The sequence below is a fragment of the Pectinophora gossypiella genome, chromosome 21 (assembly GCF_024362695.1).
Source record: "Pectinophora gossypiella chromosome 21, ilPecGoss1.1, whole genome shotgun sequence".
Lineage (NCBI taxonomy): Eukaryota > Metazoa > Arthropoda > Insecta > Lepidoptera > Gelechiidae > Pectinophora > Pectinophora gossypiella.
Window position 1 is genome coordinate 1,361,886 of NC_065424.1, and position 60,948 is coordinate 1,422,833.

The 60,948-nt window shown below is 39.0% G+C and overlaps 2 protein-coding genes across 3 annotated transcripts; both read right to left on the reverse strand.

Annotated features, from left to right (window-relative positions):
* Positions 1-15,375: 15,375 nt before the first annotated feature.
* On the reverse strand, positions 15,376-41,809 carry LOC126376576 (facilitated trehalose transporter Tret1-like). Its single transcript, XM_050024061.1, has 9 exons — positions 41,622-41,809; positions 29,240-29,466; positions 22,349-22,518; positions 20,496-20,649; positions 20,148-20,280; positions 19,630-19,784; positions 18,906-18,980; positions 18,064-18,258; positions 15,376-17,480 (listed from the first exon to the last, which is right to left on the reverse strand). Exons 1-9 carry the CDS (start codon positions 41,692-41,694, stop codon positions 17,229-17,231), a joined length of 1,434 nt encoding a protein of 477 aa, XP_049880018.1. The 5' UTR covers positions 41,695-41,809; the 3' UTR covers positions 15,376-17,228.
* Positions 41,810-47,007: 5,198 nt separating this feature from the next.
* Positions 47,008-60,235, reverse strand: LOC126376611 (mannose-1-phosphate guanyltransferase alpha-A). 2 transcript variants are annotated; one of them, XM_050024107.1, is made up of 9 exons: positions 59,596-59,779; positions 58,982-59,180; positions 57,279-57,447; positions 55,759-55,967; positions 54,993-55,089; positions 54,449-54,604; positions 49,196-49,316; positions 48,665-48,808; positions 47,008-48,227 (listed from the first exon to the last, which is right to left on the reverse strand). In XM_050024107.1, the coding sequence occupies exons 1-9, from the start codon at positions 59,630-59,632 to the stop codon at positions 48,127-48,129; spliced, it is 1,233 nt and encodes a 410-aa protein (XP_049880064.1). In that variant the 5' UTR covers positions 59,633-59,779; the 3' UTR covers positions 47,008-48,126. The 2 variants fall into 2 exon arrangements, with proteins under 2 accessions (XP_049880064.1, XP_049880063.1); XM_050024106.1 differs by lacking the exon at positions 59,596-59,779 and adding an exon at positions 60,071-60,235 and having other exon boundaries at positions 47,010-48,227.
* Positions 60,236-60,948: the final 713 nt, after the last annotated feature.

Genomic DNA, 60,948 nt, shown 5'->3' on the forward strand with positions numbered 1-60,948 from the left:
TGTATTCGGCCTCGGTACTTGAGAGTGCTACAGTCCTTTGTTTCCTACAACCCCAGGATATAACTGAACCTGACAGCATAAAACAAAAACCAGAGTATGATTTTCTATCTGTGGAATCATTTGCCCAGTCGGCATCAACATAACCCTCAATGTTAACATTTCCATCTTTACAATATCTTAAACCTAAAGATCTGGTTTTTCTTAAGTATTTTAATACTCTTTTAGCATACAACCAATGTTCAGTACTATGACAGTTATTAAATTGGCTAAGGTAACTTACAGCATAGGCCACATCGGGTCTAGTAAGTACAGCTAAATACATTAAACTGCCTATCAGCTGTTGATATGGTTTTTCACATTTTACATTTTGACTTTTATTTGTATTTAATTTTACTTCCATGGGTGTATCAACAGGTTTACACTCAGTCATATTAAATTTACATAGCAAACGATCAATGTAATTTTCTTGACTTAAAGTAATCACACTATTACCATTATCATATTTTACATTTATACCAAGACATTGTTTAATTTGCCCCAAGTCTTTGATTTTAAACTGACTACTCAAAGTTTCCTTCAACAACCTCATTTCTTGTTTATCATTTGAAAAAATGAAAAAATCGTCAACATACAAAGTAACAATAGTCCTGTGACCATTTACATTTTTTGTATACAAACAGGGCTCCAGTTTAGATTTTTTATAGTCACTATCCAATAATACATTATCAACTTTCTTATGCCATGCCCTTGAGGACTGTTTGAGACCATATATTGCTTTATTTAGTTTTAGAACTTTACATTTATCATTATTAGCACAATCAAAACCATCTGGCTTTTGCATATATATGACTTCATCCAGTTCTCCATTAAGGAAAGCAGTCTTAACATCTAAATGGGCAGTATCTAGATCCAGTTGCACAGCCAAGGCAAATAATAACCTTAAAGTAGTATGCCGAACCACAGGGGAAAATGTCTCATTATAGTCAATACCACTTTTCTGATTATAACCTTTCGCAACAAGTCTGGCACGATAACATATGTTATTATCACTATCACACTTTTTCTTCAAAACCCACTTACATTTCACAACTGTTCCACTTTTTGGAATATCAGCAAGCTCCCATGCATTATTCTCTTCGAAGCACTGTAACTCTTCTTGCACAGCCCTCAGCCAATGCTCCTTCTCGGGGCCTTGTAGAGCTTCCTCTAATGATAACTCACCGACATCTGCTTCTGTACTCTCTATACACATATTTGTATATCCATACCGGTCTGGTTTACGCCGTACTCTAGCAGGTAATGTCTTCACCACACTGCCAGTACTTTCAGCCGAGCTGTCTGAGTCTTCACTTGGCACATATGTTACATCACTGGTATGATCTGCAGAGACATATGAATCATCAGATACACTACTGTCCCCCACTGCAACCGAACTCTCCTCTTCATTGTCTATAGGATGTTCTGAATCCTTATTTTCTTCAATAACATGCACACTACTGACATTTACATCCTTTTCAATAATAATAACATCGCGACTTGTTGTGATTGCCCTGGTTTTAGGATTATACACTCTATATCCCTTCACATCTTGAGGATAACCCACTAGTATACATTGTTCAGATTTCTTGTCCCATTTTAGCCTTTTCTCTTTTGGAACATGTACCATTACAGTACTTCCAAACACTCTGAGATGACTAATATCAGGCTTCTTATGAGTCCACAACTCATATGGTGTTTTATTGTTTAAGCAACTTGATACTGTCCGGTTCTGTAAATAAACAGCTGTATTAGTCGCTTCAGCCCAGAACTCCTTTTTCAGATCAGCATCAAATAATAAACATCTAGCTTTTTCTATTATGGTACGATTCATCCTTTCACTTAATCCATTCTGCTCAGGTGTATAAGGGTTTGATTTTTGATGAACAATTCCCTTGAGCTTTAGAAAATTATCAAATTCCTTGTTGCAAAATTCAAGACCATTATCACTGCGTAACATCTTGATTTTAAGATTAAGCGAGTTCTCTACCATAGCTGCGTAACTTTTAAAACATTGAAAGGCTTCACTCTTGTTTTTCATGTAGTATATATGAGTCATACGGCTATAATCATCAACAAAGATTATAAAGTACCTTGATCCTCCAATAGAGACACTCTCCATGGGTCCGCACACATCAGTATGCACCATATCCAGTAATTGAGTGCTTCTGTTGCCGCTGCTTGGAAAAGGAGAACGACTTTGCTTCCCTTCACAACACGTAACACAGGAATTTTTACTTATCTCTGCCTTCTCATCAATGGAAAGTCCTTCAACAGCATTCTGCATTTTATTCAGGTAGTTACTGTTAACATGCCCCAGTCTGCGATGCCAAATCTCAGTAGATACCACTGCTGCTGCTGATAGGTGCACTGGTGTATTTAGCTTATACACTCCATTGACTAAAGTAGCTGTAGCCACCAAAATTCCTTTTTTATTGTAGATATCACAGCCACTGTCTTTAAAGATCACTCTGTTACCTTTATTTATCAGTTGACTTACAGACAAAAGATTCGTCGTGAGACTTGGTACACACATAACCTCTTCAACTGTCACATCAAAATTGCATTTATCCGTACAAGTTGTAATCTGCACGTTACCAGAGCACTTCACGGGCACTTTGTTTTCGTTTGCAACAATTATCTCCTTCGTGCACTGCTCGTACGATGCATCTTTAATCCAATGTTCATTTGTTGTTAAATGCACGCTCGCTCCTGAGTCAACATACCAATCAGATTTACTATAAGAGCCACTTAGAAACACTGCACTGAATGCGTTTGTTTGTTTGCGATCCATTTCTGTAGAATTCGTTGTATTTGTGCACTGATTCCTATAATGTCCCAATTGTTTACACTTGAAACATTTAATCATTTTCTTTGCCGGCTGACCGCCATCTTTGTTTTGGCTTTTATTTTTGTCTATTGGTTTGACATTTTTCTTATGTTGGCTCCATTGGTTTTTTGATTGAAACATACCAAAGGCAGCATTGTCATTTTGACTGACTTCCGATTCCATATCTAATAATTTAGATTTTATGGCGTCTGTTGTAATTGACATACCAGAGTGTTCTATCGCCATAATCATTGGCGAAAATTTCTCTGTCAGCCCTGCTAACAATAATGAACCGATCCATTCATCACTTATGCTAAATCCAGTTCCCGCCAATTTCTGACCGGTTTCTACCAATTGCGTAACATAAGAATTCATAGAATCGCAATTTTCTAGTCGAATTGATATGAGATTTCTCAATAAACTTATTCTTCTTGTGAATCCAGAATCATCATACAATGATTTTAATTTATCCCATAGTTCTTTAGTAGATTTCACTTCTTTGATGTGTACGTAAATTGAGGGATCTATAGTCAATATCAATTTGGCTCTGGTTTTAGCATCTTCTGTAGCTCCAACTGTCGGTTGATCTGGCTCTGGTTTAATGCATCCTAGCGTTCCTTCTAACACTAAGAAGTTTTCAGCTGCAAAACACCACTCGCTATAGTTCTCGCGCCCTTTGAGTTTAGGTACGCTCACCACATAGTTCGAGTTCGCCATTTTTACCGTCACTGCACTACCGTTTTTCTACTGTCCAAAAACACAACACAACTAACTGTCCTCCTACTGCAACGATTTATCAAAAGTTCAGATAAAACACTGTCGCGAGAAACTACTTAGTCAAGAAACCAGGAATGGGCTGGGCCCATAACCTGTTATAAATAATTAATTTTAATTATTATGAAATAAAACAACGTGTTTTGGCTGTTAGAACGGAAGAGAGTATTTTTTATTTTTCCTTTTTACACATAGACAATCATAGACGATGAATACCTTTCTATTATGCCAGTTGACAAGTATTTTGAGAACAATAATAGTTATTTAAAACCACACAAGGAAATTGTTTAAAATATAAACTAATAATGTAAGTAAGTAGGTAAATATAAAGTTTATTTAAATAAATTTATAGGTATATAACATAAACAGCCTAACGTCCTACAGCTGGGCACAGGGGTTCAATCAACTGAAGGCACACCCCGGACACTTCATACAAACAACCTCGTTTTACACAGACATTGGTGCTAATTCCTGTAAATACCATCTAATTTTATTTTAAGTTATATCTGTCATTTTCTTATCCGCCGAAAAGGAAAGGGACGGGTAATCGACAAGCATAAAATTTATGGAACACACGTCAATTTTAAACACAAATCTAAACCAACCGTCTAAAAATTTTACATCCGTCAATAACCCGACACAGTTAAGTAGACAGCACGTCAAACGGATTGCATACCAGGGACGTACCTTTTGATTCGGCCGGGTTATTCATTCATTTACTCATTCTTCCTAAAATTAAGAGCTGTGAATCATCCGTCCCTTTCCTTTTCGACGGATATGTATAATGACGGATATAACTTAAAATAAAATTAGGCGGTGTCTGCAGGAATCGGGGCCACCAGTATACATTGACAGTATCGTACACGTGCATTATGTGTGTGTGACGTCTGACGCCATACGATTTAAGTCTAAACTATGTTCGAGGAAATACTGTGTTCCCTAGTTTGGTAAGAACATTGCATGGTGATCACCCGATTGTCCGAAAGTAAGAAGATCCGTGCTTCCGAAGGGTCGCGGCTATTTACGTAAGTATATAAGAGCTAAAAGTTCAGTCACTGAGCCCAGCGAATTATTTGTAAACAGTGATGAAATTATGAACCATTAGTTGTCATAATTATAAAATTTATGTTTTTGTAAGTAGGTGTTTTTGGTCTATTACAGAAACGACATGTAAACAGGAGGTCTTAAGTGCAACCAGTTAATTTATAACTTTGCAAGAAACTGATTGGGTCAACCACCGTTCTACACACCCTATCTATGAAGTATTGAAGGCGATTACTCCACCGACAAGAGCGCAGCTCTTAAATAAAGAGAGAGAAGAAACTGATTGGACTTTTGCAGCTTATCGTACGTTTCATGAGCCATATCAGGGGCCTTTGGCGGCTTAAATACGAGTAGTAACCCTGACATGGTGGATCTTCTTTCTATCGTGTGGGGGGTGAGGTGGATTACCAACCTCATAAAACCTGGTGTCAGGATTAATATTGAGCCGCCAAAGGCCCCTGACATGACTCATGTAACGATTACGTACTTACAACAGCACGGATCGTCTTACTTTCGGAGAATCAAGTGATCAGCCTGTAATGTCCTAACCAAACTAGGGATCGCAAAGTGATTTTTGTGATAAGTCCCTACCAGGATTCAAACCCGGGACTTCCGGATCGTGAGCCCAACGCTCAACCACTGGACCACGGAGGCCGAGGACACATGGTTGATGAAGTTGGTCATTGATCTCACAACGAGGGAAGAAGAAGAACGTTCAATGGCTCCCACCTTGAGAAAGACTAAAGAGTCAATTGCAGATCATTGAACGTTGGCTTTTAAATTGCTCGGCATCATTATAATTAATCAAGGCAGAATTTATTGCATGACACACGCATAGATAAAAATGATTGCCTTCAGATTAGAGATGAGAATGAAAGTCTGGTCATTTTGTGTTGTATGGGGTATACAACTGCCTCCGTGGTCTAGTGGTTAGAGCGTTACCGCGGGTTCGATTCCCGATGGGACTACTGTCGAAATTTTCACTCTCGTCTCACTTTGTGAGACTGTCCTTTGTTTGGTAAGGACTTCAGGCTTGAATCATCTGGTTGTCCCAAAAACTAAGATAATCTGATGTAGGTAAGTAGTCGTTACACGAGCCACGTCAGGGGCCTTTGGCGGCTCAATAGTAATCCTGACACCATAGTGATGAGGTTGGTACTCCACCTCACAATCCACACGATAGAAGAAAATCTAAAACGGCTATATTGCTATTTGACATCTGTTTGCATTGCGCTCTCACTGCAATTGCAATATTGCTTTTAACCCTGGTGTAGATGATGTAGACTAGAAATAATAATAATAATTTTACCACGTCGCATTAGGTATGACATTTTCCTTAGCTGTTTACTTCAGAATCATAAGTTCCAATATTGCAAATCATTTCAATTTCCACAGATTTTTATTCAAGTCACGCATAGACCACAATATAAAAATTAGATTTTTAAGTTGACAATAGTCACGAGGTTGTTTGAAGAATGATGTTATACTTAAAATTTCAATTCTACACCCACATATTTGCTTTGTGGCGTATGACAAGACCGAATAATGTTTAGTCTGTGGCGAATAAATTCCGATTCACGCTTGGCCATACGTCACACTCCTCGCCCCGCACCTCACCTCTTTCTCTTGTGTGAAAGGTTTACTAGGCGACAGGTGAATTTTAAATTCGCTCCGGGATTTTAGATAGTTTTTAACGTATAACTGTCGCGAACTCTTTACTTGGGCAGCGACTGGCTGGTCTCCGGCCTGTCATGGAATGACATTTTTATTTTATTTTTGATACGTGTTTTGTTTTCTCGTTGACTTTTCTGCGGTGTTCCGTTACTGTTATATTTTACATTATATTTTGGCTTTTCTCTTATTAAGTATTTTGTTTTATTACCTATTATCACGAGCCGCCGAGCAATAAGTCCATTACACTAACCTTCTGTATCATTAATCATTCCGTGTGTGTTGATGGACTATACAAGATACCCATCAAGTTTATATTTACATAGACTTTTATTTATGAGGCCCATCTCCTCCTCGGCTTCTCTGCGAGACTGGGAGCATGGAATACCTAATCAATAGGTAGTACTTATAGAAAGCTGGAACGTCGGAAGAAAGCTTGTCTCTCACTGTGGAGTCGCAGGTTCGAAACCACGGTCCTAAACCAATTTTCCGAATTTCTTTTCGAATTCATGTTTCGATCATAAATGTGCATCACGTACTCAGCGGTGAAGGAAAACATTGTGAGGAAACCCACATTGCCGAGATATGCGTTTCGGAGACCAAACCCCTCTTTTTTGACGTGTCTTATTGTAGATTTGCCGCATTATTCACTACTTGGTCAGACAATTGGGGAGCGCTGAGGGCTCTCATCCGGTACAAAATTTAAGACAACAGGCCTGATCTGATCAACGCCCAGTTGAGCGCGAACCTTGAATCAAGGCGTCGTCTGAGAAAATAATATTTGGCAGAATTAATCGACTCTAGTGGGTCGATACGATAGCGATAAACGCTGAATGAGGGAAATCGTCGACTACGCGACAGGGGTATAATAATTGTTAGGTATTTATATTAATGTATCAAGCTAAGAACCACGCTTAAAACGAAAACGGTTTTTCACGATACAAATCGATGTAATCATTATTTTATTACTTTGCTATAAGTGGGCATTTATAAGTACGTGCGAAAAATTACAGGTACATAACAACTACTTCAGATTATTTTATGTTTGTCCTGTTAAAATCATCGTCAAAAACCGTACAGGTAGTTTGCCTGCTCGTTTATCTATGGCTTTGTTTATATAGAGATGTGGCGCCTTAAATACGTGATATAATAAAGCATAATACTACGCACCTGTAGAACGGTAACTATGCTCTGCTGTATGATATGCTCGACTCCCAGTAAGGTCAATTCGAGGACTTAAATGTCAACTTAAAATACCAATATGCTCAGCTGAGGATGAGCTGAGTGTGGAGGAATTTTCGAGTTAGCATCTTAGAATACGGGTACTTCACACTTCACTAACGTTTACAAAAACAAACTGGTAGGTATTATGCATAAGTGAATCATCCCGTGAAACCCATGATATGTAGTAGGTAATCAGACTCCACCACAACTCTGATACTCAAGGAAAATTGGATTTTAGGGAAAAAACGGGATTGTGACTTTGTTTTAACTTGATCATTTTTGTCACACTGGCGTCATGATTTAGACCATGATTCAGTTGATATTAAATGGGATTTCCTGACAGAAAAATCATGAAATTCTGGTGTTTTTTTTTAATTATTTTCAGTTGTATACTTTTGCGACCTCTCCGGTTCTCTATACCGGAGAGGAAATATGATTAGCCACCTAATACGACACGATTCATTTATAACAAACATTATAGAAGGAAAAATTGAAGGGAAGAGAGGAAGGGGTAGACCTAGGAGAACATTTATGAAACAAATAAAAGAGGAGGTGCCGGTCGTGTCGTATCGGGAGGTGAAGGTTTTGGCGGGAAGAAGAGAGGAATGGAGATTGCTCCACCGACAAGAGCGCAGCTCTTAAATAGAGAGAGAGACTTTTGCGACGGAAAATTCCACTTGATATCAACTTAGAATCATGATGTAAATCATCCCTCAATGTTTTCGTCACGATGTCACTAACACCCTGTATGTATAGGCTATTTATGTTATATTATGTATGTTATGTTCGAGACCAGCGCGGCCCTGGTCACGGGATTTTGTTTGCGGTAATAAAACTTGTGGTCCACTAATTCCCCTTTTCCAGCTCTGTGTTCAGCAGGTGGGTAACTCCTGCCACCAAGGAAGGTATACTGCGGAGTCAGACCGCACCGTATTTTTTTTTTATGTGACATAATGTAGATTTGCCGCAGATGGTATTAACTACTTGGTCGGATAAATGGGGAGCGCTGAAGGCTTCACCCGGTACAACTTTTAAGACAACAGGCCTGAGGGTGCCCAGTTGAGCGCGAACCTCGGCTCAGGGCGTCGGCTGAGAGTAAAAATATTTGAAAGAATTCAGCGCTTCTCGCGACCCTAGAGGGTCGATAGCGATAAGCGCTGATTGAGGGAAATCCTCGACCACGCCGCAGGCGGGGTCGGTATCGGGGTCCTGAAGTGTTTGGTGTCGCGAGCTGATTGGCCGCCTCTATGGCTAGAGTAATCGGGTCTTCGGGATCGTATATAACGTCCTTCAACGTACTTAAATGACCGTAATCCACTAGGGAGTAAGGGAGAGAGGGCGTAGACTGTGTCTCGCTCGCACTTATGCAGTCGGCACACTGTAAGAATGAGATTTTTGTATGGATTTATAGAAAAATCCGAGTTGCATATACATGATTGATATTGTTAAAAAAAGTTGCTAAGAAAATGATAAAGATAGCGAGTGTAAAGGACATCGCTTGCGTATATTGTAATATTATGTTTTTTATATTAATTTATATGTTATGTAACATACATCAATCACTAACCAACATCGTGTAGTACATGACACTGAGAGAGGTTATCAGTAAGAACATTCAATCTTCTAGAAAACGACATAATTTGTCATCCGCCTTATCTATGTAAGGGCTCACTAGACAGAGTGTTGTACAAATATCATGTACCCACTTTAGAACCGTGTCGCACTATCTTATTTGACATTTAATGATTTTTTTTTTGTTTTGGTTTTCCCCGAAGGGTAAGGCAAAGGGAACTATGCCCATACAGCCATAACTTACGTATTTTTTTTCTTGATAATTAATGAAACCTAAGCCCCCACCCTCGGAGTAGACTCCTACTCCGAACCCCAAACGAATTAACTCAAAAGTCCGCATAAACTTTCGAGTTATGAAGCGGTTTCTTGGCACGAAGCGAAAATAGGCAGATACACTTTGTTTATTGAATACTCCAATATAATAACACTCGCGAATGTCTTCCGACTAACTTAATGCGATCATTAACCACAAAACACCACTTCGTATTAATTATTTAGATTATTCAATGAAGAAAGCAACTGTCCCGTTCCCGTTTCCCGCCAAAAAGCCATTTAATGAGACTTACGGTTTAATTTGTCAAAAAAGTTAATGTGTCATGTTATCAAAGTATACTTATACATAATTGACAACATTTCAAATTTTTAAGCCGTGGTTTTTTTGTGCTATTTTGAAAGTACTTATTTAAATAGAAGACACGTATTTTTTCTTTTCAAGATTTTTCCACTAGAAGTTACAAAAAATATTTTTTGAAATTTGGATTCTGCCATTGATAGAATGAAGGCAGTATAATGTAATGTACCTTTGCATGCGTATTTAAAACAAGTCGCAAACAAAGTGTCATGTTATGTATGACATTTACTTTTTTTATAATTTTTATGTAAAGGTCTGAACTTATTATGCCTTCCTCTTCTGACCTCGTGGATTTTTCAATATATTTCTATTATTACTGAATTAAAAAATCTGAAAAAATGTGTTTTGTGTAAATCATAGAAATATCTCGAAATGGTTTTCGATTTAAGGCACCTTAGTAAAAATGAAATGTTGTCAATTAGCACTTGTAACCGTACTCGCATGATACCTTCCTAGATAAAACTCTCCGAAACTAAACAATTCATTACTTACTTCCACATTGTTATAATATGTGTGTAGTATGATTACTTTCACCATTCGTAGATTGTAGCAAAAAGCGCTGGGGGATTAAAATGGCCACGTAGATTTTTTTTTTTTGACGTGACTTATTGTAGATTTGCCGCAGATGGCATTAACTACTTGTCCGGACAAATGGGGAGCGCTGAAGGCTCTCACCCGGTACAACGTTTAAGACAACAGGCCTGAGGGTGCCCAGTTGGGCGCGAACCTCGGCTCAGGGCGTCGTCTGAGAGGAAAAATATTTGAAAGAATTAATCGACCCTAGTGGGTCGATAGCGATAAGCGCTGAATGAGGGAAATCGTCGACCACGCCGGCGGGGTCGGTATCGGGGACCTGAAGTGTTTGGTGTCGCGAGCTGATTGGCTGCCTCTATGGCTAGAGTAATCGGGTCGTCGGGATCGTATATTACGTCCTTCGGAGGGCCACATAGAAGCAATTCTTCTAAGAAAGCAATATTGCAATTTGACATTTGCGCATACAAAAGTAAGTAAAGCGCAATGCAAACAACTGTAGCAATATTGCTTTCTTAGATGAATTGATTCGATGTGGCTATTTTAATCCCCCTGGTTGTTTTGCCACTTCACATATAGATAATTTACTTTTTTTTTCCTTTTACCCATTTGTGGGTCAGGCTAAGATTATAAGACCATGCTGCTTAGTCTTCTGTAGCATATAATTTACTTTAAGTAGGTAGTTACAAAAGGTTACAAACTCTTTTTTCTCCGAAGGGCAAGGCAAAGGAAACTATGCACATACAGCCAAGTCTTATATATATTTTTTCATAATGATAATTAATGAAATGATCAAAGGTGATGACGAGGAATGATGAACTCTAAGCCCCCATCTTTGGAGCTGACTCCTACTCCGAACCCCAAACGAATTAACTAAAATGTCCGCATTAACTGTCCAGTTATGAAGCGGCTTCTTGCCACGAAGCGAAAATCGATAGGTACACTTTGTTTATTGAATATTTCGATATAATAACACTACCGCGAATGTTTTCCGACTAACTTAATGCGATCGTTAAGTACAAAACACCACTTCGTATTTAGTTACTTATTTAGATACTTAATAAAAGAAAGAAATGGAAGAAAGCAACATTGTCGTTCACGTTCCCGCCAAACAGTTCGGTTCCAAACACGTCCGAAAATAAGAGATAGACCAAATAACATGAATTAAAAAGTAAAGAAATCTTTTTCTTTTTTTAACCTTTTTTTTAAAGGTTTTTTAGATGTTCTCTTATCTTGCCTCTTCCGTCCTCGATAACGTTCAGACACGACGAATTTATTAAATACATCGTGGAAGAGAAGATAAAGAAAGGAAGGGGAAGAGAAAGAGTTTACAGTCATGTTTTACTGACAAACAAACAACAACAATAACAATATTTCAATTTACTTTTTTTTATTTTAAGTATATATTTTTTGTATAACAATATTTTATGTACTTACTTATTATTTTAAGAACGTCGTTGGCCAGTGCTGAGGTGTCTCTTGCAGCTTCTTTTCCTTGGCTCTACAGGTTGTGATAAGCTGCAGTAGTTTTAGGCGGTTGAAACGTTCGTTACGTAAAAATTGTCGACTCAAATTGTAACTATGTTACCTACAGAATAAAGACATATCTGAATTTGAATTGAATTTGAACATGGAACAAATTCAAGAGACGATGCACGTCCCAGAGGGGATGATGTCGGCGCCCGATACGAATTGGTGCGGGGCTTTTTTTTAATGTGACTTATTGTAGATTTGCCGCAGATGGCATTAACTATTTGGCCGGACAAATGGGGAGCGCTGAAGGCTCTCACCCGGTACAACATTTAAGACAACAGGTCTGAGGGTGCCCAGTTGGGCGCGAACCTCGGCTCAGGGCGTGATGAAAGAATTAATCGACCCTGGCGGGTCGATAGCGATAAGCGCTGATTGAGGGAAATCGTCGACCACGCCGGCGGGGTCGGTATCGGGGTCCTGAAGTGTTTAGTGTCGCGAGCTGATTGGCTGCCTCTATGGCTAGAGTAATCGGGTCGTCGGGATCGTATATTACGTCCTTATCGGTGCGGGGCGGGAAGTTACCGTTCTATACATAGCGTAGTATGTTTGCTTGTATACTCTTTATTGTCATTCTTTACTAGTTTGCGTCATTTTGGCAAGCGGTCTCCCGTAAAACTTTCCCTTACTTACATCTCAAGAATTAGTATTGTGACGTCATTTCAGATAACCCTCATTCTGACATGCGCACTACAGTGATGTGTTTTCCTAAAGTTTACTGATTGATATATAGGAAAAAAAAAACATTTTTGAACGGAAATTTGGTTTTAATAATGACAATTTTATCAATTGTTTACTCTATTTCTATGACTAAGTTTTACTCATACAAATGACATAAGATATTATACTTATTAGGTAAGTATACGCTTTATCTGGTTTTTACGGTAATATGAAAAATACGTGACAAAATTACAGATGTAATAAAAACCGATGATGACATTTGTTAAATGTTATTTTTTATGTAACTATGTTGTGTTATTGTAAGGTAATATAATATTTGAATGGCGTCATCGAAAAATAAAAAAAAAACAAGTGTTCCATATCTGCTGTTGATATTCAGAGCGCATGCGCTCACCGGAGGGCCGCGTTGCTCTATGACAGACAGTCTGCCTCCCTTACTTCTAAAATGGCTTATCCATATTCAAAACTGGGGGGTGAAAATGGCCACATCGCAGCAATTCATCTAAGAAAGCAATATTGCTATTTGACATTTGTTTGCATTGCGCACTTACTTTTACATGCGCAAATGTCAAATTGCAATATTGCTTTCTTAGATGAATTGCTTCGATGTGGCCATTTTAAGCCCCCTCTTCACCAAAACTTTCCTCGATTCTGTTCTCAGTTGAGACTGCTTCAATCTCACCTCAACCTTACCTCGATTTAACTCCAGTGAGGCTGAATAGAGGCATGAAGTCCTTATTTTCGTATTATTTTCTTGGCAGTATGATAATATACAGGGTGTTAGTGACATCGTAACGAAAATTTTTCGGCCTCAGCTGAACATTTTGGTATATTAAATTCTCTCAACGTGACGACTTTACTCACTAGGGTCGAGCATAAATACAGGGTGTTAGTGACATCGTAACGAATACTCAGGGGGATGATTCAGACCATGATTCTGAGTTGATAGGTATCAAGTGAAACTTTCCGTCGCAAAAGTATGGAACTGAAAATAATTAAAAAACACAAAAAAAATCATGAATTTTCCGACTGAAAATTCCACTTGATATCATGAAAATGATTGAATTGAAAATGATTTAGAAAAATCTAAAAAAAAATTGAATTTTGCAACGAAAAATTCCACTTGATATTAACTCAGAATCCCTTCTTCCCCACCGCACTACCAAGCCGCACTACCAGTTGTGCCGTGGGGAATATTTATTCCCTTCTGCACTACCAGCCAGTAGTGTCGTAGAGAATCATGGTCTGAATCATCCCCCTGAGTATTCCTTACGATGTTACTAACACCCTGTATTTATGCTCGACTCTAGTGAGTAAAGTCGTCACGTTGAGAAAATTTAAAATACCAAAATGTTCAGCTGAGGCCGAGTCGAGTGGAAGAACTTTCGAATTAATGTGTTAGTATAGTTAAAATGAGCCTCAGCGGGGGCTGGTGATGGTGAGGTAAATCTAGTTCGGCGCCGATACATATTGATGCGGGGCGGACAGTGTCCGTTTTTATTTTATGACTATGTACCATTACTCTAAATACGAGTACCACCTCTATAACGTGCACCGCCTGACAAATTGATCTGAGCAATGATATTTGTGTTGTATATGTGCGTTTGATGTGATATTAATAGTAGGAGCTTCTTTATTTTCTTGTGAATATTATAAGCGGAATACAAATTTTAATTCTCTTAATTGGAATATGTCCTGGTTGTATTTGGTGCACATCATCATCATTGCTCCACTTTTGGCTGATGGTTCTATCATAATATGGATTAAGAACCACGTTCTTGTCGGAGCATTCTGCATGCTACTTTTTAGGGAAAAATAGGGCAGTGGTTTCCCTCTTGGCTTCCACTCCGCAGTACTCTGTCTGACGCGAGTGGGATGGCGCCCAGATTAGTCTATTTCATAGCTGTACTACGACTCCTGTCCTCCGCCTCTGAATAGTACTGACAGTACTGCTGCCCTCTGTCAGGTTCCAGATTACAGTCCCTGTGACTCGTCTCTTCGAGGAGGTTCTCGTCGAGATCTTCACCCGTATCCCTGGGTAAGGTCATCATCATCATAAACCATCGTAGAATAGAAACAAGGGAATCGTTCTCAACGCATTATATTTTCAACAATTTAAAATTTACTCTTAATTAAAATAAATCTATCACATTTCAAAAACTATTTACATCCTTAATTGTGGTTGTACACAATATTAGTTATTCATAAAATTAAAACTATTAAATTTCAATGCAACATTAGTGTGTCCCACTATGGAGCATAACTACAACACGTTCTTGCCATATTGTGTAAACTATGATAATACACAAACACACACATCACGCCCTACTCCCCGATGGGGTAGGCAGAGGTGTAAAAATTATTAGGGGCCGTCCATTAATAATAATGTGATGTTTTTTTTTTGGCATTTTTAACCCCCCCCCCCCTGGTGATACATGGTGAGGTTCAAGACTACACCCCCTCTATCCTATATCACGTGTATTTTTTAGTACCTACCAAAATAATTGCACGAAACGCCGCTTTTCGTTTCATCGCGCGTTCGTATCGCGCGTTTGCCGAAAAAATAAATACTCGTGATATATTACTACACCCCCCCTCCCCCCTTATGATATTTCGTGATTTTTTCCTCCCCCCTCTCGAGGCTCGCGTGATTAATGGACGGCCCCTTAGTACCTAAACTACACTGCAGTAACAGAAAACTTGGGGCTTTCAACTCCCATACACTAGACATAGGCTACATTAAAGCAATTTCGTCTAAAAAGCAATATTGCTATTTACGTTTGTTGACATGGCGCATTTTATATGCGCAAAAGTCAAATTGCAATATTGTATTTTAGATGAATTGCTTCAATGTCTTAAATTAGGAACTTGTGTTGTTCGTCGAATATAAAATCTGGAAAAAGTAATAAATAAACTGATTTTGAGTTACTGCAGTGTAGTTCGTCTTGACTCTTACATAAGTAGGTAATAAGATCTCTCTCAGTACTTTCAATTGTTGTACCATTTTTAAGTCTATCTTGACTTAGGTCCGATCACTTACCTACACCTGTTGGATTACATCCTTGGACTCTTATTAAGGTTACTTATATTGCATTTATAACTTAAACAGTAAGTATAATAAAATTATATTTTTTTACAATAAGAACATGGACAAAATGAGAGTCACAAAATAAAATAAATTCGTATTTTCATATTAAATTCGATAAAATTAAGTCACCAGGTTGGACTTGAGCCATTTATATTATTTATAAGTAATTATAAAGTGTACTAATTACTTACGACTCCATAACGTTATTTAACGTTTTGTTAAGGCATTTTTTATATATTCCTAATATATTTAATACATTATTACTATTAGAAAATGCATTACGTTTTTGGTAAGAATTGTAATGAAATCGAAAACGCCGAAATCCTAAATAAGTACTGAGTAACTGCTTTACACATAGGCCTTGTACAACGCATGCGCTAAGCATCGTTCAATGCCCCACAACGCGTTGCGCCTCATTAAAAGGCCACATTGAAGCAATTCGTCTAAAAAGCAATATTGCTATTTGGCTTTTCTTGACAATGTGCACTTTCTTTTCTATGCGCAAGTGTCTAATAGCAAAATAGCTTTTTAGATGATTTGCTTCACTGTAGCGTTTTTAATCCCCTCTTTGATTTTTTTTCAAGATTTCAATTGAAGTTTTCGATTTCACACACATCAACTTACAACAGACATACATAGTAAAGCCACGAAAATACTAAAATATTATCGTATAAAGTATTATTTTGATACATTCGATATTTACAATAGGCATTTGATTGAAGTTCCACGTACCTATGTTGCAGAAGAATATTTCGTAAACATTCAAACTGTCACAATATCTACCTATTATGAACTAGAAACACACTCCACATTGTCTCGCATGGCATATATGTACACCCAGCATTGCTAGATATCGAACGAATATCCAAAAATCGATTTCACACGTTCCTTTCAAGAGTACCCTGCTCTGCACCAATGAGTTATTAATTTATCTTAACTGCAGATTTCATTAACAGTTGGCTCATAAGAGACAGCAATACCAGATCGGTGAGGTGTGGGTGCTTAAGTTCATCTTCCGATGGATGTACCTGTAACTACCTTAATTGGGATAAGTACTCACACCTCAGAGTTTTCTGTTAGACCAACGTGATAGATGGTGAGCCATATCGTATACAGGGTGTTAGTGACATCGTAACGAATACTGAGAGGGATGATTCAGACACTGAGTCTGAGTTAATATCAAGTGGAATTTTACGTCGCAAAATTCTTATTTTTTTTTTATTATTTTCAATTCCATACTTTTGCGATAGAAAATTCCACAAAAAAATACATTTTTAAAAATGTTTGTGTTTATTTAAATTATTTTCAGTTCCATACTTCGGAAGATTCCACTTGATATCAACTCAGATTCATGGTCTCAATCATCCATCAAAGTTTTCGTTACGATGCCACTAACACCCTGTATAATGGTCAAGCCAACTGTGTTAGTGAAATATGCACTTAATATAAATAAATAAGTCAGTGGTGCAAGTCCAGTGCCGGAGTTCGAACTGGTGCTTACCGTCTGAGAAGCAAGCCGGTGAACTGAGGTTCCACAGGAGGAGTCACAGCTACTTTCATTTTCATCTGGTTGCTTTTTTCATCTAGCAACGCTGCTACACTACCTAACCCTTATTCTAAGGCACAGTTTCTGTTACTTCCTTATTTTTCCGACTGTCTAGTTTAGCGTAGATCTCTTCCACTGCCTTGTGTCTCGTCTCGGGGAAGGCGACAACGGTGTAGAAGCATGCGCAGAAGCACACTATTGAGAAGAACAGGAACGTCCAGTGGATGCCTATAAGTGCGCACAGGTTGGTGAACCACTTCATTTGGACGAAATTGGAGAGTTTCGCGCAGATGTTCGCGAACGCTGATACTGTGCCGCGAAGCTGGAATAACAAATCTATTATAATAACAATAAAATATTATATTTCAGTCTCTAGACCATAGTGTGTTACAAGATGCCGCTAACCTTTTTATTACAATGAAATTACTTATTAAAAATAATTGGTTTGGAATTCTTATATACCGTATTCCAGTGTTTCACTTCTTCTATCGTGTGGGTTATAAGGTGGATTACCGACTCCATCAACCCTGGTATCAGGGTTACTATTGAACTGTCAAAAGTCCCTTACATGGCTCATGTAACGACTACTAACTTGCATCAGTAAGTAGTAACCGGGACCAACGGCTTAATTTATCGTTATTACGTTGAGGCCGGCGCTGTCTTCTTCTATCGTGTGGATTGTGAGGTGGATTAACAACCCCATCAACCCTGCTGTCTGGGTTATTACTGAACCGCGCTGTTGTACTGTTGCTAAATGTTCTAAAAGTGTTGATATGTTTTGCTTGTGTGCAATAAAGTATATTTGATTTGATTCTAAGCAGGATAGAACATTCTCTCCATTTTCTTTGACTAACAGTGACTATAAATGCATAACCATGAAACACATTGTAATGCAATGAACTTACCTGGAAAGTAAACAAGTCAGTGATAATTATGTAAGATATGGGCTGGAACCCTGCTGCATCAGCGAAGATAGCGAGCGCCATGGCAAGGACCGGCAACCAGCCCGGCAGCCAGACACCAGCAGCTGTCAGGTAGAACCACACCGCCAGGATCATCATGCCCACGCCCACTGCGAACGATGTGGAAATCAGCAGCAGCTGGAATGAAGAACAAAAACATAGTATAATCCTAGAAGTCGATCCGAAAAATAAAATGATCCGTGCTTTGGAAACTTTAAGCCATTGGACCCTGCGTACATGGCTCACGTGTAGTGTATGTAGGTATTATCAGTTGACGACGAAGTCAGTCATTGACTTCACAAGCCATTGGTAAAGTAAATCGTAGCAGTTAACTTAGCTAATCCTGGCAGTGAGAGTCTACCTAACTGCGCTATGGCTAGGCCCTGCAGCCAGACGCCAGCATCTCTCTGGTAGAACCACACCGCCAGGGTATTTATTACAGGCAGACTAAGAGGCCTATTCCATCCTATTCCACCAACTACGATCCTGACACCATCACTTCTTCGCACTTCTGTACTCTTTCCAGGACATTACAGAGACTGATTTTTCTTTGGTAAGGATATTACAGGTTGAGTCAGATTGTCCGAAAGTCAAATGGCGTATTAAACCTTAAATAAGTAGTTGTAAAACAGACCATGTCAGGAGTCTCTTGAAGTTTCAAAAATCAAAATCTGAAGATCAGGACTGGTGTGATGGGTCCTCGATCTATAATCCACATGAAAGAAGAAGAAGAAAGCAATGTCCTAACCTTTTCCGTATTTTTATATATTTAAAACACAGCTCACCTTCCTTCCGGTCTTCTCAACGATGCAAGTAGCTAGAGTGGAACCCAGTAGCTGAACGATGCCAATCAACATGACCTGTTTACAAAAAACATCTTAATGTTTTGGATACATTTATTACTATTATCTTATTGACGTTGGTGATAATGGGTAGGAATCCCTATGAGGACACGAGGAGAGGCTGATCACCCGATTGTTCGAAAGTAAGATGATCCGTGCTTCAGAGGGACGTTAAGTAGTCTAAAGTTTTTTCCAAAGCACGGGCATGGAATTAACTATATCATCATCATCAATTTAAGAGCTACGCTCTTGTCGGTGCAGCATTTTCCATGCTACTTTTTAAGGGAAAAATAGAGCAGTGGTTTCCCTCTTGCCTTCCGCCCCGCAGTACTCTGTCTGACGCAAGTGGGATGGCGCCCAGAGAAAAAACAACAAACAAAGAATAAACTATAACACTACGTAAAATAGACAATCTCCACCTAGCACCAGTTCGTGCTATATGATCTGACTCCTACGTCGAATGCCACCGATTTGGGTACCCACTTCAGTCTATGACACTTAACGAAGTACCTGAGGGACCGCGCGGACTATCTGCTGCGATCGCGCACACACGGAATAAGGCGGCATACATACAGTTGTGCAGGTAGGTGATGAAGTGTGTGTCCAGGATGTAGGCCAGATAAGTGTTATGAAAATTAAAAAAAGAAAAACAAAACACTTTTATGACCTGCTTGTTGGGGCTGAGATCCAGTCCGATGGAGGATTCGGCCTGCTTGAACACGAATCCGGCGTAGATCAGCACGATGAGGTACCCGTCGAACTGCTGAGTTATCTTGATGACTAGAGTGATGATGAACGCCCGGAATGTTGGCTTGTCGTGTACTGGAATTGAAAGATAATTATGATTGGTCATTGTAATCACCCGGAGTTCCGTGGGACAGCGGAGTTGTAATATTTATTTATTTATGTCTGATTGTCCGAAGATGTTAGATTCGTGTTTTGGAAGGCAAGCCATTGGTCCCAGGCAACTAGCCCAAATGCTTCCACCAACCTTCACTGGTGCAGCGTGGTGAAGATTAATTTATCTTCTTCTTGTCGTGCCTTCCTTCTGGCTGAAGGTTGGAGTTCAGCTCATGGAATGTGTGTATGTCCGTGGCCGTACGGAATAACTGTTCGACAGTCGTCACCTTCGTCCACTCCGTGAAATCCTCGGCCATCCATTAAACAAACGTATAAAACACTCACAGATGATTCCCCAGGCTGATTTGGGTTCAGCTTGTGTCTGCTTATCAGCTTTCAGGATCCTGTCCATCTCTGGTTCCAGAGACCGGTCTACCACCGACACCCCTCGGAGCCATGCCAGGACTGCTTTAGCTTCCTGTCATATTAAAAAAAATACTGACGTCATTAACTATGTCAATAATGTTGTGATTTCACATTTAGTAAAAAGTAACTGATTTGTATTTGGAAACTATCAGTAATTCTCATACATATTTGATCTGTGTTATTAATTAATATGCATTGCTTCGTATCGTAGAAGTAGGCATTCAAAACATAAAGACTAAGATGATGTATCATCACAGTAATACTGACATCAACTTTCCCCTGCTTCACCAGGAACTCGGGTGTCTCCGGCATGATAAGGAAGATGAAGAAGACGACCAGCGGCACCAGCAGCCCCAGCCACAGCATCGGCGTCACCGACAGCAGGTCGGCGCCGACGTAGCTCGCCAAGTAGCCTATATTCCTGAAGAATAGCAGTATTGTAACTTAATGCTCAAAATTTAATCATAGATGTTACATTACAGGTTTATTACAGTAACAGCCTCCGTGGTCTAGTGGTTAGAGCGTTAGGCTCACGATCTGGAGGTCCGGGTTCGATTCCCAATGGGGACATTGTCGAAATCACTTTGAGACTGTCCTTTGTTTGGTAAGGACTTTTCAGGTTTGTATCACCTGATTGTCCGAAAAAGAAAGATGATTCCACCAACCCGCAGTGGAGCAGCGTGGTGGAGTATGCTCCATACCCCCTCCGGTTGATTGAGGGGAGGCCTGTGTCCAGCAGTGGGACGTATATAGGCTGTTTATGTATGTATGTATGTACAGTGACTGCGGTGAGGGAGCACCTTTAGAACGACTATATTGTATGGACGTCTTCTCTTCAGCAAGTAAACTAGATAAGTATAACATCATCAGCCGTATGACGCCCACTGCTGGGCATAGGCCTCCCCCAAGGATCTCCACGACGATCGGTCCTGCGCTGCCCGCATCCAGCGGCTTCCCGCGACCTTCACCAGATCGTCGGTCCACCTTGTAGCGGGCCTACCCACTGAGCGTCGTCCGACACGTGGTCGCCACTCCAGAACCTTTCCGCCCCATCGGCCATCGGTTCTCCTCGCTATGTGTCCTGCCCACTGCCACTTCAGCTTTGCAATTCTTCGAGCTATGTCGGTGACTTTAGTTCTCCTGCGGATCTCCTCATTTCTGATTCGATCGAGCAGGGAAATACCGAGCATAGCTCTCTCCATTGCCCGCTGAGCGACACCGAGCCTCCTCACGAGACCCATAGTAAGCGGCTTATCGCCAAACGACGATAAGTATAAACTTAATAATATTATCATTATATGATCTGTGATATTATTAATGCACTCTTAAATGACAAGTTTACATTGTTATTATTTATTTGTTTGCAAATATTTACCTAAGTACTTATGTTGTTCAAGCAAACTATTATGAATATAACTAAATTCACAACTGTTCTTTAAAAATGTATAATTATTTACGATTGTTACTGTTAATTAATGTAACAGTAATATATTTTTTATGAATATAATGTATAAGCCGTAAGTATACTTACTTAGACTTATTTTAATATATTTTTTTTGTGAGACAAAAATAAAATCATATTTTCTGTTTGTTCTGGCTTTTTGGCGGGAACGGGGACGAGACAGTTGCTTTCTTCATTGAATAATCTAAATAATTAATACGAACTGTTGTTTTGTGGTTAATCATCGCATAAAGTTAGTCGGAAAACTTTCACAATAGTGTTATTATATCGGAATACTCAATAAACAAAGTGTTCCTATTATTTTCGCTTCGTGCCAAGAAGCCGCTTCACAATTCGACAGTTTATGCGGACATTTGAGTTAATTCGTTTGGGGTTTGGAGTAAGAGTCTGCGATTCATCAACCATCGTCATCACCTTTCATCATTTCATTAATCATCATGAAAAAAAGAAATACGTAAGACGTGGCTGTATCGGCATAGTTCCCTTTGCCTTGCCAAAAAAAACCTTAGGGGAAAACCAAAACAAAAAACTGGCTGTCGATTACCTGTCCCTTTCCTTTTCGGCGGATAAGCAAATACTTGGCTTGGAAAATCTGTACGTTGTATCTTTTTTTTCTTTTATTTTTTGCAATAAAGTTTATTAAAATTTGTATTTGTACCTGTTCAGTATAAGCAAGGAGCCCAAAGCGCCTCGTAGGTCGATGTCGCTGATCTCCTTCAAGTAGATGGGCAGCACGATGTAGCACGCTGAGCAAGGTATGCCAGCGATGGCACGCGCTAGGATCAGCGCCCAGGGCTGCAGGCTGCATAGCTTGATCTGCCAGTACACCTGAAGACGAGAACTTAACCCTTTCAGCGCCAAGAGTTTTGATCAAAAACGTTCACCACACGCCACGTCATTAAATTTGGTTGATTTACTAGTTGGTGTTGGCAATATTGAATATCGATGTTTTAATTTGTAGTAAATAAATCATTTCAGAAATATATAGTTATTTTTAAGTTTTATGGGTTTTATTTTATTTTTATATACTCCTTGAAACATTTTAAAATGTATTAAAATCTCAGTGGCTTATAAATACAGTGAACAATCACACAAGAAATTATGATATTAGTTGCATCACTACGTGTCTGATATATATCAGACTTTGGCGGTGAAAGGGTTAAACATAAATCGCGTATCCCGCGTTGAGAGGGGGGATTTGGGGGGGGGGGGGGGGGTTCTAAATTGTCAACATGTTTTTTTTTTAAATACCACTAGAAAAAAGATTGTGTAACTTAAGTCTATTTAGAAGAAAATTGAATGAGTTGTTAACTAAAAGATGTTATTATACGATAAATGAGTTTATGGGTGAATCTCAAAATTTCAAGTTTGGTGGCGAAATTTCATATTATTTTTTCGTGAAAAATTGGGTTCCGACATGAAAAAGGAATTTTTCAATTCCCAATTTTCCCAATTTCCCCAATTTTTCACGAAAATATTATATGACAGTCGTCACCAAACTTGACACATTTTGATATTCACCTTTTGAATGATAAACTGCAATGCAACTGATGTTCCAATTTGTCATGTAAAAATTCATTAATTTTATTCTGCAATTAATGCTCATAACTTTTTCCATACACCTATTGTTATATTTTTCATGATGCATGTATTTATATAGACAATATACTAGGTACTTAACATTTTGTGCGCCGCAAGGCAAACATGAAGAACCTATAATGTGAACACTGTCATCTGTATTTATATTACTCATGTTTAAGCAAATAAATTATCTTTATCTTCTACAAGACACCTCGCAGCCATTTCTTTTTTAAAATTTGAATAAAGCATTAGAATACTTAGATATACACTCCATAATATTACAATGTAGCCCACAAGCTACTAAGTCATCATCATCATCATCATCAGCCCATTAACGTCCCCACTGCTGGGGCACGGGCCTTCCCTATAGATGGATAGGGAGATCGGGCCTTAAACCATCACGCGGGCCCAGTTCGGATTGATGGTTATTAACGACTGCTAATGCAGCCGGGACCAACGGCTTAACGTGCCTTCCAAAGCACGGAAGAGCTCGAGATGAATTTTTTTCTTTTTGTGGTCACCCATCCTATGACCGGCCTTTGCGAAAGTTGCTTAACTTCAACAATCGCAGACCGAGCGCGTTTGCCGCTGCGCAAGCTACTAAGTAAATTATCTTTAACCGAAACTACTATAAATAGAATATTATTTCGTAAGAATTAGTCTACTGACTCATCTCAGTTTAATTTAAGGGGAAGACGCTTTGTTCACGTGTTCTTATACCTACGGTCACGAGCATTAATATGTATACACTTTGGTACCATGTCACATTAACCTTTTTGACAAATTGAATTGTAAGTCTCACTAAATGTCAAATATGTTAGTGCGACAGAGTCCTAAAGTGGGTACATTATATTGCTCATGACTGTACATATCACTGTTACTGATTTTTGTAGTTACATCTATTTCATTACACTAATTCAAATGGTTTTGTTCATTTTAATCTTTTCAATAAACCTGTGTGTCACAGCCACCTCTAATAATTATTTTCCTAAGATGGCGAAAAGTGATGAGGCCATCGCCCAAATAAGTAAGTACTTACTCCATGTTTTGGATTGAATACATCCCGCTTAGGGACGGTACTGAAAAGTATCGGCGTCCGAAGGACGTAATATACGATCCCGACGACCCAATTACTCTAGCCTTAGAGGCAGCCAATCAGCTCGCGATACCAAACACTTCAGGACCCCGATACCGACCCCGCCGGCGTGATCGACGATTTCCCTCAATCAGCGCTTATCGCTATCGACCCACCAGGTTCGATTAATTCTTTCAAATATTTTACTCTCAGACGACGCCCTGAGCCGAGGTTCGCGCCCAACTGGGCACCCTCAGGCCTGTGTCTTAAACGTTGTACCGGGTGAGAGCCTTCAGCGCTCCCCATTTATCCGGCCAAGTAGTTAATGCCATCTGCGGAAAATCTACAATAAGTCACGTCAAAAAAAAAAACATATTTTGGAAAGTGGACAAAATTTGACCGATGCCAAGTGGGGAATTCAATTTACACTGATTATAACAAGATTTATTCGATGTGACTTATTGTAGGTTTCTTTCAGACCTTAAATACTTTGCCGAATAAAAATGGGGAACGATTCGGTAGACGATTTCACTCATTCAGCACTTCTCCCTATCGGCCCAGTAGGGTCGATTAATTCTTTCAAATATAATCCCTTCAGACAATGCCCTGAACCGAAGTTCGCGGCCAACTGAGGGTTAAATATGGGTCATCGAATCAATTCATCTAAAAAAGCAATATTGCTATTTGACATTTGCGTACCTATATAAAAGAAAGTGCGGAATGCAAACAAATGTCAAATAGCAATATTGCTTTCTTAGATGAATTGCTTCGATGTGGCCTTTTTAATCCACCTGTGGGCACTCTCAGGCCTGTGTCTTTATTTTTGTACCGGCTGAGAGCCCGCAGCGCCCCATTTGTCCGGTCAAGTTAATGCCATTTGCGACTGGTCACGTGAAAAAGAAAGTGACTTTGGTGCGCAAATTATCTAAGATGTGGCTTGACGAATCAGCGCTTCCGGTTTGTCAAAAAAATAAAAACATATAATTGTGTTTTATGCTTAATCTTGCTAGTAGGTAACAGTAAATAGACTAATGTCTCGATAACATAATAGACAACTTGAATGGACTGTTTTTTCTTCTTTTTTTCTCGGTCGGAAAGTGTAACGACCCAGTGTCAACACGAGAAACAATCGTTTTTTTATTGTTGTACATAATAGGAAACTGTGTAAGGAAGATTTTTTATTATTGTTCTTTTTCGTATGTTTCTTTGGGGAGTTATCTATAGAAACGTAAGTCGATGTAGGAACTGGAAATATACCGGATTGGGAAAAGGAAGGAAGGCGTTTCCTGGGAAAAGTACTGGCTTAAGAATTGTGATGACTAGTAAACGAGCTTCTGTGCTAGACTAGAAGCGAAAAACAATATTTTTTTTTGACGTGACTTAATGCAGATGAGCTTGAGCGCTGTAGGCTCTCACCCTTGCTCGAGGCGTAAGGCTCGAGCCTCGGCTCAGGGCGTCGTCTGAGAGGAAAGATATTTGAAAGAAATAATCGACCCTAGCGGGTCGATAGCGATAAGCGCTGATTGAGGGAAGTCCTCGACCACGCGGGCGGGGTCGGTATCGGGGTCCTGAAGTGTTTGGTGTCGCGAGTTGATTGGCTGCCTCTATGGCTAGAGTAATCGGGTCGTCGGGATCGTATATTACGTGCTTCGGACGCCGATACTTTTCAGTACCGTCCCTAAACGGGATGTATTCGGAAGCCGCAACTACCAGGAATGAAAAACAACAAGACAACAAGAAAAATAAGAAAAAAGAAGAAGAAGTTCTTTGTATAATTGCTAGAACGCGTACAGTTCTTTATCTTCCAAGGCATGTCGTAAACCGCCCGAAGGTTTCTTCTTTTTCAGGGAATCTGTCTACTTCAAAGGGAATCAAATAGCTGACGAGAAGTGGGTGTACAGTCATGAGCAATATAATGTACCCACTTTAGGACTCTGTCGCACTAACATATTTGACATTTAGTGAGACTTACAGTTCAATTTGTCAAAAAAGTTAATGTGACATGGTACCAAAGTGTATACATATTAATGCTCGTGACCGTGTTATACACCTCTGCCTACCCCTTCAGGGATGCAGGCGTGATGCTATGTTGTGTTATCTCAATGGAAAATGGGCGTGATCTTATGCGTTTGGACTCTCAGCGCTCCCCATTTGTCCGGCCAAGTAGTTAATGCCATATTTGCGGCCAGTCTACAATAGGGCGTAAAATAGTCATTTTAAGTTTAGAGCGTAAATTATCCGATATATTACGCAGTCCGCTCTTTAACAAAAACTTAAAAAAAAATTGCCACATTACATTCCAACCCGAAGGAAAAACCAGCCCAATACAGGTTAGGTCACATACCTTCGAAAATACTTTTTTATATTATCCTGTTCGCAATAATAACACCATAACATGGCATCACGCCTGTGTACCTGACGGGGTAGGTAGAGGTGTATATTTAAGTATATACCCAAGGGTTTGTGTGATTTCTAAGGGCATTTTTGGACATGTTAGAGGCGCGACCGTGGTTGCGCCACGATTGTGTCCTAGTGGGGGATGCCACGTAATAAAAAAAAAATAAAAAAAATCAAACAAATGAGCTATTTCGAAAATTCGAGCTATTAATTTAAGATAATAAGAAGCCAGGCAGCCTTGTAAAGCCACTGACAATGCCGTAAGCGTGGCCAATTATTGGTAAGCAAAAATTTAGTATCGATCGCCATCGACTCGCAAAGAAGAAGAAGAAGGAAAAGAAGGGTAAAAGGGTAGGGTAAGAGAGGTAGGGGGTCGGGGGGGGGGGGAAGGAGGGTTTTTGATAAGGAGTGGAATTCTCTGCCGTCTTCTGTATTTCCGAATGCATATAACCCGGGTGCATTCAAGGCCGGAGTGAACAGGCACCTTCTGGGCGAGCTCCATCTTAGGCCTCGTCAACGCAGTCGGGCATAGAATAAGGAATAATACTACGTACAGAACGGCAACTCTCCGCTCCCCACCAGCGTCTGGGCTAGGTTTACCTCACCCCCTCGGACACAGTTTAGACTTAAATCGTATGGCGTCAGATGTCACACACACAGCTGCGCTTGTACGATAACGTCAATGTGGGTTGTCTGTGTAAAACGAGGTTGTTTGCATGAAGTGTCCGGGGTGTGGTTCGGACAAGTCTGGAGCCAAGAGCAAACCGGGATTCTCTTAAAATGCATAAATGGTTTTGTCATAATTTTAATTATCATAATCCTTTTCGCATAACGTTTTTAAGCATAATAGTACTTTCCCATAATAACATCTAAGAATACTGGTTTTTAGGTATACTTAACTTATTTTTAGACTAAAATTTGTTGGTATAAATTTTATTCGCATATAAATAGGTATCCATAATTCTTTTTTAGAATAATAGTGTTTTGTCATAATTTTTACAAGGCATAACGGTAGTAGGTTAGGGAGCGGCGGGGGTGGCCCTCGGGCTACCCCTACGCCGCCAGCATGTTTATCTTACACACCAAAAGTATACTGAATGATCACCAACAGCATGAAATAGAGTCAAAAAATATAAAATGTCACAATCATGAACCAAATGCAGCCAAGGAAAAAGTAAGTTTCGGAAATGTTCAAAGTTGTGCCAAAACTTTTCTTATTCGGAGTATAGTTTTTATGCTTATAATATTTATGCTTATATGTCATTATTGTCATTAATTATTATGCTTATGGTAGTTATGAGTTTCAAAATTATGCTTAAAAAGTTATGACAAATTAATACTATGCGTCACTAATAAATAGGTCAAGAAACATTATGTCATGGTAAATTATTACATAAAAAATATGCGTAAAAATAGAGAACCGAGCAAACCCATCAAAGGTAAAAAAAAATAAGATCTAAGATTATAACCTTAAACGGGACACGCGTTACTCATAAATAGTTTTTAATCTGTGCGCGTATTAAAACCAAACCAGAAAACGTTCATAACCTAACCGCGATACTGAACTAATTAAATCATGTAGGTACCTTGTTGATACCGCTAGATTAGATGTTTTTTTGAAGCTCGGGGTTATTTTATGCACTGTATCACTTTTTTTCTAAAAAGAAGAAAAAAGAGCTCTTTTTTGACGTGACTTATTGCTTTTTACTTAAAACACATGATAACGGGTTGTTACCGCGTTTAAAGTAGGGATGAGACTCCCGATTATTGCTATTCCCGGTTATTGTTTTTTTCCGCAAATGGCATTAACTACTTGGCTGGACAAACAAGAAGCGCCGAAGGCTCTAGTCACTGTGACCTGTCTTCTTATCGTGTGGGTTGTGAGGTGGAATACCAACCTCATCAACCCTAGTGTCAAGGTTATTATTGAGCCGCCAAAGTCCCCTGACATGACTCATGTAACGACTACATACTTACACCAGTAAGTAGTAATCGGAAACAGCAGCTTAACGTGCCTTCCGAAGCACGGATCATCTTACTTTCGGTCAATCAGGTGATCAGCCTGTAATGTCCTAACCAAACTAGGGGTCACATGATCTTTGTGAGATGTCCCCACCGGGATTCGACCCCGGGGCAGGTCGTGGGACCAGCGCTTAACCACTGGAACACGGCGGCCGTTACTGTGATCTGTAAGATCCATTATATATGGCTCAGTGGTTTCGGCGTTAAAGCGTTACAGACAGACAGACTTTCTTGGCTTTCGCGTTTAATTTATTCTTTTTTTTTTCTTTTTTTTTTACATACATACTTATATAAACATAATAATACTATATACGTCCTACGGCTGGGCACAGGACCCCCTTAATCAACCGAAAAATAAATCAAAAACAATCAATCAATCATTTTTTTTTGTTGAAATTTAGTTCTGTGCAATAAAGTATATTTGATTTGATTTTGATTTGATTTATTAGTAGGGATAAACACTCAGATACTCACAATCAAAGACAAAGTAGTCAGCAGCGTCATGACTTTCCTGCCGTACCGATCTGTCAGATGGCCCATCGGGGCGCCCAGGACGATGGCCGTGATGTACGTGACAGACGTCACCCAGGAGATGTCACTGGATGTGAACGTGGGCGTCGGCCCATCTGGGGACTGCAGCACCGAGATCATGGGCGACAACCAGCCCTGCACCATGCCGAAGCTGAGCAACGGGATTGTAACTGGAAATAGAATAAATAACGTTATAACGTTATTTTAAGTAAGTACTTACGATAGACTGTGATTGTGATAGTGGAATGTTAGTCTATTCTCTCAATCATCATCACCAGCCCATTAACGTCCCCACTGCTAGGGCACGGGCCTACCCTATGAATGGATAGCGAGATCGGGCCTTAAACCACCACGCGGGCCCAGTGCGGATTGATGGTTATTAACGACTACTAATGCAGCCGGGACCAACGGCTTAACGTGCCTTCCGAAGCACGGAGGAGCTCGAGATAAAAACTTTCTTTTTGTGGTCACCCATCCTATGACCGGCCTTTGCGAAAGTTGCTTAACTTCAACAATCGCAGATCGAGCGCGTTTGCCGCTGCGCCACCGAGCTCCTCGAAATAGAATAAATAACGTTATTATATTATTTTATGTACGGTCACGAGCATTAATAGATATGTATACACTTTGGTACCATGTCACATTAACTTTTTTGACAAATTGAACTGTCAGTCTCACTAAATATCAAATATTTTAGTGCGACAGAGTCCTAAAGTGGGTACATGATATTGCTCATAACTGTACTTACGATAGACTGTTAAAACGTGGTTATATCGATAAACGAATGTCGAAAGGAAGTGGCGTTGGAATCGATTATATTAAAAACTTGATTGATATTATTATCGATGTAAATGAATCGGTGTAAATAATTTTGAACCTAGGAAATTAATCGACTATTCGTATTTTTATTACACCACATAGCATGGACACCGCCTGCATTAACGATATGGCCCAACGTTGATTTAAATATTATTAAACGTTAATACTACACGATTCATTTATAACAAACATCATAAAAGGAAAAATTGAAGGGAAACGAGGAAGGGGTAGACCTAGGAGAACATTTATGAAACAAATAAAAGAGAAGGTGCAGGTCGTGTCGTATCGGGAGGTGAAGGATTTGGCGGGAAGAAGAGAGGAATGGCGATAACTCCACCGATAAGAGCGCAGCTCTTAAATAAAGAGAGAGAGAAATGTTGACGTTCCAACGATGTGGTCAACTTAAGTTGGCTATTTCATGAAATATAACCATATCATGAAATGGTCGAACACATCAGGAAATGATCAATTCTTTGGCCACGACATATACACCCTAACTACTTTTGTAACATGCCCGGGGGGAGATAAGTAGCTGTATTCTATGTTATTTTTTTCCAACGCATCTTTACTTTTCTACCAAGTATCTTCTTGCAACACAACATACATAAACAGCCTATATACGTCCCACTGCTGGGCACAGGCCTCCTCTCAATCAACCGGAGGGGGTATGGAGCATACTCCACCACGCTGCTCCACTGCGGGTTGGTGTAGGTGTTTTTACGACTAATAGCCGGGACCAACGGCTTAACGTGCCCTCCGAAACACGAAAATATCTTACTTTTTCAGACAATCAGGTGATTCAAGCCTGAAAAGTCCTTACCAAACAAAGGACAGTCTCACAAAGTGATTTCGACAATGTCCCCATCGGGAATCGAACCCGGCCTTCCAGATCGTGAGCCTAACGCTCTAACCACTAGACCACGGAGGCTGTTCTTGCAACACAAGTAGGTGTAAAATAGTCACTTTTTACGCAACATTGTACTGGCCATGTTTACCTAATGAGGCATTTAATATGTGCAGTTTATTTAAAGCGAGATGCGATCGAGTACCGAAGGTAGTGCGGTTGGTTTATTTATAGAGTGTACAGAACCTGTTACTAGACTAGAGGTATCTAAACAGAAGTCTTGACCCAAACAAGGTTGTAATAGTAATGACCAGGGGATAGAGGTGCCTATGTTGCAGCAAGATTTAATTTAAATAATAAGTAAGTTATTATATATAGGTAGTAAGTTATATAGTAAGTTATTCTTACTAGCACTTAATTCCGACTCGAGATCGCAAATTCGAGATTCTCACAGAATTGGAAATATCAATCTCGCGAAATTTTCGGGACCTCGTCTAGTTTATAAAAAAATTAAAGTTAGGATGGTTGAAAACGATGAAAACTGCTTGCTTGTGATAGTGAGGACAATTAAAACAAAATATTTGTTGAAAGAAATCAACCTTTATTCTTCAATATTACTAACTAAATAATTAAGTTTTCTTTGGAAATCAGCATAATCGAAACACAAAGTATAACTCAAGGAGATTCACCCAATCCCGTCAATCTCGAATGGGATCTCGTCATATTATGCTTCGAGATTGATTCCGAAAAATTTGACGAGATCTCGCGAGATCGGGATTGTATTCCCTACTCGAAACTCTGCTTTAGAAAAAAAAAGTTGATTCGCCGAACGACATTTACAAAGAAACCAATTACTTATTGTATAACTTACCTTATTTACAAACAAAAGTTGAATGACAGCCAATTACCTAGATGTTATATAATCTGTGAGAACGTAGCATAATCGATAGTAATGCTGCGATAATAGACCTAGATTGTCTGGCCAAGTAGTTAGTGCCATCAACAATAAGTCACGTCAAACAAAGACCTGTTAGGTAGGTCCTAATTTTATGATTTCGAAGAGTATAACAAACTCAACGGGGTGCCAGACCCGAGGTCATTATAGACACGGAATAGAAAAAAGAGGTTGGAAGGGCCAAGCGCGCCATACAAGTATGAACAAATAATTCGCACTTCACTCGTCAGTAAACTTTACAACCCATGGAGCGCCGCGATATTATATTAAAAAGTCATCTTGTGCTTTATAACCTGCAGAACAAAAACTCTAATATCGACTACCATGCAAGGAGATCCCTTTATCACAGGGAAGCTAAAACCCTTAGTATGATCGGCTATTTATCAAAAAAACATGTTTGTATGCAGTATCTTACGAAACGAAAAGTAATGATAAAATTGCAGGCTATAACATAAAATATACATTGTCTGTAAAGTGGCTTGGAATTTGTGAAGCAGTACAGCTGTCGTAGTTATCTGTTTGCGAGAGTAATAATAGTAAAAGCAAGCGTGGTGGAATCGGCGACGGTTCTCAAACAAAATACGCGTTAGGGCCTTATATCCATCCTCTTCTATTCCGTGATTATAGTAGACGGCAATACGGTTCACCAAATATCACGTTGGTCTAACAGAAAGCTCGGTGAGGTGCGGGTACTTAGTTCATCTTGCTATGGATGTACTTCTGACTACCCCAATTGGGATATAGTCGTGAGCTTATGTTATGTTAATGGTGCTAATTCCAGTAGAGACAATTTTATTTTATTTTATGTTATACCTGTCATTTCTTATCCGTCGAAAATGAAAATCTAATTATTATAACACATAAACAGTTTATATACTCCATCACGCTGCTCCACTGCGCATTGGTGGAGGTATTTTTTAAGGCTAATAGCCGGGACCAACGACTTAACGTACCAAAGCACATAATTTTTCAGACAATCAGCTGATTCAAGCCTGCAATGTTCTTACCAAACAAAAGACAGTCTTACAAAGAATAATTACTGAAGCTAGGTTAATAAATGAAACATTGAAATTAATATAATATACTTAAGACTTGTATAAACATAGGGTATGTAAAATTGTAAACAAACGGTACAAGTCGATAGGAACCGGTTTTACAAGTATGATTACTTTGCCTTTGTTTGTTACTGTGCAACTATAAATCTTATACTTTTGATAACTACCTAGTTTATCCCCAACTCCACCCGCATGAACTTCCGTTAAGTGCTCTATTTCTTTCTATTTTATGAGCAATTTTATTTCTATAAGAACAAAAAAAAATGTAAAAACTTAAAAAGCCGGTTAAATGCGAGACATTTATAAAATTAGAGTGGCACAACGGGCTATGGAGCGCGCCATGTTAGGCATCCACCTGGTAGATCGTATACCAAACGTCAGAATATGACAACGCACCAAAGTCGAAGATGTAATGCTAACGAATCCGCTGACATAAGTATTAGATATAATTTCAACTTTATACCTCCACGCGTTTCCGAGAAATAAGGTCTTGATGGACAGACAACAAAGTGATCTTATAAGGGTTCTTGTTCTGAACCCTCATCACTGATTTAAGAGTCACGCTCTTGTCGGCGTAGTATTCTCCATTCTTGTCTCATCATCAGCCCATTAACGTCCCCACTGTTGGGGCCTTCCCTATGGATGGATAGGGAGATCGGGCCTTAAACCATCACGCGGGTCCAGTGCGGATTGATGGTTATTAACGACTGCTAATGCAGCTGGGACCAACGGCTTAACGTACCTTCCGAAGCACGGAAGAGCTCGAGATGAAAACTTTTTTTTTGTGGTCACCCATCCTATGACCGGCCTTTGCGAAAGTTGCTTAACTTCAACAATCGCAGACCGAGCGCGTTTACCGCTGCGCCACCGAGCTCCTCGCCTATCAAACGCCATTCTTGTCTATCAAAGGTCAATTCCTTCACTTCCTTATAAGACACGACGTTCACCTTCTCTTTTTCTCTTTGATCTGTTCCATTTAAGCTCTTCTTCGTCTTCCCTTCCTCTCTTTCTTTGTAGTTTTCCTTCTACGATATTTTTAACAAATTCGTCGTGTCTTAAGTGTCCAATCATTTTGCCTCTTCTGTCCTCGATAACTCTCAATATTTGCCTCTTTTCCTTACTCTTACTAGCTAAAATAATTTAAATACTCCTTCTGCGTACTTATGTAGCTACTTACTCCCTATTCATTCAATGAATCAAACCAAATGATGGCAATTGCTAGGACTTGCGTGTCGGCGAAAGAATTGCATTTATGTCTACCATAATAAGCTTATTAAAGTTAATTAGTATTTTTATCTGAAACGTTCGGATTTCGCTTATTATATGCAACAGTCGACATTGGATGAAATGAGTTGATTGTGACTGTCATGAACGGGGTAATGTAAGTAGGTATTTACTGTGGGGGACAGCACACCCCGGACACTTCATGCAAACAACCTCGTTTTACACAGACACCACACATTGATATTAGCGTTCGCGCATCTGTGTGTGTGACGTCTGACGCCATACGATTGACGACTAAACCATGTCCGAGGGGGGTGAGGTAAACCTAGCTCAGAGGCTGGTGGGGAGCGCAGAGTTACCGTTTTATACGTAGTTTTATTCCTCATTCCATGGGGCCTGGGGGGGCCTGTAGGGGCTCCATTTTAAGGCCGCCGGACACGTGGGGCTAAGATGCATTGGTTCAGCACACATTCGTAGAAAAATTTGTTCTGACTTTTCCATCTACCTAGTTATCTAACCGATTATGTTCATTGTAATTGGAAACAGGAAATATTAATTGTGGTAAAAGAAAAGAAAATAAAAATCCGTTATGTATTTTGAATTTACAAACAACTTTTTTACAACCTTTTAACTGCAAAAGTTTATTACTTTGGAACACAAATTGAACTCTTTTCCTGCAGTGTATTTTTACCGTTTCTCTTATTAAAATAATAATTTACTCAAATGTTAAACTTAGGTCAACAAAAACACGTTAATGTGCGTCATTTTGTGTGAAAGTTTAGTTTACAAATACATAATTTGTATCAACATGTCCTAACATGATTAGGTATAGGGTGTTAGTGACATCGTAACGAATAGTTTGAGGGATGATTCAGACCATGATTCTGAGTTGATATCAAGTAGAATTTTCCGTCGCAAAAGTATGGGACTGGAAAAAAATTAAAAAAATACTAAAATTTTCATTAATTTTCCGACAGGAAATTCCACTTGATATAAACTCCGGATCATGAGCTGAACCATCTCCCCCAGTATTCGCTACTGTGTACCGAATATTATCCCTAACACCCCGAATGTATACTTTAGCATGAGAATCAAGCGTTCTTTCTTGACTTCCGCATTAATTTTAGACATACAAAGGTGCTAATTCCTGTAAATACCATCTAATTTTATTTTAAGTTATATCTGTCATTTTCTTATCCGCCGAAAAGGAAAGGGACGGGTAATCGACAAGCATAAAATTTATGGAACACACGTCAATTTTAAGCACAAATCTAAACCAACCTTCTAAAAATTTAACATCCGTCAATAACCCGACACAGTTAAGTAGACAGCACGTCAAACGGATTGCATACCAGCGACGTACCTTTTGATGCGCCCGGGTTATTCATTCATTTACTCATTCTTCCTAAAATTAAGAGCTGTAAATCATCCGTCCTTTTCCTTTTCGACGGATATGAAAATGACGGATATAACTTAAAATAAAATTAGGCGGTGTCTGCAGGAATCGGAGCCAAAATTCATACATTTTTGAACGAGTTTAGATTAAAAAGCTTTCTAGATTCCTTGAAATTTGCATAGGACCGTGTCCACTTTATTATGTGGTGAGAATGCCAAGAATTCGGTTTCTGATTGCCGATAGTTAAGTAGTTGTTGCAAATCGTGTATGCAGATACACTTTCACCATAGATGGTTCTAGATAGTACGGGATGGTACCATGTTACGATACAACAGGTCTAATATTAGGTAATTTGCATAAGTCCCCGCATAGACGATGAAGCGCAGGCCGTGTTTATCAAAACTTACAAGTCTACACGTTCACAAGCTACACTCGGTGAGAGCCTTCAGCGCTCCCCATTTGTCCGGCCAAGTAGTTAATGCCATCTGCGGCAAATCTACAATAAGTCAATCAAAAAAAAAGTTCACAAGCTACAAGTTACTCACAAGTACGGTCACGAGTACTAATATGTGTACACTTTGATACCATGTCACATTAACTTTTTTGATAAATTACACCGTAAGTCTCGTTAAATGTCAAATATGATAGTCCGACAGGGTTCTAAAGTGGGTAATAATATTACTCATGACAGTACGCGTAAATTACGTTTATCAAAAAAAGTAGAGGAATTATAAAATAAATATTCACACTTGTAACATGGAATTTACATGTGTAGTTTCGATAAACACATTCTTGTAATAATGAAAATTTTGTTAAATGAAAGTTTTGATAAACAGGGCACAGGGTCGTTAAGTCAGTAAGAAATAAATCCCATTAAAACTAAACTGCTTCAGCTAATCACAGGAGTTTGTTGGAAACATTAAGTTAAAACTAAGTAAAGTTAAGTTAAAAAGTACTTCAATGGTGCTGTTTCCAGTACACGCTATCAAAATTTATTTTATGTTATACCTGTCATTTTCTTATCCGCCGAAAAGGAAAGGGACGGGTAATCTACAGGCGTAAAATTTATGGAACACACGTCTATTTTAGAGTTATATCGCTATTCTATAAAGCACCTGGCGTCCATGTTACACCAGCCTTATACAAAATAGATTATTTGAGATTTAAGATAACATAAGGAAATTAAAAGAAGTCTTTAAGATGAAAGATAAATATATTAATAGCATTTTAAGTGATTCATTTCACCATCTTATTGTTTATTTTGATAATGTATGTCATGTGACTATATTAATGGCTATAACGATTATCTTAATGATACTTTTAAGTGTATTTGTAATGATATATATAGATATATGCCGATTTCAACACCATAGGTATAAGTAGTAGCCTTTTTATATATTTTAGAAGATACATAAAGTTTTTCTTCTTAGGTTGGAAGGTCAATGACCGACTACATCAATTCTGTCAGATTGATTATCGAGCCATTAAATGGGCAGCAGGATCTCGGTGAGGTTGAGGAGTTCGGTGGCGCAGCGGTAAACGCGCTCGGTCTGCGATTGTTGAAGTTAAGCGACTTTCGCAAAGGCCGGTCATAGGATGGGTGACCACAAAAAGAAAAATTTTCATCTCGAGCTCTTCCGTGCTTCGGAAGGCACGTTAAGCCGTTGGTCCCGGCTGCATTAGCAGTCGTTAATAACCACCAATCCGCAGTGGGCCCGCGTGGTGGTTTAAGGCCCGATCTCCCTATCCATCCATAGGGAAGGCCCGTGCCCCAGCAGTGGGGACGTTAATGGGCTGGTGATGATGATGAACCCATTATTTGCTATCTATATTGCTTCTCTTTATTTTGATCAGAATAATAATGGGTGGGAAATGTAACCGTTTTTAAGGAACGTAGCCTTGAAAGTCTCTCATTTTCAAATTATGTAATAAATGTTAATGGCAATGTATGATAGACAAATAAATGGCCATATACGAGTACCACTAGGATATCATGGCGGCGCCATCAACAATATTTACCGTCAACATTTTCAAAATCATATTACAAGGAAAGTCATGAGTAAGACGATCCGTGCTTCGGAAGGCACGTTAAGCCGTTGGTCCCGGTTACTACTTACTGATGTAAGAACGTAGTCGTTACATGAGTCATGTCAGGGGCCTTTATCGGCTCAATAGTAACCCTGACACCAAGGTTGATGAGGTTGGTACCTTACAACCCACATGATAGAAGAAGTGATGAGTATAAATGTGGATGGCTAAAGAAGTAGGACGAACTAAGAAAGTATGGATGGATTGTATGAAGAAGACATTAGTGTATGACCTTCATAGACAGGTACCTATTTACCTAGAGTTCTAAGATCAAGGACCCCAACATTAATACAATAATAAAATGAAAAAAAAAACTGAGAATATTAATACGCGATTTATCTTGCATATTAAATAGTTCCTTATTTACAGGCACGTCGACGCAACACGCCAGTAAACCCCACTGGAGTGGACAGAGCCACAAGTGGGTAGTTTACATTGTGACAAATCAATTACTTAGGTAAGTACCTTTAGTAACTAAATGTCTAAACAAAAAAAAATACTGTGGAATTCGTGTTGAGACGCACACGGTGACGTTATAAGTGACGTATGTTTTCCTTAATAGAAAGTACAATCACTACATAAGTCATCCGGCCAAGTAGTTAATGCCATCTGCGGCAAATCTACAATAAGTCACGTCAAAAAAAAAAAAAACTACATAAGTCGCTTTTTCTGTCCCTATATCCCTATGTACGCTTAAGGCCCTGCGCAGACGACAGACTATCTGTGACGCACTTTTTAGTCTGTGAAAATATAACCTATGCAATTATATGCAGTAACGCGCCGGACTTTTTGCGCGTCGTGTGCGTTACTGCATATAATTGCATAGGTTATATTTTCACAGACTAAAAAGTGCGTCACGGATAGTCTGTCGTCTGCGCAGGGCCTAAATCTTTCAAACTACGCAACGGATTTTGATGCGGTTTTTTTTTATAGATACAGTGATGCAAGAGGAAGTTTTATATATAAAACAACATCTGTAGTGGAGAAATACTGTTTTGAGACTTTTAATGTGATGTCGTAAATAATTTCATTTTTTCCTCAGCATTGCACCCGAGCGAAGCCGGGCGGGTACAATACAATGGTGCTAATTCCTGTAAATACCATCTAATTTTATTTTAAGTTATATCTGTCATTCTTATCCGCCGAAAAGGGAAAATTTATGGAACACACGTCAATTTTAAGCACAAATCTAAACCAACCGTCTAAAAATTTTACATCCGTCAATAACCCGACACAGTTAAGTAGACAGCACGTCAAACGGATTTCATACCAGCGACGTACCATTTGATTCGCCCGGGTTATTCATTCATTTACTCATTCTTCCTAAAATTAAGAGCTGTGAATCATCCGTCCCTTTCCTTTTCGACGGATATGAAAATGACGGATATAACTTAAAATAAAATTAGGCGGTGTCTGCAGGAATCGGGGCCAATAACACTTTATTGCACATATTAACACAACACTAAAACCAAACAAAAGTGACATGAGAAGTTTGAATCGGCGGCCTTAGTAAATAAATTAAAAAGAAAAAGTGAAAAAAAAAACCTAATTAAAATACGTTTAGACAATAATGATTATCGCAGCTAAGTCAGTCTGTAGGGTAACCAAACCAACTTTTCCAGCCAAGTAAAAAAATTAAAAAAAAAATCATTGAAGGAAAGAGAGGAAGGGGTAGACCTAGGAGAACACCATGAAACAAAAGAGAAGGTGCAGGTCGTGACGTATCAGGAGGTGAAGGATTTGGCGGGAAGAAGAAAAGAATGGCGATTACTCCACCGACGAGAGCACAGTTCTTAAATAAAGAGAGAGAGAGAGAGAGAGAGAGACAGAAAAAATATACTTCTTATCGTGTGGGTTATGAGGTGGATCACCAAACTCATCATCCCTGGTGTCAGGGTTATTATTGAACCGCCAAAGGCCACTGACATGGCTCATGTAACGACTACATACTTACATCTATAAGTATTAAACGGGATCAACAGCTTAACATGCCTTTCGAAGCACGGATCATCTTACTGTCGGGCAATCAGGTGATCAGCCTGTAATGTCCTAATCAAACTAGGGATCACAAAGTGATTTTTGTGATATGTCCCCATCGGGATTCAAACCCGGGGCCTCAGGATCGTGAGACCAACGCTCAACTACTGAACCAGAGGCCGTTAAAAAAATACTGATGAGACGCAACAATTCATTTAAGAAGTGCCGACTTTTGACGATTGTTTGTTCAACTGCTACTTTGTTATCAATGTTTTTTATTTAATTTATTTGCACTTAGTCTCAGGCGTGGCCAAAGTATGAAAGGTATCATTATCTCATTCATGTTTGACTATCTGTCTCATTCACACGCACGCGGTAATAACGACATCTTTGTATGAGTGTGCTGCAACACACCATTTCAGGACCCCGATACCGACCCCGCCGGTGAGGTCGATGATTTCCCTCAATCAGCGCTTATCGCTATCCACCCACTAGGGTCGATTAATTCTTTCAAATATTTTTCCTCTCAGAAGACGCGCTGAGCCGAGGTTCGCGCCCAACTGGGCACCCTCAGGCCTGTTATCTTAAATGTTGTACCGGGTGAGAGCCTTCAAAACTCCTCATTTGTCCGGCCAAGTAGTTAATGCCATCTGCGGCAAATCTACAATAAGTCACGTCAAAAAAAAAAACTAATACTAGGTATGGACTAATTTCCGAAATAAATATTTTGAATTTGAATGTTGGGGTTGCCAACAAGCAGTGGGACGTTTATGTTATGATGTCTGTTGATTTTACAACAGTAATCAAGGTAAGTACTGCATGTTATTTTAGAGGGCTATTAAAAACAGGTCTCAGGGGCCTACCTCTTGGTTCAAACCGATATTATATTTAGCATATCTAATCATTTGGATTCACTTTAAATTCTAGGCCTGTCCAGATAAAAATGCGAATGATTTCCAATGCAATATATTAAATGAAAAAAAGTAAGTGATAAAATAATTCTTATGTAATTAAATATATATTGTAGGTATTATGGGGAGGTAAGATGGTCTGCGCTTCGGAAGGCACGTACATGAGCAATGTCAGGGGCCTTTGGCCGCTCAATAGTAACCCTGACACCAGGGTTGATGAGGTTGGGACTCACACACGATAGAAAAAGGAGGAAAGGCATGTGGACAGTTGTGGGGCGTGGGTATAATATAGGCTGGTTTATAATAGTATTAGCCGGTTGGTTTAAGTAAGACGATTTTTTTTATTGATTGGATCAGTGGATGTGGAGTATGCTCCGTATCTCGTCCAATTGATGGGGGGAGGCTTGTTCTTCCCAACAGTGGGATGTAAGTATAATTGGATGTGTTTTGATATAAATTTTAAGATTGAACCTAATAAAAATATTTCTAAGGAATGTAATATTTAAAGTTACCCACATTTTGTTTTTGTTTAGGCATTTTTGCAGTTTTTTTGTGATAAAATAAAAGAATGCTTTATAAATTTGTAGGTTCGTTGCGCATTTACTGCAAATAAAATAAAATACCCTTATTTCAAATGTTCAGTTATGAGGAAACGGTTTTTAAAATTTGCCGCATAGGTGTCTCTGATACGAATTAATACGATCTTTAATATTATGCCAATTCTAATATTATTATTCGTCATGTAATGAAGTATTATTATGCGAGTGGCTTCTCTGTGGGAGCGAGTGCAGGGCAGCAGCAAAATTCTCCTGAAGGTGGTCTCACAAAGGATGGACAGTCCCATCCTCACTCATTGGATGTGCATGCATGTGACATCCAATGAGAATTATAAATTTTACTAACTTAGATATAATATTCTGTTACTAACAAAATATGGATAAATATCCGAAATAAAATATTTCATTTCATTACATAAAAATAAATATTTCATTTCATTATTATTTATTTACAAAACACAATTTTAAATAAGTAATTTGAAATAAATCGAATACTCACTAATAATAGCAAATAAATATTGGTTGATCCGCGAGCCATTCTGCCACATAAGTTTCGTAATTAGAATGTTCATTTTTATTTATTTTATTTATCACTATTTTATTGGAGATTCACTTATTGTATTGTATTAATGTGCATCACTAGCGGACTCGCCCGCGCTTCGGATTCAACTAATCGCAGCCATTGAAGGCTATGTTTGATCATCGAAGCTGCATTCACATTGGACGAACTCCAACCGATAACTATACCTACTGAACGAGACGTTTTGACGTTAATCTTGTTTTGTTTTAGCGTCAGAACCGATATTTTATATTTAGAAACTAAACTATCAAAGTTCCATACCTTTTTGATACTATTTAGTACCTAGGTATATTAAATTATCTAGTACCTCAACGAACAGTGAAAAAACATATTATAGTGGCCAGACATTCTGACGTCAGATTGTCTGGACCGCATTTTTTTCACACAGTTTGAGTGAATATATTTCTTAATGACATAATACTATTTTATACATTGTTTTAAGTTTACGCGGTTATTATCATCGGGAGTCTCTTATCCCTGCTTTAAACGCGGTAAGAACCCGTTATTATGTGTTTTAAAAAAAAAAAACATATGATATAACTATTTTGTCATGTTATTTTTATTTTAGTCATTTTAATAGTGCTTCGGTAATAAACGCATGTGGAATGCAACAAACAATATTATTATAATTATTTTCCTTACGGGACGGAAAAAGACATGGAATACTTAGCTGTTTTTCTGCTTACCCCGGAAGGAAATAGGCGCGCGATTATGTATGTATATATTTTATATGTATGTTTCATCCTGAAAATATCGTAAAACAAGTAGGTACCTATGTTCTCTCGTAAAATAACATCACGCTTGTATCCCCAAAGGGGTAGGCGGAAGAGTAGAGTATAAGTATTTAACTTAGTATGTAAAATTGTGGTTTGCAGTGTATGGTATATGTGAACCTATATTGGTGTAGTAGGTTCTCTTATATTAACCTGATCTTCTATCGTGTAGGTTGTGAGGTGGAATACCAACTCCATCAACCCTGGTGTCAGGGTTACTATTGAGCCCCTGGTCCCTGACATGGCTCATGTAACGACTACTAACTTACATTAGTAAGTAGTAACCGGGACCAACGGCTTAACGTGCCTTCCGAAGCACGGATCATCTTTCTTTCGGACAATCAGGTGATCAGCCTGTAATGTCCTATAACCAAACTAGGGATCACAAAGTGATTTTCGTGATGGGTCCCCATCGGGATTTGAACCCGGGACCTCCGGATCGTGAGCCCAACGCTCAAACCACTGCACCACGGAGGCCGGAGTCTGATAATCTGGAACATAATAATGGTGGATAATATTCATCTTTCGATTTAAATACCAAATTGGCTGATGACTTTGTAGCTCTGTCGACCCCGCTAGGGATAGCAGGTGCGCGTGGTCTGTTTGTCTATTATTTATTGACTACCTACTCCTTTTTCAAACGAACAAGTAGGTGAGTATATTCTTTGTATACATTCGTTCTACATATTGTCTGATTTAACGCGGTAAGAACCCGGTATTACCTATGTTTTTTAATGAGTCTTTGTGTGTTTTCAGTTTCTTAGAAACTTTGAATACCTACTCAGATTGTCTCGTGACTAAATAAGTCTTTTTAAACTGTATTTGTCAAAAATTTGTTCTACATGACAAGACCTTGTAAAGAACATGGTATAAGAATATAGGTATGCTCAATCCTATGACAAGCCATTGCTAGCCATTGATGACGTAAGTGTTACCATTCAATTGGTATCTCCAACATTACAAGGACGTAAATTTTATTATTGAAAATTAAGTGAATTACTTAATAATGTATTTAATTACTATTATTTGTCACATATATAAAAGTCATTAAAACTTCACGTAAATCTTTTACTAAAAGTACAAAATTTCCTTGCAAAGTAATTTAAAAACATTGGATGTGGTAATATATATGGTAATATATATTTTACGAAATGGCAACGCAAGGTCGGATGACGCAGCAGGGCTAGCCTTGAACTGTTAGCTGTCAGTTTTGAGCATACCTGGTCTTCTTATACCATGGTAAAGAAGACGTATTTGTAAAGAGAATATAAATCATACTCGTACCTAACTTAATTTATTATAATTTAATTTTGTAGGAATCCTTACCACACCCTGGACATTTCAGGTTAGGTTAGCGAACCCTGTGAAAAAGGGATAATGCTAGGGAGATGATGATGATATCTATGACTCCAAGGTGTTTTCAGGCGATTTGAGCTTCTGTTCACCCTAATAAGCTTCAATGGCTGACGTTTTAAAAAACCTCAAGCAATTGGAAATAACAACCTGGTTTCCCCGAAAAGTACTTTCGTTTATTCCTCGCCAGTTGGTCGACCATATTGCAGCATGGCTTATATTTATATTTATGTCTAAATTTTAATTTCAATAGTGTTTTTGTTTTGGTAAAATGTTCTCGCGGCGTCCAGTGTAGCGACTCAGTTGGTTATACAGGGGGTGACTGAAAAGCAGCAGCAATGCTGAGGCTCCTCCTTTTCGGCCACAACTGATAATGTGTTACATGTAATTAGGTTTAAGCAATTTTGTAAAATATTTGTGGTTGAATAAACTTCTTTTATTATTATTATCTTTTTAAACTATAGTTTATCTCCTCTTTCGGAGGGTATTTACCAGAGACACGGGTCGGGTTTATTATTATTATTATTTGTATGTCTTTTTCATATCTCGGGCCTATGGAGGCCCGGACTTTTGGAAGGCGTGCGTGGGGCCGAAGCCAACACGTAGAGGCCCCTTAAGACAGTTTAATCTAAATGTGGTGTGACACCAACCGGCGATTATCCCTGTATGCACTATGGGAGTGCACCCAAAGACAATCCCCGGTTCGTGTAGGACTATTGCAGATTATGGGAATAAAGCGAACTGGGCTATTGGGTTGGGGGTTAGTGGACCGGGATACTGGAGCTATGGGAGACTATGGCGCCTGCTCGACCAATGTTGGTAAACATGGATAAATGAGCAGGCGGCGACTCGCCACTCACTGGATGGACCACCTATCTATTATTATGTTTTACATGAAAAAGCTCTAGAAATTCCCGGTTGCCTTTATTATTTCCTAAGTTTATTTTCTTATACTTTGTTTTACGACTTCCAATATTGTATAACTTAAAAAAACATTGCACATTTAACTGGAAGTGAAAACACGTAAAAACTTAGTCTTTATAAAAAAGTAGCGTAAAAAGATAACAAAACATGAGCTGAAAAGGTACTGTTTACCACGAGCCCACAACAGCACTTTGTGATTCAATGTGGTGTAACGATTTGTAAAATAGTTTCTAGGTACTTATTTTGTTAAAGAAAAAAGTGTGCTGACGAAGTGGTATTGAGTTTTAATTTTGTTTGGACGCAAGTGGGTATTCAACCATATTGATTTAAATAAAAATACGTAGGTAAATAGGCAGATAAAATAAGTCAAATTCAAAAATATCTTTATTCAGTAGGTAACATAGTTACATTTTGAATCGTCAATTTTTACATAACGAACGTCTCATCCGCCTAAAACTACTGCAGCTTCTCACAACCTGTATAGCCGGGGAAAAGAAGCTGCAAGAAAAACCTCGACACAGTCCGTAGACGTTCTTTAAAACGTTCTTTAAGTTTATTGTTTATTATTTTTCAAATTAATAAAAGTACTTACCCGTGCAGATTTTATTATGTACCTAAAGGTAACCAAATACTTAAATAAATTAAAACATTTTGCAGGTATAGTCACTGCAGTCATGTGGTTTATCGGCTTATTACTCAAACGGAGAGCGCTGGTTCAAATCCCGGCACTGGACTTGCACCAATTTATTAATTTTACAAGTTATTAACATGGTATTAATTTATCTTAAGTTCAGTTTTCACTAACACAGTTGGCTCGACAATTTCTTTTTCTTGTCGTTTCGATGGCATTCATTTTTTTCAGCTCAGTATTTTGCCACTCGGACAGCATTTTCGGTGGCATTCATCAGCTCCTCTCGCGTACAGGTATCAGGGCACTAACAGGGACTAACACAATTGGCTGGACCATTATAGACGGCGATACGGCTCACCGCAAATCACGATCTAACAGAAAGCTCCGCCAGTGTGGGTACCCAGTTCATCTTGTGGTGGATGGACCTCTGACCCCACTTAGGATATAGTCGAGAGCTCTTTGCTGGTCTGGAATCAGCGTATGATTTTATGCCGTTTGTTCTTGGGACTAAGACCGCTGGCTAGCGCTCTGAACCTCAGTCTCGTTTTAACATAGTAGGAAATTTTGACTGGTGACTAGGGGAGAGGAGCCGTGACTGTGTCCCACGGCAAGTACGGCAACTTTAAAACCAGATAAAATACATTTAAAACACTTTAGCGCACTATGGGTTAAAACTAGAACTGCATTTACAAAAAAGGCACACACCACCATGGTACAATTTACTGCAGAATGTTCACGAAGCGCCACCTATTGACAAGTTTAATTTGCACATTCGGAGACACTTCACAAATATTTACTATTTGAAGACATTTCTAGTGAAATGGAAAACACAATTTGTAGCGCCATCTATTATTCGGTTATTAAACAAAATTTAATACGATCAATTTACATGAACAGCTGCTTTACTTTTTTGGTACTTCTATTTGATAAAAGATGGCGCGATTAAATTTGTGTTAGTGCCATCTCTTATTCCATTTTCGAACTAATGTTTACATTTACATAGTGCTTTTATTAGATGACAGAGGGCGCTATTAAGCGAAAGCGTTTTTTTTCTTATATTTGATAAAAGATGGCGTTATGAAATTATGCAGTTGTCAAACTAAATTTAATACAATTAACATGCATGGCTGCTTTACTTTTTAGTAATTTTATTAAATGGCGACAGTAAATGTTTATTAGCGCCATCTATTGTATCGTTTTAGAACTAAATTTTACAACATTTAAAGCGTTTTTTTCTTCTATTTGATAAAAGATGGCGTCATTAGATTTGTATTACCGCCATCTATTATTCAGTTATAAAACTAAATTTAATACAATTTACATGTACGGCTGCTTTACTTTTTAGTAATTTTATTTGATAATAGATGGCGACAGTACTTACTGACGATGGCGCTAATAAGCATTTGCCATCTATTATTCCGTTTTCGAACTAAATTTTACAACTAATTACCTAGTACTTTTATTCGATGACAGAGGGCGCTATTAAGCGAAAGTAGACCAAAGCTCCAGATAACCTATAACTTCAGATATTTGATTTGTTATTTTCTAGTTTTAACTTTGTAAATATCTTGTCAATACAATGAAATATTTAAAATAAAAAACAAATATGTGCATGATAACTTTAATTCTCAGCACCAGATAATTTAAGGCCTATATACAGATAATTAAGAATACAAAAAAAAAAAATACACTTTGGATACGAATTAATATAGATGAAATGACAATGGGACTGGTAATTTTAACTCACATATTTATAAATGTATGAAATTAAGTTTACGATAAGTACAATCTTATTGAAGTTAAATTACTGGTCATTTTAACTCACATATTTATAAATGTATGAAATTAAGTTTACGATAAGTACAATCTTATTGGAGTTAAATTCAATTCGAAACTGCAAAGAAAACTTTATAAATATAGGTTCAGAGATAACCAATGACGGACTTTCCAAGCTACGTTTCCCAAAAATAATATAGATGGCGCTGTTCAGATAGCGATAATTATTCGGGATACATGATTATACAAAAATATAATGTATCGGCAGAGACTTGTATAAGAATAACTGTTGCTTGATATTTATTTTGATCAGAATAATAATGGGTGGAAGATGTAATTGTGCTTGGGCGTAATAAAAGTCATCGTTTATACCCAAATACAAAGAGAAAAGACGCAAATATCTGTTATCAAATGTTAGAAGGCTAAATGAAGACAAAACTGTACAGCGCCATCTACAGTTTTTCCATTCTTTTGGCATTCAAAAAGCAGCTTCATCATCATCAATTTAAGAGCCACGCTCTTGTCGGTGCAGCATTTTCCATGGTACTTTTTTAGGGAAAAAAAGCAGCTTACGTTAGACAAAATTACATAGCCCTGTTTTTGTCGAATATATTTTGTAGACTTAGACTTATGTATTCGGTAATTATTTTGTAACATAAAATGTCAGTCAAATGCAATTGTAATTATATTTCGTCGCTTCATTCTTTAGATATAATAAATTACCAGGTAGTTTCTTTAACTTGCATGGCGACATTCGCAGGGTTTTAAAGAAAAATCATTAAAAGTTTTCGTTACGATGTCACTAACACCCTGCATACCAACTTTAAAACGAGCTTTAGTTCTTAGGAAAAGAAAATTTTGCTTAAATATTAAGATTACACATAAGTAATTATATAAAATTTTTAAAATATAATTTGGTCTTTGTAAATAGTGCAGTCCATTAGCAATCGTAATGGTTATATGCTAGCTATAATATGATTTCGTGCTTGAAGCTTCTAGTGAGGTGTTTGTGCGGTAGAACTATGGAGTTGAGGAGGATCGTCTCAGCGGGCACTATCACTCCGGCGCCTGCGAAGGTAACGTTCATAATAATATTATTACCTGGAAATTATTATAGGAACAAATTTAAACAATGTTCGGATCTCTTCTTCTATCGTGTGGGTTGTGAGGTGCATTACCAACCCCATCAACCCTTTGGTCCCTTTATAACCATCCGATTGACAACCGTTAATTTTACAATGACTGATAAATCCAGGCGAATAAAATAGGCATCCCGCTGACATGAAACCTGTATAATGTGTGCTGTAAACTTAATTCTGTCGGGTTTTGGCCAATATAAAATTTTGGGAGGGTTTTTTTTTAATTTTTGCCTAAAATTGACGAGGGTTCCATAAATTTTATGTCTGTGCCTTTCCTTCTCAGTGGGTAAGAAAATGACAGGTACAACAAAATAAAATTAAATGATGTGGACTGGAATCAACACCATTGTGTACTGAAATACTAACCAAGTATGGTGATGGAGGGGTTGAGCCGTCCGTCGGTGTTGAAGAGCGGTTGGTTGTCCATCTTAGCGAAGGGCTTGTTCGGGTCAGGGTCGGAGGGTGTGCCTTCGACGCGCGCCCACTCGCCCACGCACGCGTCCTGACCCACTGACAAAACAAAGGACAAACAAAGACTGAACAAAGGTTTTTTTACTTTATAAGGTACATAACGTCGTCTTATAGACAAAACCTCCACATTTATCAAACTTTTCATAGTACATACTATAGATATTTAAAACATAATCAGCACCGTTTGTACACATTAGTTCTTGTTTTTTTTTTTAAATGAAATGTGTCTGAAAATGTGTAGTGTGTGGAAAAAACTTCCACCAACCCACATTGGAGCAGCGTGGTGGAGTATGCTCCATACCCCCTCCGGTTGATTGAGGGAAGGCCTGTGCCCAGCAGTGGGACGTATATAGGCTATTTATGTATGTATGTGTCTAAAAACGCCTCAATGTCTTGTTAAATATATTAAATTGTTTCAGCACTTACCAACAGAGTACATGACTAAAGCATGGTCGTTGATGGTGGCGTTGTTGAGAACAATTGACTCCTTTATCCGGACGCCAGCCTTTATCGACACTCCTGCGCCGATCGACACGTTTGGCCCGATCTGTGAATGTAATCGACATCTTCAAATCTTCATACTTTTGGATGTTGTATATATGCGTCGCACTGTGCAAATGTCGCTTGCGCGTTTCAGGACTGCATTAAACGCTTTGCTCGCCATCTATTGGTTATGGGTGGTACCAGCTCGTCAACTAATTGGGTCCATCTGCCACATACTTATGTAATGAAGTAATTGAATTTATTGTAGTAAATCAGAGTCAGTGACTATAATTTAAAAAAAGTTCTGTGCAACAAACTGTATTTGTTTTGACTCATTGTAACTTGTCAATTGGAGTAGGTACATAAATTTTAAGTATGTTTTTACATTTTGTTACATAACTTTATACTCGGTGGATTCAATCAGTGTTAATTTCACTTCTGTGTCGTGTGGGTTGTGAGGTGGAATACCAGCCTCATCAACCTTCGTGTCACGGTTATTATTGAGCCGCCAAAGGCCCCTGACACGGCTCATGTAACGATTACTCACTTACATCAGTAAGTAGTACCTTAGAGCAACGGCTTAAAGTGCCTTCTGAAGCACGGATCATCTTACTTTCGAACAATCTGGTGATCAGCCTGTAATGTTCTAACCAAACTAGGGATCACAGTGATTTTTATGATATGTTCTTGTTGTGTATTGTTATTGTGTAGGTAGTACTAAAATGATTTATTTACATTCTATCACTGATTCGAGGGTAATTGGTTACTGACTGTGAGCTCACACAATAAACATGTCGAATTCGTAATTTTGAGTATTTATTTATTAAACAACTCAAAGACTTAATATTGGCGACGAGTTAAACAAGAAAATGGCTTTCGCAAGTATCGCGAGTGTAGTTATGCCCGGGAAGTTCGATCCCCACAAAGATAAATGGGAGAACTATAGGGAGCAACTGTTCTTCGCGTTAGAAGCTGCGGGGACATTGGAAAGCGTGCAGAAACGTGCCTTGTTTTTGTCTCAATGTGGTAAAGAAGCATTTGCCTTGATAGTGTCGTTGTTGTCACCCAAAAAGACGAGTGAAGTGTCATTTGAAGAAATAGTTGAAGTTCTTAACAAGTTTTTTGTGCCGACGCCGCATCCAATTTTAGAAACAGAAAAATTTTACAAGAGAAAACAAAAGCCTAATGAGTCCATAACAAGTTTTGTGGCTGCATTACATGATATTAGTTCTCGTTGTCAATTTAAAGATTTGGAGCGGAGAATCGTAGAACAACTTATTCTCGGAGCAAGGGAAGAAAATTTAAAAAGGGAACTGTTAAAAATTAAAATGAAGAACATGACATATGACGAAGTAATACAACAGGCGCTTAATTACGAATCTATTCAACAAAATCAGTTTGAAGGGAATAATATATTGTGGAGAACCCATTGTGATGTCGCCGAAGGTTCAAGTAAAGGCGAGCCGATGGAGGTGAACGCAGTCGGCACCAAGACCAACTCAAGCACGAACAATGTGAGATGTGTGCACTGTGCTAAAAGTCACGAAGGCAAAATATGTAGGTTTCGGAACGCAACCTGCTACAAATGTCATAAAAAAGGACATACGAAAGCAGCCTGTGATCAAGTTGTAAACGTAAACAAACAACAGAAATCACGTGTGAATGCATGTTGTGACTGTCACTCGTCATCGTCTGACAGTGAAAAAGCTAATGAGGACAATTTTGGCGTTCACGAAGTGAGCCGTTCATGGTGGAAGTGACAATTAATGGCGTGCCACTAGTGATGGAGGTGGACTCGGGCTCGGCGCGCTCCATCCTGCCGCACAGCGTCTACAAACAACATGAACGCGAGTTTCCTGAACCATTGTTACCATTTAACAAGAAGTTGGTTACATGGACTAACGATGAGCTGAAAATCAGAGGCGAAACTGTAGTTGACGTGACATATAAACGCAAGAGTAGTAAGCTGCCCCTAATAGTCAGCTGCGGAAAGGGGCCAGCGTTACTAGGACGTGCTTGGTTTGAGGCGCTCGGTATTTCAGTGCAAGGTATTAATTCGGTTGATGAAGAGGAGGCGGATTATTGTAAGCGGTTTCCACAGTTATTCAATAATGAGTTAGATAAGTACAGTGGACCACCAGTACATATTGACTGTAAGGAGGGTGCAACTCCTGTGTTTCTGCGTTCACGACCAGTACCATTTCCGCTGCGGGAAAAAGTGAAGGAGGAGTTGAAAAGGATGATGTCAGATGGCGTAATTACTCCTGTTAACCATTCACGGTGGGCTACACCTCTCAGGATTGTTCTAAAACCAGATGGATCATTGAGATTGTGCAGAGATTACAGGAGTACGGTGAATGCATCATGTTTGACAGACAACTATCCTCTGCCGACAGCGAATGAAGCCTTTTTCTCATTAGCTGGAGGTAAAATATTCACAAAGGTAGATTTAAAACACGCATATAGCCAATTGAAAGTCACTGAAAAGACAGCAGAGCTCCTTACATTAAATACACCATTAGGATTGATGAAGATGAATCGCCTGGCTTATGGTGTGAATGCAGCACCTGGAATATTCCAACGTCTGATGACCTCTTTACTAGCTGGAATTGATGGAGTAGCTTCCTGCTTGATGATGTGGTAATTTGTGGTGGCACAATGGAACAACACAACCAGAGAGTGGAATATGTGCTACAACGGTTAGATGAGGTTGGATTAAAATTAAACAAATCCAAATGTGTATTTGCTGCTAAAAGAATTACCTTTTTAGGGTATGAAATTGATGAAGCAGGGATACACCCATCTAAAGAAAAAGTAAAAGAGATTTCAGAAAAACCAGCACCCAAGAATAAAAGAGAACTGAAAGCTTTTTTGGGGTTATATAATTTTTATGAACGATTCTTGAAGGAAAAAACGGTTGTTTTAGAACCTTTATACAAGCTGTTAAAAGAGAAGATCAAGTGGCATTGGAGCAGAGTTGAGCAGCAAGCCTTTGATATCGCTAAAGCTTTGCTTACTTGTGATATGACACTTGTGCACTATAGTTTAGAAAGAGAATTGTATATGGTATGTGATGCCAGTGAGACAGGGGTCGGTGCCGTTTTAGTGCACAAATTGGAGGATGGTACAGAAAGGCCTGTCTTCATGAGCTCAAGAACTCTACAGCCTCATGAACGTCGGTATGCCCAGATTGATAAAGAGGCCTTGGCAATCATGTTTGGGTTAAAGAAGTTCAGGCAGTATTTAGTGGGTCGAAAATTCGTTATATTTACCGATCACAAGCCTTTACTGGGCATATTTGGGCGGGATAAACCAATTCCGGAGCTGATATCACCCAGAATGCTGAGATGGGCGCTAGCAATGAACACGTTCGATTATAAACTACAATACCGCCCAGGAAAGCAGATGGGAGATGCTGACAGCTTGAGCAGATGGCCTACTCCCTGTACAGAAGGTGAGGAAGAAGAAGCAGATGTTTTTCTATTGGAACAGACTGACTCCCTAGGAGTAACATCAAAGAAAATCGGCAAAGAAACAGATAAAGATCAGATTTTGAAGAAAGTTAAAATGTACTTGTTACATGGATGGCCGAATACGGTAGACACAGAATTAGTGCCGTATCAAAGAAGGAAAGACTGTCTCTCGCTAAGTAAAGACTGTATTTTGTGGTCTAATAGAGTTGTCATTCCAAAGAGTTTGCAGGGGCATGTTCTTAAAAGGCTACACGAAGGACACAGTGGCATAGTGCAAATGAAAATGATAGCTCGAGCATACCTGTGGTACCCTTCTCTAGACACTGATATTGAGAGATTGGCAGCTGATTGTGAGGCATGTCAAACGAATAGGAATAACCCACCAGCTACTGAACACAGTTGGCCAGTAGTGACAAAGCCATGGTCAAGACTTCACGTGGACTTCATGGGTCCATTCATGGGCAAGACATTTTTTGTGCTAGTAGATGGTTATAGCAAGTGGCCTGTAGTGAAAATGATGACATCTATGTCAAGCAAAGCTGTAATTGAAGTTCTTAGGGAAATATTTGCTGATTATGGGTTACCTGACACCATTGTATCGGATAATGGCCTAGCATTTACCTCTACTGAATTTAAGGAATTTATGCAAACTAATTTTATAAGACACATTACTGGAGCACCATATCATCCATCCACTAATGGTCAAGCCGAAGGGACGATACAGACCATTAAATTAAAACTGAAGAAACAATCTGATATGCCTTGGTCAGAGCGAGTAGCGAAAATGCTATTTCATATGCGAACTGCACCAAGCACAGTGACGGGTAAGACTCCGGCTGAAATGCTTAATGGGCGGAAGTTCCGAACAGCTGTCACAGCACTTCATCCGGAATTGGATACAAGTAATTATGATACAGATTTAGACAAGAGGAATGATAGAACAGCTGAGAGGGAAGGAGATGAGATGAAAAAGAAAAGTTTTAAAGTTGGTGATCATGTGTTATTCAGACTGTACAATATGAACATGAAATGGCAGCGTGGGTTGATAACAGCTGAGCTGGCCCCAGCCTTGTATCGACGCCACGTTGACCAGCTCCTCAAGACCAGACCTCCTGCAGAGCCTGCAGGCAGTTGTCAGGATTATGATCAAGAAGAGATAATCGTACCACCACCAGAAGAATGGGCAGAGATAATTGGTGTTTAAAAAAATAGTGTAAAATAGTGTTGTATGTTAATTTGTTTGGTTAAATGATTAGGTAAGGGTAAGAGAACTATTATTGTATCTTGGAGTTAATTATAACTTAAGGGGAAGGTGTTGTGTATTGTTATTTTGTAGGTAGTACTAAAATGATTTATTTACATTCTATCACTGATTCGAGGGTAATTGGTTACTGACTGTGAGCTCACACAATAAACATGTCGAATTCGTAATTTTGAGTATTTATTTATTAAACAACTCAAAGACTTAATAGTTCTCATCGGGATTCGAACCTGGGGCCTTCGAGAGCCCAACGCTCAAACACTGGACCACGGAGGTTGTTACTTTCTTTTTACTTATTGGTGCAGTGTACAGTCATTAGCAATATAATGTACCCACTTTAGGACTCTGTCGCACTAACATATTTGACAGTTAGTGAGACTTATAGTTCAATTTGTTAAAAAAGTTAATGTGACATGGTACCAAAATGTATATATACATATTAATGCTCGTGACCGTACTGACCACAGCGGTGGGGTCTACAGTGGCGGTGGGGTGCAGGAACACGTCGGGAAGCACGTGGCAGCTGGCGGGTGGCGGCGGCCGCGTCAGCTCCAGGTAGTGTCTGTTAGCGTAGATCGCCGAGCCCGCCGTCTTCACTTGAGACCACCAGTTCGTTACCTGAACGTGACAAGTAACATTTCAACTAGAGAATGCAATCCCGACCTCGAGAGATCTCGTCAAATTTTTCGGGATCAATCCCGAAGAGCCATTCGAGATTGACGGGATCGGGCGAATCTCCTTAAGTTACACTTTTTGTTTTGATTATGCTGATTTTCAAAGAAAACTTAATTATTTAGTTAATAATATTGAAGAATATAATATATTAGGTATTGATTTTTGTTTTCTTTCAAAAATATTTTGTTTTAATTAACCTCACTATCACAAACAAGCAGTTTTCATCGGTTACTGCCATCCTAAATTTACATTTTATGAACTAGACTGAGCCCAGCAGTGGGCTTCAAACTTGTAACTCCAACTTGTATCTTAGGAGGATTGACTCAAATACCTGTAAAGCATACAGTTTGTTGGTCCCGGCGAGCGGCGACAATACATCTTGCTCCCAGGACAGGTACCCCGGGTGCGCGCTGTTCTGTCCGTTGCCACTGCGCACAAGAAAAAATGTTGTCTACGAGAAATCGAGATACTGGCCCCGATTTCCTAATTTTATTTTAAGTTATACTCGTCATTTTCTTACTTGAACGAAAAACAAAGGGACGGATGATTGACAACTGTTAATTTTGAAATGAATATCCCGGGCGAATGAAACAGGCATCTCGCTGATAGATATGCAAACCGTTTAACGTATGCTGTCAACTTAATTCTGTCGGGTTTTCGGCCAATATAACATTTTGAACATGAATAATAAATAATAATTATTATTTTATTTAATAATAATTTAGTATTTTTTTTCTGCCTAAAATTGACGTGTGGAGTAGGTGGCAGCAGTGTTGAGTGTTTCTAAATTGTGAGTTCTGCTAAAATTAGTAATAAATTGCTATAAAAATGTGGTGCAACGTGGAGTGTATCCCATCTGAAGGATGAGTTACGAAAATGGAAAGCCATCAGTTGGAAAAAGGCAGTTTCCAAGGGTGGAAATTTTCTTCTTTGCGATCTTTAGGGAATAAATACAATACTATGATTTTTGCAGGTAAACGCTGCGCAAATGGTTATAGTGTACTCAAATAGTACGGGAAACTGTCAAAAAGAACTCAGTTGCGACATCTGTTGGGAGATATAGGTAGTTTTTATCCTCGTTCTAAAACTCAAGCTACCTGTAGAAGGAGTCCTGCTTCTTCTGTGCGGCGTCGGCCATAGTGTTGAAGACTGCTGGCGAGCACACATACACCCCGCAGTTGATCAACGTCGACACATAGCTGCCTGGCTTCTCCACGTAGTGTGTCACCGCTGAGGTGGTGTCCCGAACCATGCACCCATAGTGCACAGACTGCTGGCGGGTCGCTTCGGTACCCATTATTGTTACCTGTGGATTTCATCACGTGGAAGATACCAGTATTTTTTTTTACCTGCCTTATTGTACGTAGATTTGTGCAGATCGCACTAACTAGTTGGCCGGACAAATGGGGAGCGCTGAAGGCTCTCACCCGGTACAACGTTTAAGACAACAGGTCTGGGGATGCCCAGTTGGGCGCGAACCTGGGCTTAGGGCGTCGTCTGAGAGGAAAAATATTTGAACGAATTAATCGACCCTAGTGGGTCAATAGCGATAAGCGCTGATTGAGGGAAATCGTCGACCACGCCGGCGGAGTGGGTATCGGGGAACCTTACCAGTAACAGTTATAATCGCAAGATGATCGCAATATGAACTAATTAGCCACGGCCCACGACTCCGGATCGTGAGTCCAACGCTCAACAACAGGACCACAGAGACCGCGGGTTCGAATCCCGTTGGGAACATATCACAAAAATCACTTTGTGATCCCTAGTTTGGTTAGGACATTACAGGCTGATCACCTGATCGTCCGAAAGTAAGATGATTCGTGCCTCGGAAGGCACATTAAGCCGTTGGTCCCGGTTACTAATTACTGATGTAAGTGAGTAATCGTTACATGAGCCACGTTAGGAGCCTTTGGCGGCTCGCGAACCCTGACACCAGTACTGAGGCTGGTATTCCACCTCACAACTCACACGATAAGAAGAAGCCACGCCTCACTGATTTTTTTGTTAGACCAACGTGATAGGTGGTGAGCCGTATCGCCGAAACTTATTTATGCTCTTATGTACATACATATATCCATAAAATCACGCGTAATTCCTTTTGGGATAGGCAGAGACCACGGAGTTTCACTTACTACTTACTAACTTTTTTATTTTATTTTTTATTTTGTTAGTTAGGTACACAAACAAATGATAAACAACAGAATTACAGTATACAAAGTAAAGGGGGGTTAAAATGGCCACATCGAAGCAATTCATCTCAGAAAGCAATAATGCAATTTGACATTTGCGCATATAAAAGTAAGTGCGCAATGCAAACAAATGTCAAATTGCAATATTGCTTTCTTAGACGAATTGCTTCGATGTGGCCATTTTAACCTCCCAGATCTAAACTGTATAACTATATAGTGACAAACAACTATTTCAAGAAGTAAGTAAAGAAGAAGTAAAGTATGAAACACAATTTCCGAGATCACAAAAATGGATGGACACAGGAAAAAGAGAAAGAAAAGATTACTAAGTAGATAATTATTCGACTTTTCACTTTATGTATAGACTATTTGAAATTATCATACAACTGTCAATACATTATATCAAATAACAATATTCGACTTACCAAAGCAGTAGGCCTCTCCTCGTGGAAAGTCCAGAGCTCTTTGAGAGGGAAGTCTGCGCACACGTCTCCATTGAGCAGGAAGAACGCTGTGGGGTTCCCGGCGCGGACCTGGTCTCTGAAGTGGTACAGCCCACCCCCCGTGCCCAGGGGCGTGAACTCTTGCAGGTACCTGAAGTATAGAATAAGGAATATTACTACGTATAGGACGGCAACTCTCCGCTCCCCACCAGCGGCTGAGCTAGGTTTACCTCGACCCCCCTTGAACACAGACTTGAATCGTGAAGGCTGCGCGCGGACCGTTTTTTTAATTTTTTTCATCATCGTCATCAGCCCATTAACGTCCCCACTGCTGGGGCACGGGCCTACCCTATGGATGGATAGGGAGATCGGGCCTTAAACCATCACGGTTATTAACGACTGCTAATGCAGCCGGGACCAACGGCTTAACGTGCCTTCCGAAGCACGGAGGAGCTTGAGATGAAACCTTTTTTTTGTGGTCACCCATCCTATGACCGGCCTTTGCGGTGCTTAACTTCAACAATCGCAGACCGAGCGCGTTTACCGCTGCGCCACCGAGCTGCTCACGCTATTTTATTTTTAAATCATGTTCGAATTTTGAAACTGGACGCAGATGTTCTTTCGTCTGATTCAAATATTCGATCTCATAGTAATTGCCCGCGCTGGGTACGCCTGCGCGGCGCAGATATATATTAATTTTCCATGGAGATTGTTCATCAAAACATGCTAATAATTTGCAATAAAATTGAATCTAGGCTAAGTGCTTAATGTAAAATAATGTGGATGCAATTAATTAGTTCAGTGATTTTTTATGTCAAGTGTAAAGCCTATTTTAATTGTGAACCTTATTAATTGTCACAAATTTCTTGTTTGTGATTTGTGTGGTAAATAAATAAATAAATATAAACTGATTATTATGAAAGCATCTTTCGTAAGTAGTACTACCTACCTAAGTAAGCAATAGCAGTTAAATTAGGTATTGTAATTGGCAGCCCTCAGACGTCACACACACAGTTGCACGTGTTGATAATATCAATGTGTAGTGTTTTTGTTGCTTGTATGAAGTGTCCGGGGTGTGTCTGAAGTAAACTAAAGAGCAAACAAGTAGGTAGCATTTAATGTCTTGTCTCTATTATTATTATTGCGTATGGCAGACATATCATTTATCCAGCTTAAGATCCCCTAGCCAAGTCTCTGCCGCATCTGTCACACAATGCAGCTTGGCTATGCCACCTGGGAACCAGTGTAGAGGGCACTTTTTCACTATGTGAGACAGGATTTGATCCGGGTGACCATATTCATTCATTCTTGTCTCTATTACATGCACATAGACGTGAAGGGCAAGGTTTTATGTCTATAATGAGACGTCATAGCAATTATGGTGTAAACATAATTATGACCTAAATATTGTTATAATAAAGCCGCTGTCACCTCCTATGTTGCTGTGCCCTTGCAGGGCGTCACATGTACCCAATACCATGTAACACCTTAACTACATGTGACTTTGCAATCTTCCTCTATCGTGTGGGTTGTGAGGTGGAGTACCTTTGCAATGAAGAAATGAAAATGAAATATGAATACGAAAATCTAATGCACCAAACTTCCAAGAACATGTTTTTACTGTTAAATTATACATTTATTTGTTATAAAAAGAAATGGCCAATAAATTTAATATCATTACATACCGAATAATGACGTGGTATTCTTTCTGCATGTCACTAACAAACTGAGCCATGTGCGTGGTCGGATAGGAGCCGATGATCAGGATCTCCCGGCACTCCGTCAACTTGGCACAGGCTGCGATGTGGTGCTGGATGAGAGGCTTGCCTGCTATGGGGAACAGGGGCTTCGGAGTGTCCAGGGAGAGGGGCCGGAAACGGGTGCCTGGGAAGTGATAACAATAAACACTTTTTTATTTTTAAATTTACAAAACATTTACAGGAGTGAGGTATTCTAAGGTAGGCAAAGGCAACCTTATCACTAAAGCAATTCTCTCTTCTCTCTTCCGGACAATCTAAGCAAGAAATAAGTTGTTTTTTCTTTAATGTATCCTGCTCTATACAGTAAATCTGTCATGATTATGGACATTTAGCAGCTTCTTTGTGTAATTTTTTCTGTGTTTAGTGTTTTTAGCTGTGAAAAATGGTTTACTTTTCTGCTGGAAATCAACTGGGACGCAAGTGAAATTTAAACATAACAAATAGCTTAGACATCAATGCTGGCAAACAATTTTAGCTTATCTATTAATATCAGCTTAGTAGATAAACCAATATTGATGTCAAGTGTCTATTTGACCCACTGGCTGCTCCTCGATGAACCGGTGGGGTATGAAGCATACTCCACTATACTGTTTCACTGCAGGTTGGCAGTTTCTTTATAGTATGAGTCAGGTGAACTGTCTATCAAGTTACTTAGTAGAACTTAGGTATTATCATCTGTATACTTTGTAATTATTGTTTATTAAGTAGCAACAAGTCTATTCTATAACAATTTTTGGCTCATTTTATTCTTATAAATATTATAGACCTGGGTTTATGTACTTCTAGTATTCTAATATAGTAACACTCCATCTGAAACGTAAGATCTGAGTAAACATAACCTAAAATTTCAAGCCTTCCATATGTGGTAAGTACCACGTACACTAATTTCTTAAAAGCGTAATATTGTAGCAAGTACATCATTATCTTTATAGTTATAATTTTATGTACCACTTAGGAATAATTTACACAATATTAACGATAAAACCGGTGACGTAAACACTAAAAAATAAATACCTTTTTGGGGCCCGCCAATGAGGATTACAGCCTTCAGCATATTGTTAACACGTATTTAAAACTATTTAGCACTTAAATATGAATTAATCTCGTATATTACTCCCCTATTTTCTTTTATTTGGCTAATTGTTTACAGTACTGTGACAATAACACGTCAGTCAGCGCATAAACTGTCAATGTCAAACAATTCGTTCAAAAATTTGAGTTTTTGAACGAATCGTTCTTCGTTCAATAACTTTGATTTCGTTACGCGCGAAGTTTGAATGATAAATCTGTCTAACGTTAAAAAAACTATTTTTGTAATATTATACGTTTTAAATAAAACTTGTCGCACGATGTTCCTATTTTTATTCCATCTACGTTATTTATTTTATTAAATGACGATGTTCTATTATTTACTATACAGGGTGTTAGTGACATCGTAACGAAAACTTTGAGGGGTGGTTCAGGCCATGATTCTGAGTTGATATCAAGTAGAAATTTCCGTCGCAAAAGTATGGATTGGAAAATAATTAAAAAGAAAAGAAAAATTTTCATGAATTTTTTGACACGAAATTCCACTTGATATCAACTCAGAATCATGGTCTGAACCATCCCCCTCAGTATTCGTTACGGTGTCACTAACACCCATACCTACTTGTATGGCTACCGTATGTACTTGTGTGGGGTGTAAGTGACATCGTAACGAATACTGAGGGGGATGATTCAGCTGATTATTCTGAGTTAATGTCAAGTGGAATTTTCCATCGCAAAAGTATAGAAATGAAAATAATTTTAAAAAACTAAAAAAAAACATGAATTTTGCGACGGAAAAATCCACTTGATATCGACTCAGAATCATGGTCTGAATCATCCCTCAAAGTTTTCGTTACGATGTC

What these genes read in the sequence shown, in the direction of transcription:
- LOC126376576 (XM_050024061.1), bottom strand. Translation starts at nt 41,694, where the DNA reads ATGAACATTCTAATTACGAAACTTATGTGGCAGAATGGCTCGCGGATC. An exon ending in TGAAGCAGGGGAAAGTTGAT is followed by an intron (nt 20,281 to 20,495) that starts GTCAGTATTACT and finishes TTAATATGACAG; the next exon opens with GAAGCTAAAGCAGTCCTGGC. An exon ending in CTGACTTGTTTACTTTCCAG is followed by an intron (nt 17,481 to 18,063) that starts GTAAGTTCATTG and finishes TTGTTATTCCAG; the next exon opens with CTTCGCGGCACAGTATCAGC.
- LOC126376611 (XM_050024106.1), bottom strand. Translation starts at nt 60,110, where the DNA reads ATGCTGAAGGCTGTAATCCTCATTGGCGGGCCCCAAAAAG. An exon ending in AGGAGAGGCCTACTGCTTTG is followed by an intron (nt 55,968 to 57,278) that starts GTAAGTCGAATA and finishes TGAAATCCACAG; the next exon opens with GTAACAATAATGGGTACCGA. An exon ending in ACAAACTGTATGCTTTACAG is followed by an intron (nt 54,605 to 54,992) that starts GTATTTGAGTCA and finishes TGTCACGTTCAG; the next exon opens with GTAACGAACTGGTGGTCTCA.